Source organism: Nicotiana sylvestris, chromosome 7 (genome assembly GCF_000393655.2).
Source record: "Nicotiana sylvestris chromosome 7, ASM39365v2, whole genome shotgun sequence".
NCBI classification, from domain to species: domain Eukaryota; kingdom Viridiplantae; phylum Streptophyta; class Magnoliopsida; order Solanales; family Solanaceae; genus Nicotiana; species Nicotiana sylvestris.
In genome coordinates, this window is record NC_091063.1 from 7,281,297 (window position 1) to 7,353,385 (window position 72,089).

General features: G+C 36.4%; 4 protein-coding genes across 5 annotated transcripts; all 4 read right to left on the minus strand.

Moving 5' to 3' along the window:
* Positions 1–7,102: 7,102 nt before the first annotated feature.
* LOC138872711 (uncharacterized) lies at positions 7,103–10,298 on the minus strand. Its single transcript, XM_070151122.1, has 5 exons — positions 9,000–10,298; positions 8,869–8,942; positions 8,428–8,729; positions 7,977–8,118; positions 7,103–7,922 (listed from the first exon to the last, which is right to left on the minus strand). The coding sequence occupies exons 1-5, from the start codon at positions 10,296–10,298 to the stop codon at positions 7,103–7,105; spliced, it is 2,637 nt and encodes an 878-aa protein (XP_070007223.1).
* Positions 10,299–23,438: 13,140 nt separating this feature from the next.
* Positions 23,439–27,110, minus strand: LOC104213894 (uncharacterized). Its single transcript, XM_009763453.2, has 2 exons — positions 26,975–27,110; positions 23,439–24,509 (listed from the first exon to the last, which is right to left on the minus strand). The coding sequence occupies exon 2, from the start codon at positions 24,480–24,482 to the stop codon at positions 23,592–23,594; it is 891 nt and encodes a 296-aa protein (XP_009761755.2). The 5' UTR covers positions 24,483–24,509; positions 26,975–27,110; the 3' UTR covers positions 23,439–23,591.
* On the minus strand, positions 26,777–27,667 carry LOC138868130 (uncharacterized). Its single transcript, XM_070151123.1, has one exon. It carries the CDS (start codon positions 27,665–27,667, stop codon positions 26,777–26,779), a length of 891 nt encoding a protein of 296 aa, XP_070007224.1.
* A 3,425-nt stretch (positions 27,668–31,092) lies between these two features.
* Positions 31,093–33,821, minus strand: LOC104213893 (protein OXIDATIVE STRESS 3 LIKE 1-like). Of its 2 annotated transcripts, XR_707763.2 has the most exons (3): positions 33,390–33,816; positions 31,564–32,193; positions 31,093–31,302 (listed from the first exon to the last, which is right to left on the minus strand). XR_707763.2 is itself a non-coding variant. In XM_009763452.2 (2 exons), the coding sequence occupies exons 1-2, from the start codon at positions 33,692–33,694 to the stop codon at positions 31,728–31,730; spliced, it is 771 nt and encodes a 256-aa protein (XP_009761754.1). In that variant the 5' UTR covers positions 33,695–33,821; the 3' UTR covers positions 31,460–31,727. The 2 variants fall into 2 exon arrangements, 1 of the variants encoding a protein (XP_009761754.1); XM_009763452.2 differs by lacking the exon at positions 31,093–31,302 and having other exon boundaries at positions 31,460–32,193; positions 33,390–33,821.
* Between the last annotated feature and the right edge of the window lie 38,268 nt (positions 33,822–72,089).

Here is a 72,089-nt window from a genome sequence, read left to right on the forward strand (position 1 = left end):
ACACGCATCATCATACCTTACCCCAATACTATTGAAGTGCCATCAACTTAATCACATTGGCCTTTTTCTGAAACATGTAACCTCTACAAATCACTATGATTAGAAATAAAATTTCCTTAATCATCTGAAAATCATTCACCCTAATCATCTGAAGCTCATTTCTCTAATCACCCAAAGTTGCCTGTACTGCCTAAGAATGTTATGAATTTCCATTCAGGACTGAACCATGACCTTACACATGCAATTCTCAATCTTCACAACATATCGCATATACCATATCATCCTAAGGTAACATGAGGACTTCACCTCCCCTTCCAAATCAGGAATGTTTACGTACTCAATTAGTCAAGAACTTTCATTTATCCCCTCTAGAAGAAAAACCATTACACATCCCATGCTCTGCATGACACATATAGGTCTTGTTCAAATTCTTACAATACCGACACGACGGATAAGATCTGTATTAATTCATAACACTGCCGAATCAATAATTCATTGGGTCTATACTTCTGGCAAAAACTATCACCTCATTCTGAACCAGACAATAGTCTTAGCCCCTTAATTTACTTTATATACTCAGATTGCACTGATCTCGAATTCAATGATCGTGTCTCACCCATTACGAACTGCCCAGGCAATAAGCCACCTCAGATATAATCAAAAGCTGCATATGATGCCCTAATATGCCAATAGGATACTAATTCGAATGTGTCACAAAAGGAAAACGAATTCTGGAAGGAATTACCAATCCCAACTCTGGAAGCATCACACTATACCGTGTATGAACCTGTAGCTGATGGTAACACCAACACTGGAGCTGTGGTTAGAAGTGCTTTGAGCTTCTGAAAGCTCTCCTCACACTCGTCGGACCATACAAATGGGGCACCTTTCTGAGTCAACTTGGTCAAAGGCGATGCAATAGAAGAAAACCCCTGAACAAATCGGCGATAATAGCCTACTAGCCCAAGAAAACTTCGAATCTCTGTGACTGAGGACGGTCTAGACCAACTCTGCACTGCTTCTATCTTCCTTGGATCAACCTGTATACCCTCGTTGGACACTATGTGTCCCAAAAATGCCACAGAACTTAGCCAAAATTCACATTTGGAGAATTTTGCATAAAGCTTTTTCTCTCTCAATCTCTGCAACACTATACGCAAATACTGGGCATGCTCCTCCTGGCTACGCGAATACACCAGGATATCATCAATGAATACAATAACAAATGCATCTAGATAAGGCTGAAATACATTGTTCATCAAATGCATGAACGCTGCTGGGGCATTGGTCAGCCCAAAAGACATAACCAAAAATTCATAGTGACCATATCTAGTCCCGAAAGCAGTCTTGGGAATATCCGACTCCCTGATTTTCAACTGGTGATAGCCCGAACGGAGATCAATCTTAGAAAATACCCTCGCTCCCTGAAGCTGATCAAATAAGTCATCAATGCGAGGCAAAGGATACTTGTTCTTCACCGTTACCTTATTCAACTGCCTATAATCAATGCACATTCTCATTGTGCCATCTTTCTTCTTCACAAATAAAATAGGTGCACCCCACGGGGACACGCTAGGCTGAATGAACCCCTTATCTAAGAGTTTCTGAAGCTGTTCCTTCAATTCTTTCAGCTCTACTGGTGTCATACGATATGGCGGAATAGAAATGGGCTGAGTGCCCGGCACTAAGTCAATGCCAAAATCAATATCTCTGTCTGGCGGCATGCCCGGCAGGTCTGCAGGAAATACATCAGGAAAGTCCCTCAAAACTGGGACAGAATCAATACTAGGAGTCTCAGCTCAAACATCCCGCACAAAAGCCAGATATGATAGATAACCTTTCCCAACCATACGCTGGGCTTTCAAGAAAGAAATTACTCTGCTAGAGACATAATCAGTCATGCCACGCCACTCGATCCTCGGAACACCCGGAATAGCCAAAGTAACTGTCTTAGCATGACAGTCTAGAATAGCATGATATGGAGATAACCAATCCATGCCCAGAATAATATCAAAATCTACCATGCTCAACAGCATTAGATCAACTCGGGTCTCCAGACCCCCAATAATCACAGCACATGACCGATACACACGGTCCATAACAATAGTATCGCCCACCGGGGTAGACATATGAACATGTAAAGTAAGAGACTCCCGGGGTATACTCAAATGACGGGCAAAATATAAAGACATATAAGAATAGGTGGATTGCAGATCAAATAAGACAGAGGCATATGTGTGGCAGACTGAGATAATACCATAGTGAGATTAAACTCACTCCTTCATAAGCTTGTGGAAATACAATTCATCTGAAATTTTAACTCCTCTGCATTTTCTTGCATTCACTCACATAATAGTAAAGCCTACTCTCTAGGGGACCAAATTTTTACTAAGTTCCAAATTTTTCAAAAATTTTGGCAGAGTCTCCTTTGTAATTGGGCCTATCCACCTGCCAGAGAATCACCAAAATCATCCTAACAACACATCCACAACTTGACAAAGCATCACAACGTATATCAATTACATTAATATCAATATTACATGTATTATACTATCAAAATTGATACATGGACATGTGTTGTACCTATTTGAATCATAACACATAGAAAATACCTTTCAATCCTCCATTATTGGGCTATTCAACCGAGTAAGAACATATTCTTTCTTTAAATGTTTTCGACCTTCAAGGTGGTCTCCTCGACTCATAGATTTCGTCATAATACATTTACAGAAGTGATCTCAGCTCCCAGACTTATCTAACTAGTATGACAAATAGATTTCCCTCATAAGCCAATCACCCATTAGCTTTACCTTTAGTTACTATTTTTGGTATACCTTCCACTACCATACACATTACTCATGACGTGGATATCCAACCGACATTCCGGCTAATAAGGACAATAATGAACATATGAGTTCAAAGTACTTGCTCACAAAATCAGCACCTCGGTGCTCAAGCCATAGGCGAAGATTCAGCCTCAAGTCCTTCAGACTGGCCCAACATCAACTCATAGAGATCACGTCTCTCCCCTCAATCAGGGAATCACAAGCCATCAAGGCACATCTGATACTGAGCGCTCATGTGCGCATGCGAACGCGTGGAAGGAATTTCAAATGTTACTTTTCAAGCTGAATCAAGAACGCATGATAAGAATTCAAGAATGTGAAGTTTTCTTAAAGGTTCTGCAGCCTCTCGAGGATAAATACAGACGTCTCTGTACCGATCCGCGAGACTCTACTAAACCTGCTCATGACTCGGGAGACCAATATAACCTAGGCTTTGATACCAACTGAGCTAATTTCTTCACCGGACCTCCAAAATTAATTCCGATTGTGCTCCTAGGCCTTAAATCATCACCCGGAGCTAACCGAATCATCGGAATTCAATTTCGAGCCCTCTAACTCATAAGTCAACATCCGGTTGACTTTTCCAAACTAATTCTTCCTTAAAGAGACTAATTGTCCCATTTCATACCAAACTCGATCCGAATTGACTCAAATTCACCAAGTACACATATTAAAACATGAATAAGTATTTAACGGGGAATACAGGACGAAAATACAAGAAACAACGGTTCTGGTCGTTACATTTGATAGTGAAAATATTACTACAATATTCAATATAATGTGTTCAAATAATTAAGAAATATTTTTTATGATAAAAATAAAATTTTAAAAATACAAAATAAATTTCTAATATAGGTAATCTTACTAATAAATATAAAAATTAAATTTGTATATTAAAGCTATAAAAGAAAGAAAATTTAACTACATCTAATACAAAAATAATTATAAGAGAACTCAATACATTTGCAACATAATAATCAAATAAATTATGTATTAATTTTTAATACTAATTCAAAATAAAATATGATATTATTTTGGTTATAGGCAAAACATTAATATAAAAACTAATTAAAATTTATAGTAGGAAAGAGATGTATAAAAAAATAGAGGTAGTGTGAGGATACTTATACTTTAAATTAATTTAAAAATAATTAATTATATTTTAAAATATTACTGATAAATTTAAATGATTAAAAAATTCTGAATAAGAGGTTACAAGCATAAAAATATACCAAATTTCAAGAATAAGATATTTATATTTATTAAAGACTATTAAAATAATAATAAGCAAGAAATTAATTTAATTACTAAGCTAATAAAAAAATTTTATGATAGCATAATAATATCAAATAATAAATAATATAATAACTATAAGTAAAGAACAAAAATAAAAAAGAATTTGTGTAAAAATAATGTGATAAATAAGACATATTTGACTTTCAGATAAAAACAACGTGATAGTAAGAATTTTGTTAAAATAATATTATCTAATGTGCTCAAAGAAGACAGATCAAAACATGACATATTTAGTATTCTTTAATATTGACAGTGAAACGAAATGCAAGTACTTTAATTAAGGGGTTAGGTTACTACAAATATTTAAAAAAAAAATAAGTTGTCTACTACGAGACTGGAACAATAATTCATATCCTGCTTTATAATTAATATCTAATGCTATATAATTTTTATCTCAGAGGTTTATATTTTAAGGTTATTCGCACATGATTCAAACAACTTACATCACAATTTGACATTATTTGTGTCCGCGCATCGCGCGGGTACTAATACTAGTATTATATTAAAAGGAGAGTAGTATGCATTGTTGTTAAGCCAAGTGGCAAACTAAAATGAAGCCACTTGGAAATTTTAGGACAACATTAATAATTAGAAATTATATATAGAAACATATTTAATGGAAGTAGTTTAATGAATCTTATACATAATCTAAATAGATCTTAGACAAATCTAATTTATATATCTATAATTAAATTTATATGTATATTTGTATCTATATCTATATCTATATCTATAATTCTATATTTATATTTATATATTGATCTACTCATAGATTTTTTTCTATATTAGCTAGAAATATGGAGGTGAAAAAATAATTAAAAACTATAATAGAAAAAATAAAAATATATAAAGACGTAAATTGAGATAACCTATAGCTATTTATACTTTGGAGTAAGTTAAAATATAAAATAAAACTAAAATTTACTTAAGATATTAAGGATTTATTGAGTTTAAAAATTAAATAATTTCAAGCGGCAAAATAAGATCTTACATAAAGTATACAAATTATTTATAAGGTAAGAGAAATATTAAATAATCAACAAAAGATATTTTAATAACAAGAATAATAAATTCATATTAATATTGATAAATCGTGCAAACGAATATTTTATACGTAAATATTACTACAACATTTAGATATAATGTATTCGAACAATTAAGAAAATATTTTTTTTTGATAAACAGCTTTTCTATTTCATTCCATCAAAAGAATATACATTACATTCAGTAGATGTTGACCATCTACTCATCCTTTATTATAAACTCTAGTCTGAGGTTCCTTCTTAAGCTAGACTATACATGACAATCCAATACTCTAATGCTATTACACAAGAAATCAGTAAAAGACTCTAGCAATACTAAGGGTAGTTGTTTATCGTCTGCAGAGCTTCTTTCCAGTTTTGTATTGAGACCCCCTTCAGGTGTATGTGGATAGCTATTTCTTTGCAGATTTTGTTGATTATCAGTTTACCTCCTTGGAATCTCATCTCATTTCTTTCTCTCCATATAGCATTCACCAGCATGCCAAATACACAGGTAACTATTGCACATTGTCCATTTCTCCTTTTAGCATTCTTGCTTACCCATTCGACTTCACTCTGTCAGTCACAAATAGGCCTATCATATCCCAACCATCTTAGCAGCCTCAACCATAGTTCCTTTGTCAGCGAGCATTCAAAGAAAAGATGGTCAAAAGTCTCAACAGCTTGCTCGCAAAAAAATACACTGCTGTGGAGTTTGTATACCAACTTCAGTAGCCTCTCCACTGTTGCCAATCTATTATGTAATGCAAGCCACAGTATAAATTTGAATTTTGGATGCATGTGTGGCTACAAGATAATGCTCTTCCATTGGACCTTTTGATGTTGAGGGAATTGAATCCTATACAATTTTTTAATGTTGAACAATTCACCCCTCTGTAGCTAGTGCAATCTGCTTTCCAGATCCCCTTGAATTCCTTGAAGCTCATTTATCATCCTTCTTGCCTCAAAAATTTTCCTAACTACCCAGGCTGCATTCCTAGGTATAGGCGTATCTTCAATCGTATAGTTCTTTATGTAGTAAATGTGCATCCATTTTATCCATAGACTATTCTTCTTCTTTGCCACTGCTCATAGATGCTTTGCAATAGCAGCTTTATTCCAGTATAGCATGTTCATTACATTAAGCCCCCTGCACTCTGTGGCAAACATATTGTTTCCCAAGAAATCAAAGCTCTCCTTGACACAGTAGCTAAACCAGTCCACAAAATTGATCTGCAGATTGCCTCAATCATCTTCATCACTTTCTTTGGTAATAGAAATATTTGTGTCCAATACGATTGCACACCAAATAAAACTGATCTTATCAATTGAAGTCGCTCTACATATGATAATAATCTCGATGTCCAGCAATTTATCTTCTGAGTTACCTTCTCTACTAGTGGCCAGCACTGAGCAATGGATAGATTTTTGGAATCCAATGGTACCCCAAGGTAATTGAAAGGTAGGCTGCCTTCAGGGAACCGCAACTCTTGTAAAATTTCCTCTTTTTTCCAAATTGAAACTCCAGCTATATAGACAGAACTCTTGTCAGCATTTGCTTGAAGACCTGATACCATAGAGAATTTATGAAAAGCCCGTTTTAATAGCCTGACGGATTGTATATCAGCCTTGCAAAACATTAGCAAGTCATTCGCAAAACAGACATATACCACACCCAATTTCTTGCACCTAGGATGGAATTTGAAGTCTTTCATCTTTGTCAATTGCATGAACTCCCTTTGCAAATACTCCATGGCCAGGACAAAGAGATAGGGAGACATTGGGTCTCTTTGCCTTATGCCCCTCTTGCCTTTGAAAGGTGCTGTGAGTCCACCATTTATGTTTAGAGAATATGTAACTGATGAAATGCATTCCATTACCCATCTTGTGAATTTGTAAGGAAACCCCATATCAGTAAGCAATCTTTCTAAAAAAACATCATTCTACTGTGTCGTAAGCTTTCCTCAAATCCACTTTAAGAACACATCTTGGGGAGATACCCTTTCTATTATATCCTTTGAACGATTCATGTGTGAACAAAATGTTGTCTGTAATACTTCTACCTTCTATAAATGCTGACTGTGATCTCTCAATTAGACCTCCAATGACTGGTTTTAGTCTTGTTGTGAGGACCTTTGCGATGATCTTATACAGTATTGTACAGCATGCTATGGGCCTATAGTCTTTAACTTGACTAGGATTTTGCACTTTAGGAATCAGTGTTACAGCAGTACTGCTCACTCCTTTATGCAGCCTCCCAGTCACAAAAAAATCCTTCACAACCTCATATATGTCATCACCTACTACTTGCCAATGTCTTGTGAGAAATTCAATTGGAAACCCATCCACTCCTGGTGCCTTATCATGGGGCATATCTTTTATTGCCTGAAGTATTTCATCTCTTGTAACTACTTTGATTAGGTCCTCCTTCTGCTGCATATTAAGACAAGGTCCTTGACGTATGACCTCAGAGTTTGGACATTCACATGTAGTGTTATTCTCTCCTAGTAGCTTCCTGAAGAACTTGACAAACTCTTCCTCCACCAGTATAGGATCAGATACCTTGTCTCCCAAGTCAGTGTAGATAGAGTTTATAGTATTTGTGTTTGTCCTCAGCTTCAACTGTGCATGGAAATACTTAGAATTTGAGTCTCCACAAGCTATCCAATGTGCTCTAGATTTCTGATGTAGAATTTGTTCCTCTATGTTGCTCCATTTCTCTACTTCCATCAAAGCCATTTTTTCTTGATCAATCAACCTTTGATCCATATGTTTGTGCTTTAGTTCACTCTAAATGGCTTCAAGTTTCTACCTGGCCTTATTGAGCTGAAGCCTATAGGAAGTCATATAAGTGTTCAATTCCTTCAGTTCAGTTTTCAAATCTTTAAGCTTATTCCATACCCTGTGCATGTTGCCTCCATTTACCTCTTGATTCCATACCTTTTCCACTATGCCTGCAAAGTCAGCATGATCCATCACAGAGCTATACAATTTAAAAGGTTTAGGATACAGGTTCCTTTTTTGATCCACAGCCTTGCATTGTAGTAGAATAGGGGAGTGGTCTGACACCTCAGGATTTAGAAAATCTGCTTCAATATGACTGTACTTCTACATCCACTCAACATTCCCCAGTGCCCAGTTAATTCTACTGTATACCGTCTTTTCTAGTTGTTGTTTGTTGCATCAAGTATAGAACCATCCCAAACTCTTCAATTGTGTGAGTTGCAGGGTAATAATTGCATCCTGGAACCCCTTGATCTCACTTTGTGTAACTGGAGCCCCTATCCTATCATCAATGTGGAGGACATTATTGAAGTCTCCACTAAGTAGCCAACTCTCCTTAATAGTTGCTCCTAAATTCACAAGTTTAACCCATAGTTGCTGCCTTTTGTTTACCTTATTACTTGCATACACCACAGTTATCAAAGTCTTAAAAGTGGAACTTCTTTCTTGGACTTCACAATGTATAAACAGTTCATCAAGCAACAGTATCTGCACCTCCACATTTTGTTTCCACAATAGCCAAATCCTTCCATTTGGATGTTCCTTGTAGTTACAGCAAAATCTTCACTCACTGCATACTTTATTCATTATCAGGTTAGCCTTCATTTTCTTTACTCTTGTTTCTAAACAGCCTATAAACTCAACCTTATGTTTCCTTAGAAATATTTTTAACTTTTTTTGCTTATGGGCCTTGTTCAGACCCCTTATATTCCAGGTGCATAGGATCATTTTTGGGTAAACTGAATGCGCCAGTGTCCCCTGGATCATCTTCTATCTGCAGCAACGAGAACCTGTTTGTGGAATGCATCATAACTACTGCACTTTGCTATACACTTTTCCCCTTCATTTTTCCATTATCAGTAAGCTTATCATCTCCTTTGTCATTTGTTTGTTGCATGTCCCCTTCATTTCTAGTATGTTGAATCACATCATTCTTCTTCTTATCTTTTGGCATCCATTTCAAGGTCCCTCTGTGTTGTTGCTTCTTTTTCCCAGCATCCTTTTGTTGGACTTTTACTTCCACTGCCTTTTCCTGCACTTCCTTGAGCCAACATTCGTTTGAATTATGCCCAAATCTAATGCAGTCACAACAATACTTTGGCTTCCATTCATATTCAATTTGCTGAATTATTACTCCCCTCTTAGTTTGCATTTTAAAACTATCTGGTAGTGGTTGGGATATGTCAGTTTCCACCAAAACTCTTGCATAGGACACCTTTTCCATTTCAGTAGTGATCTTATCAGTATACAAAGGCTTCCCAACAACACTATCTAGTTTACTGAGTGCTTCTATCGACCAAAAACCCAGTGGTAGACCTGGAAATGTGATCCACAAGGGAATCACACTCACACTTCCTGGATCAAATTTAAAATCCATTCTCCATTGTTGCAGCACAAAAGGCTTGTTGTGATATGTATAAGGTCCTGCTTGGAGTACTAGGTCCCTATATTCAGTATTTTCAAACCTGAAAATATAGTATCCATCCTCATGATATAGAATTTGAGGCTTCTCAACAAAATTCCATACATTTGTGTCATAGTTGTCCATTGCTTTCTCATAAGGGTTGTCACCTAGCACAAACCCAATCAAAGCTGTGCTCCAGTAGGTCTCATGTTCCTTCGTATCCTCATCTTCAATTTGCACGACAAAAGTACCATCCCTCATAGCAGGCGGTACATAGCATAATGTTTTCCCCTTTTGAGAGCTTCGATTCTTCTGCATGGCTTCCTTTTTCCTCTCAACTTCCACTGGACATGTCATATCTTGCCGGATCTGCCCTGAGTTTACCTGTGCTGAAAATTGCAATCGCCGATAGACTTGAGCAGCTTCCGTGGTTTCCTTCAGCAGAGTTTGCGCTTCATTTTCTTCAATTTCTTCCCTAATTTGCTGAAATTTTTGTGGCAAAAAACTACCAAAAGTTACCGGAAGTAATCCCTGTTGAATACATGTGTCCGGCGTCACTGTCGTTCTGTCAATTTCCCCATCCTTTGCTGGTTTATGAAAAACTGTAGGTGCACTACCCATTCCTGTTAACCAGCGACTAGGTTGATTGTGAGTAGGTGTTTCCTCCTTTCCTTCATATTCCTTAGCTTCCGATAGCGATGGAAGCTTCTTCCTATGTCTAGCCATGGCTGAAGCGCAGGTTAGCTAAAACTTGCTTAACATGCGCCTGCAAAGCTCATTATGATCTTTCTTATCATCGTAATTGAAAATATTATTCTAATTAAGAAAATATTTTTCTATGATTTTATTTGAATTAAGTTCAGTTAGTTTAAATTTGAAAGCATAATATAAGTTTTTAAAAATATGGTCCAATTAAGAAAATAGAATGATAAAAATTATTTGAATTTGAGATGAGAAAGTTTTTAAATTTGTATCTATATTATATTAGAATGGGTGTGGTAATACTTTAAATATTATATATTATAATTATGTTTCTTTATATAATTTCTAATTATTAATATTGTCCTAAAATTGCTAAGTGGCTTCATTTTAGCTTTCCACTTGGCTTAACCACAATGCATACCACTCTCCTTTTAATATAATATAGATGAGTGTGGTAAAAATAGATATTAAATTCAAACAGGCTAAAACAAATTCACATGACAATGTAATAATATTAAGTATTGAATAATATAAAATCAATAATAAAGAATAAATAGAAAAAAAAACTAAGATTTTTTATCATAGGAAAATGTCTAAAACTTATTTATATTTGAGATGAGAAAGTTTTTTATATTATGATAAGAAAAGTCATAATATAAGTCCGCATAACTCAAGTCTAATAGTAAAATAAAAAACTAAAAATATTGAACAATAAAAATAAATTAGAGATAATTCAAGGACATTTATAAATCATAAGTTTAGAAAATAAAATAAAATAAATATACAATACTTAAAAATATTATTAAATTTTAAATAATTTAAATTTTTCGAGCAATATTTTTAAAACAAAATAAATATTTATTTCATAATTAAAAAAATTATATATTTATCTTATATTATTAAATAAAAGTATTTAATAATGATATTAAATAAATTTACAAGTTAATGAAAACCCACATAAAATGTAATAAGACTATACATTAGATTAAAAAATAGCAAAATTATGTTAAATTATTAGAAATTAAAAGAAAAGACTATTTGAATTTGAGATTAGAAAGTTCTTAAAACTATGATGTGAATGCTCAAATTATTGATAATACCACAAAATTGAAGTCTTGCTTATGAAAAATAAAAATTTTAAATTACAAAATAAATTTCTAATATAGGTAATTTTAAAAAAATTAAATTTGTATCTTAAAACTAAAAAAGAAAGAAAATTTATGTAAGGAAATAAAATAACAGTAAAAATATTATTACAACATTTAGATATAATATGTTCAAACAATTAAGAAAATATTTTTCTATGATTAATATCTAAATCGATTGTGTTAGTTTGAGTTTGAATGCATAGCATAATTTTTTTTAAAATGCGGTCCATTTTAGAAAATAGAATGATAAGAATTATTTGAATTTGAGATGAGATTAGTTTTTTATTTTTTAAAATATTACATAAGAAATAAAATGACAGTAAAAATATTACTACAATATTTAGAAATAATGTGTTCAAACAATTAAGAAATTTTTTTCTATGATTAAATAAAATTTTAAAATACAAAATAAATTTCTAATATTGGTAATCTTACTAATGAAAATTAAAAATTAAAATGTATCTTATAGCTAAAAAAGAAAGAAAACTTAACTGCATCTAATACAAAATTAATTATAAAAGAACTTAATACATTTGAAACATGATAATCAAATAACTTATGTATTAATATTTTAGACTAATTAAAAGTTACAATTTAAAACAAAATATGACATTTTTTTTAGTCAAAATAAAAAAGAATTATTCAACCAATTGTGTATATTTACAACTGCTAATCTTTTTGGACTCTAGGATTAGTTCTCTACGGTCAATATCTATCCACTCAACATCTTACCTATACATATCATCTACTAATCTGCTGAATCTATATAGGAAAACTGTTTAGACTCTCTAATAGTTTCTGCCATTTGTGATACATCTGCCCTCTGATATGTAGTTGGAGGACAATTTCTCTTATCCTGTAGTCACTTTCTTTCTTTTCCTACTAAAATCTTCGACTGTTCCATTCTTGCCAAACGTGGTATACAGTAGCAGCAAACAACCATCTCACCACTTCTTGCCTCGCTCGGCCTCCCTTTGTTCTTTTGGTCACCCAGCTAAGTTCTTCATCCCATGTAGATATTTGTATAGGTTCACCTATCCACCACAGTAGTTTAGCCCATGTAACACCCCAGACTATAGACAGAATCCCAAATCGGCAAAACACAAGAGGGGTGTTGGGTATGTAAGTTAACAAGCCTTAGACCCTAGTGACGCGTTTTAAACCCGTGAGGGCCTGGGCCCAGAGCGTACAATATCACTAGCGGGCTAGGCTGTTACAGATGGTATCAGAGCCACTCTTGTGTCAGCCTTGCCGATGGTGGGTCAGAGTTCAACTGAGTTTAGGCAAATCCCGATTAGGCGGGGTAAACCTCAGTGCTGAGTCTAGGCAAATCCCATGCGATAGGGAAAACCTCAGCGAGGACGCTGAGTCCATAAGAGGGGGTGTATGTAACACCCCAAACTATAGACAGAGTCCCACATCGGCAAAACACAAGAGGGATGCTGGGTATATAAGTTAACAAGTCTTAGACCCTAGTGACGTATTTTAAACCCGTGAAGGCCTAGGCCCAGAGCGGACAATATCACTAGCGGGCTGAGCTGTTACAGCCCATATCTATCTTGAATAAGTGCATCCAAATAACAAGTGTGAGAAAACTTCATCCTCTTTTGAGTTACATAAGATACATTCCTTTGGGACATGAACTCCCCATCTTTCCAGCCAATCAATGGTAGCCAGTCTTTGTCGAACTACAAGCCATAGTATGAACTGATGTCTTGGCAGTAGTTGTGTTCCCATAGTAACATGCTTCCAAGATACTTTCTGATATTGTGGGCATAGAGATAGGTATGCCTTCTTGATGCTGAAACCTCCATGTGTAATGCATTTCTTCAGCCCCCGTGTACAGTCCTTGCCCCTATACCAGTTTCTTGCGTCAAAGATTTTCCTCACAAGCCAGCATGTTTGTTTAGGTGTTGACATATTGTTTAAGTCTCTGTTCTTTATGTAGAACCCATGAATCCACAATACCCAAAGAGTCTCTTTTTTGTGATCACTGCCCAGAGAAGTTTACATATTGCTGCCTTGTTCCATTTGTGAAAATTGATAAGATTCAGCCCTCTAGCTGACTTGGGCATACACAACTGATCCCATGACACTAATGCCTTCCTCGATGCCTCACAACTTCCTGTCCAAAGAAAGGTTCTGCAAATACTTGCTAGTAGTTGAGTTACCTTCTTTGGTAATAGAAATACTTGAGCCCAATATGTTTGCACCTCAAACAGAACACTTTTAATCAGTTGCAATCTTCCACTATATTATAGCAGCTTAGTAGTCCAACATTTGATTTTTGATATCATTCTCTCAACTACTGGCATACACTGTTGTATGGTAAGTTTCTTGGAAGATAGAGGAACACCTAGATACTTGAAAGGCAGTTCTCCTAAAGTAAACTGCATTTCATTCAAAATTTGCTCCTTTAACTCCATTGAGACGCCAGTGATATACAGTCCAGATTACAAAATATGACATTATTTTGGCTCTAGGTAAAACATTAATATAAAAACTAATTAACATTTGTAGTAGGGAAGAGAATGTACATAAAAAAAATAAAGGTAGTGTGAGGATACTTATACTTTAAATTAATTTAAAAATAGATAAAATAAAATAATTAAATTATATTCAAAAATATTACTGATAAATTTAAAAGATTAAAATATTATGAATAAGAGGATAAAAGTATAAAAATATATCAAATTTCAAGAATAAAATTGTAATGACCCGAATTTTCGTTCTAAGAATTAGCATTCCATTCAGTGGCTTAAGACCTCAAGAAGGTTCGTAATATGCATCATGACCCTCATGTGTGGTCGAGTTTGGTTTTCGTAAGATTCAGAGTTAAATTTAAAGAAAAATAAAATCTTATTTTGAAGCTCAAATGGAAAGAGTTAACCGGAGAGTTGACTTTTGAGCAAACGACCCCAAAATGGAATTTTAATGATGTCAATAGCTTCGTATGGTGATTTCGAACTTAGACGTGTGTCCGAATTTGGATTTGGAAGTCCATAAGACAATTCGCCGCATTTTCGCGAAGTAAGAAAGTTGACATGTTCTAATTATATGATTTTATATGTAGAAGATGTCTATTACCATGATGGATATCAATTGGATATGATAGCGAGTATACGAGGCATACTATAAGATATATGGGATCTAAAGAAAGTCCTAAGTCTAAGCCAAGTTGGAAAATTTCATAACAGACTAAATTTGCAAATGAGTACGCACAAGACCTCATTTTGGACGATCATATCTACATATATAAAAGGATCTATGTGTTGGACAACCTATCAAATGAATTATATTCAAGTCTAGTTTTTAACTCTTCAAACCGTTCGTCATTTGGACACTCCTACAAGAAGTTATGATCAAATTACCGAAGGTTGGCAGAAACTTGCACTACCGCGGTGTCCCATGCGGCGCCCCATGTGGCACGCCTGTGGGGAAATCCAGAGAGCATTAGAAAATGTTTTATGAGCACATTTTTCACAGTCGCGGCGCCGATGTACAAAAAAAATAGGTTTTTCTGACCCGACCCCTATTTCATTTAACTCGTTTAGGGTTCATATTTTTGGGTATTTTCTAGTGTTTTAGAGAGAAGGGAGAGAATTTCTAGAGAGAGAAATAAGCATAAGTGTTTTGGTTCATCAAAATCTTGTCCAAACCTTGAAATCCCTCAAGTTCTTCATCAAAGAGGTAAGAATTTCATTTTCCCCAATTCTTCAATTTCGAAATCTAACTAGAAATGGGTAATTAGTAAGATGATCTTGGATGTTTGAGTATTAGTTATACATGCTTGTAACAATAAGGTTATGGGAAGATTGTTGAGTTCAAATAGGTGAAGATTGGGTTAAAAATGGTAGAAATTCGATAATTTTTGTATAGTTAAACTCGTATCGGAACGAGTATTCGGATTTCGTAAGTTTTTCCGGGATTCATGACGTGGGTCCCACTATTTAGTTTTAAAATAAATTTCGGATTTTATCCGGAATATTAGTAATTTCATATGTAATTAATTCATACGATTTATATTGAGTATGTTGAATTATTATGACTAGATTTGAATCTTCAGACGAATTCGCGAGGCAAAGGCTTGTTGGAATTTTGAATTGGTTGCAAAGCGAGATAAGTGTTTGGTCTAACCTTAGCTTGAGGGATTAGGAGTTGTGTCGTATTTGTTATGTGTTATTTATTGAGTACGACGTATAGGCATGGTAACGAGTATCTATGTGTTGGTGTCAAGCATGCCCGTAAGTCTTATACTTTGATTAATGTGACTCCGTTTCGTATTGTATATGTTCTATATGATAATTTCTATTGAGGAATATGACTTGTGGAAGTATTATTGAATTGTTGAACATTGTATAGCATTGGCTCAAGTTAAGAATTGAATTGTTGAACATTGTAGAGCATTGGCTCTAGTGAAGAATAGAATTGTTGAACATTATAGAGCATTGGCTCAAGTTGAGGATTGAATTGTTGAACATTGTAGATCATTGGCTCAAGTTGTGAATTAAGTTCTGAAGTAAACGTGAAAGAAGAAAGTAGAGAGAGAATCATGATATTATCTCCCTTGCCGGGATGTTATTGTTTTGATGTTGTTTCCTTTGCCGAGATTTGATTGTTGTACTATTGTTCCCTTGCCGGGATTTTATTGTAATTTCATTTACTTTCTTGCCCTTATTTCTTATGATTATTGTTTGGGTGAGGAAGAGTGTTAAATCACGAAGGGTGATGCCGTGTATGATTTTGTGAGTAAGAGTGTAAAGAATGAAGTGTGATGTCGTACCGCACGATGTACAATTCTGTGCCGATTATATTGATTTTATGGTGAGGATGAGAGTAAAAGCCCGAAGGGTGATGCTGTGCAGTTTATATTGATTTTTATGGTGAGGAAGAGAGTAAAAGCACAAAGGGTGATGTCGTGCACTTGTCCTTGATTTTTCCTGATTCTAATTGAGTTATGTTGTCCTTTACGTTTATTTACTGATTTTTTGTTGTTACTTGATTTTATTTCGATGTTATAGATTCCCTTACCCTATTTGCCTTGTGTTTGTTGCTTGGGTGAGGAAGAGTGTAAAGCACGAAGGGTGATGCCGTGTATTGTTTTGGTGAGAGAGTGTTAAAGCACGAAGGGTGATGTCGTGTATTGTTTTGGTGAGAAAGTGTTAAAGCACGAAGGGTGATGTCGTGCACTTTCTGTTTGCTGTGTTTACTTGTTATTAACAAATCAAGTGTATTAACTATTTAGATCCCTTTACTGTTGTGATTCTTTGTGTTGGAATCCATAGTGTTTACAATACCTCGCCTTAGTGGTTTTTTTATACGTTCAATACTTCAAATTTCAACAATTGTTACATTTTTAACTCAATTGATTTCTCAACTAAATTTTCCTTAAACTGTTAGAGGTTGTACTTTACTTAAAAAGGAATTTCTACTATGTTTTGATTTATTGATTTCTCGTATTAAAGGTATGATTCATTTGATAGTGTACTTTAATTGAAAAGGGTATTTTCTTTATCAAATGATTTCTAAAAATAACTTCATCTTTTCTTGTTGATTTCCTAAGTGGTTTGGAAGCTTTACTCTACTTTATGTTAAGTGAATGAGGCTTCTTGAACATTCTTAATGGTATTAGCTTATGGAACCTATGAACTGAGTAACATGAGAATATTGTTGTGCAATGTGAGACAGAAATATGTGGGCACAACGTGCTGGGGAAAATATTATGATTTTATTTAATGGCACGTGAGTTGTCCATACGATTGTGATATAAATATGGGCACGAGGTGCCGTGAAAATATGAAAGTGGGTTGAGACCTATATTATTTATGATTATGAAATGAGGCGTCACAAGGTGACCTTTACTCGAAAGAATTATATTCGAAAGATGCTTATTTGAAAGATATTTATTTGAAGGAAATATATTCGAAATATATTTATTGAAAAACATATTGTCTTAGAGATTATTACTTGAAGGATTTATAGGCGAAAGATTTATATTTGAAGGACTTGATTAATTGATTGCACTTGTGTTTATTATTTGTTGAGAAACATTTATGGTGTTCTTGTTGCCTGCTTTTTATATCACTGGTTGATCAGGGTTACCATCATTGTTATCTGCTTCCTATTATTTTTGTACGCTATATTGCACAGGTTTATTTCGTAGTCTGGTCCTAGCCTCGTCACTATTTCGCTGAGGTTAGGCTAGGCACTTACTAGCACATGGGGTCGGTTGTGCTGATACTACACTTCTGTACATTTCGTGTACAGATCCAGGTATTAGATCGATAGTAGATGTTCGTTGCGGTGGAGACTCAAGGTAAACATGTTGCAGCGTTCGCAGTCCTCGGAGTCACCTTCAATTGTACTTATTTCCATATGTTCCTTTTGTTCGGAACTATGATGTATTTATTTTGTATAACTACTCTTAGAAAAGCTTATGACTTGTACTACCGGTTTTGGGAATTGTAAATTGTTTAGAGAAATTTCATTTGAAGTTCATTAATATCAATGTTATTTCAGTTAATGTTAGGCTTACCTCGTTTAGAGACTAGGTGCCATTATGGCTCCTTCGGAGGGATTTTTGGGTCGTGACAAAAATATTTATTTTTATTAAATACTATTAAAAGGATAAAAAGCAAGACATTAATTTAATTATAAGCTAATAAAAAATTATATGATAGTATAATAATATTAAATATTAAATAATAAAAGAACTGTCATGACCCAGATGTCCCACCATCGGGAGTCGTGATGGCGCCTACTATTGGAGCTAGGCCAGCCAAGTATTAAAACATTTCTGATAACATTCGCAACAATATAAACAAAACGAGATAATTAAATAAAAGCGAAAGTCTTAACTTATATAGAAACTGAATAGAAATGCGGAAAGTTTAACATAATCCTCTACCCAAGATTGGTGTTACAATGCTCACGAACTTCTAAGATTTACTAAATACAATCGCCTGAAAGAAAATTTTAAACTGTTTGTTTCGGTACAAAAGATAACAAACTGAATAAGGAGATAGAGAAACTCCGGGCCTGCGGACGTCAGCAAGGCTACCTCGGTGTCTCTGGACTGAAGTCAGCTCCCGATCAAAAACCTACTGCTAAGGTCCAAAAGTTTCTCCTGGATCTGTGCAAAAAGATGCACAGTGTAGCATCAGCACAACCGACCGCATGTGCTGGTAAGTGCCTGGCCTAACCCCGGCGAAGTAGTGACGAGGCTAGACTGGACCTACCAAGAACAACCTGTGCAGATATATGCAATAAAAGGAAATATACATAATCTAAACAACTAAGAGGGGGGGAAGCATGCTATGGGGAGCTAACAGTTTCAAATAGAAATCCTCAATAACAGAAAGAAGTAACGAAGCCAGAATGTCAACAAGAATCAAAAATCAACAATTTGCACGGCATCGCCCTTCGTGCTTTTACTCTCGTTCTCACCAAAATAATACACAGCATCACCCTTCGTGCTTTACGCTCTTCCTCACCCAAACAACAATCACAAGGCAAACAGGGTAAGAAAATCTATAACCTCGAAGTAAATCAAATAAGAACAAGTAATGAAAGAAACAACATAGCTCGAATATCAACAAAGAATTAGAAAGCAACAAATGCACGGCATCACTCTTCGTGCTTTTACTCTCGTCCTCACCAAAGCAATCATATAAATAAAATATACACGGCATCACCATTCGTGCTTTTACTCTCTTTCCTCACCATATAATCAATAAAATCGGCACGGAATGGTACATCGTGCGGCACGGCATAACCCTTCGTGCTTTACACTCTTTCCTCACAATAGCTAACAATGCACGGCATCACCCTTCGTGCTTTACACTCTTTCCTCACCCAAGCAACAATCACAAACCAGGGGCAAGGGAGTAGACAAATAATGATAGAAATCCCGGCAAGGGAATACAAATAAACAGCTAACTCCCGGCAAGGGAGCACAATTAAGCAGTTAAAACCCGGTAAGGGAACAATATCAATAATCTCAGCATCCTGGCAAGAGAGATAGCCAACAAAGCAACAGGCATCCCGACAAGGGAGCAATTCAATAATTCTTTCTCTTTCTTTCACTTTTTACCTCTTATCTCACTTTACCACCTGAGCCAACGCTCCAAAGGGGTTCAATCATTTCATATACTTTCACGCTTTACGATATACTTGAGCCAATGCTCCAAGAATGTACAAATCATAATTCTTCCCCAAACTCTTCACATTATATGAAATTTATCAATTTAACAAGGAAGAGGTATCACAAAATCCGAATAAACACAAATAAGACTCACGGTCATGCTAGACTCCGGTGTATAGATACTCGTCACCATGCCTATACACCGTACTCAACAATTAGCAAATAGCAAACAACACTCTAATCCTATTCCCTCAAGCCAAAGTTAGAACAAACACTTACCTCGGTCCAAAGAATAGCGATCAACCCTCAAATGCCGCCTTTCCTTTATAATCCGACTCCGAAACAACGATATCTAGGCATAATTAATTCAATAATATCAATAAAGACTCGATAACAAAATCTCATAGCTTATATATGAAGTTCCTAGCATTCTTCCAAAAATACCAAAATTCGACCCCGGGCCCACACGGTCCAAACACGAGGCTCGGACCAAAACCCGATTACCCATAACCCCACGAGTTCAAATATATAATTTATTTTATGATCCGACCCCAAATTGAGGTTGAATCACTCAAAATTCCCAAAAACCTAACTCTACCCAAAACCCCTAATTTCTACTCTAAATTACATGATTTAAGCTTAGGAACTCAATAGTTAATGATGAAAAATGAAGAAAATAAGTGGGAATTTACTAACCCAAGTGGCCTTGAAGAATGGGGGCTTCAATGGACTCCTAAGTGCTTTGGGAAGAAGAAAGCTCGTGAGTTTTTGAATGAGTCCCGTAGCTACTGTTCCTGAAGTTTTAAAAATTTAACTGGGCGAAATTTGCTCTATGCGATCGCAGAAGAGGGAATGCGATCGCATAGAGTAAATGGGGCTGGGATATGCGATCGCAGACAAGGCAATGTGATCGCATAGAGTAAAATAGTGAAGGCTAGGCTAACACACTATGCGATCGCGGGAGGCACTATGCGATCGCATAGAACAAACTGAACCCCTGAAAATTTACACTATGCGATCGTGGATATAGCTATGCGATCGCATAGAACAAAGAACTGGGCAACAGCAGGCAGCAGATTCTGCAACATCTCTAAGGCTAAAACCACTCCGAAACACTTCTGAAACACTCCCGAGCCCTCGGGGCTCCTAACCAAACACACACACTAACTCAACAATATCCTAAAAACTTAACCATGCGATTAAATTGCCAAAATAATATCATAAACGAGGAATCAAACCTCAAAATCATCACTTTTTCATCAAACTTCATAAACTTTCAAACTTAGAATTTTTGGTCCGAAACACGTCAAATGACGTCCGATTTCAACCAAATTTCACAGGAAGCGCTTAAACCACATATGAGACCTGTACCGGGCACCAGAACCAAAATACGGGCCCGATACCAACGCTTTCTAATCCATTTTCATTTCTAATTTCCAAATAAATTTCAGAAAAATAATTTCTTTTAAAAATTTATTTCTCGGGCTCGGGACCTCGGATTTTGATTTCGGGCATGCGCCCGAGTCCCATATTTTTCTACGGACCCTTCGGGATCGTCAAATTACGGGTCCGGGTCCGTTTACCTAAAATGTTGACCAAAGTCAACTTTACTCATATTAATACCAAATTTTAGCATTTTTCACAGAATTTCACATATAAGCTTTCCGGCTGCGCGCCCAGACTGCGCACGTAAATCGAGGTAACTAAAAATGAGGTTTTCAAGGCCTCGGAAGCACGAAAAAAAAAAGAGAAAACAGGTGATGACCCTTTGGCTGGTCACAATAACTATAAGAAAAGAACAAAAAAAGAATTTATGTAAAAGTGATGTGATGAATAAGATATATTTGACTTTCAGATAAAAATAACGTGATAATAAGAATTTTGTTAAGATAATATGATCTAATGTGCTCGAACAAGATAGATCACAATATGGCATGTTTAGTATTCTTTAATATCGATAGCGGAACGAAATACAAGTACCAAAATCAAGGGGTTAGGTTGCTACAAATATATATTTAAAAGATTGGTTGTTCACTACGAGATTTGAACAATAATTTCATTTCATGTTTCATAATTAAATTCTCATGTTATATAATTTTTATCTAAGAGATTTATATTTTAAGATTATTTGTACATAATTCAAATAACCTACATCGCAATTTGAAATAATTTATTCGCGCATCGCACGGGTACTGATACTAGTATTCATTAAAAGAAAAAACTACATTTTATAGATTCTCCCAAAACTAATGTTCAGTGAAATGTATATTTTTATATATTAATTTATAATATACATATATTATACAAATTCAGTATATATATTTTTTATATTTAGTTAGTGGATATAATTATTTTTGGCCGACTGACAAAATGTAAGTTGCCCATATTTAAAATATACTCTTCAAAGGGTACTTATGCAATTTGAGACCGGGAGCGGGATTTCAACGCGTAGTTTAGAACAATTTACTAATTAAGGAGGTCTCCATAATGGTTCGATAGTGAAAATATATTCACATTCGATATTTATACAAATTATATTAATTAATTTGCATGATTAAGTGATGAATTGAGAAAGAATATAAATTTTTCCAATTTAACGATTAATGAGGGGAAAAAAAGAATATTACTTATATATTTATTGACTTGATATAAACTCACTTTTGGATTCAATAACTACGAGTAAAGTTATTGGAAAAGTACATTAAATGTTATTTGCAATTTATAATACCAGGACTCTATTTTTGGACTCTTACTATTAACTTCGGGCACGTCAGTCAACTTTATTTCGCACACGTCCAAACCAAAAGAAAAAGTTACACAATTGCCTTATATACGTCCAAAAACTATTTGAAGTATTTCAAATTGTTGTAATTTGGTTGTTATTTTCAGTTACTCTAATAATATATCTGATTCTTGTAATCTATTATACAACTACATATGAAAAGGCATGTTCTATGGTCAAACAAGAAGATTTCACCAGTTTTTGAATCCATCCTTGGTTTCTACATTTGATCATTTCTCAATCTTTTTACTGTATATATTCTATTTGAATTTTATGGTGATTAGGTACTTAATAAAACCTTTTTTTATACTTCAATATAAGTTAACTTTACTGAAATAAAACCCTTCCGTTATATATATAATCCTTTCCTGATATAATTCGAAGTTCCTATAATAAATTGATAGCTTTTGTAAAAGGAAAATAGCGTTATTTCAATATTCTTTGATTTCAAAGTTCTATTCGGCAGTACAATATCATATGAATGTTGAATGAACGAAAGCACTAAAAAGTTATACACAAGGATGTGGTCTAACGGTCAATTAAGTTAAAATGAACTATTTTTTTCATCTAAGCGTTCGGGGATTATGGATAGAGTTATCCGAGTACCCGACAGATTAGTTGAAGTACATTTAGACCGGTTTAAATACCATCTTTATAAAAAGAAAGAAAGAAAAGATAAAAACAAGAAAAGCCACCACACATTACTTGCTAAAAATCTTCTTTTTGTGAACTATATTTAAAAACTACTACTAGTAATTATGGTCTTTGAATTCATTAAGAAACAAATTTAATAAGTTTACATAGGTATTCAAGGAAATACTAATTGATCCATGTACTATTTAGGAATGAAATCCAGTAACACAAACTCATAAAGAAACAAATATAACTGGAAAATTTCAAGTTTCCACAGTAGTCATATTCACTTAAAGGGAAGTCAATAATGAAGTTTAACATGTTCAATAAACACACTCAAGAAGCTCAAGTGTCATCTGATTTTTGAGTCAATTCCAAAAAGGGATTCTGGTCAATCTCTTCATAACATGAATGAAAACAAGAATCCAAAATGCAGAGCAGAAAAATATAAATACACAGATTAAAAAGAGACTTGTTTTCATTGCTATAAGAAAACCATTTCACTGCATCATAATTTTAGGGTCCTTAAGTTGGACTGCAGGGACTACAAACTGAAAACAGGATTTCTTCTAACTCCATTCTCAGAAAGATAAACATACAGAAAAAAAGGACTAAATAGTTTCAGGCAGATTCTGAGGCAGCATGTATGGGAGGGAAGAGTTTCCATTTTTCGGGACAAATTTTCGCATCCACACATGCTTACCGTTGATAGTAAACTTAGCTTTAGGCACATCATTGAGAATAAAATCTATAATTGCAGGCGTAACAAACACGATTCGAGCATAAAGAGCTTGTTCATGGGACTTCACCTCCTGCATGTGAATGCACTCTATGCAGTCTCCAAAAATCCTAGTGAAGAATTCCCTGATTTCAACTTCAGCAACAGGGTATCCCTTGGAAAAAGTAACAAACATGGTCCGTTCTTCACGTGGTACGTCGCGTCCCTTCGTCCTCTTAGGAGACGCGTCGCTTCCAAGTCCCAATTGAGCAATTCTTTCTATCAAGAATGACTCAGCAAGAGGTGCCACCATCGACACTTCGCTTTCCGTCAAAGTTTGTTCAGAACTTCTCTTCAAGGCTTTCTCCATGATATCTGTCAATGCCTTGAGACAAACCTCAGTAACAATCTTCCTAATCCCGCTGGTGGCGCTGTCCCGATTTTCATGGAAAAATAGGAGGGAGAACTCTTTTGCCATGAGGCTTTGAGTTAGCGGAATCTCACTTGCATCAGTTGAGAGAAGGGATTGGCTGTCTTCAATGCATTTGAGGCAGGTTACAGCCTCGTCAGCAAGTTCATTAATCAAAAATTGAGGTAAGGACAAGATCTTTCTGATAATATCGTTGAAACGTGTTCGCTCCAACCAAATCCACAATGCCAATGTCTGCATTGACTCCAAAGGATCACGCTGAAGCTCAATAACAAGGAGAGAATAAAGTGCTCGGTCAATTGTATGGAAAAGTCTGAATTCCTCAACTGTGATTTGAAAAGGTTTTGCAGCCATGCCAACTCACGTTGGTAGTTATTAAACCTGCGCACGTAAAACCACCACAAATTTCCAAATTAGAAATAACCAAGGTGAAAAAAGCAGGGCAAATTTTATCAGGACAGATAAGCACACAATTGACAAAGGAAGGAGGGAGAGAAGTGGCAATTATTCCACCATAAGAAGACTATTGTGATCCTAGTAAAGATTCAGCATTTCTCTTGTAAAGCAACCAGCAAAAATCCTATGACCTTGCCATGTACAGAAGCAGGGGAGAAAGACAAGAAAACAAAACTAAAGGCAAAATCCTTCATCTGATTGACAAAGCCTAGCCTAGTCTTGGTACCTACAACTCAATAGGAAAGGAGATTCCTAGAACCTAATCGAGGAATGCATAAGCCCCACATTTTCAGCTATACAGGAGACTTAATCGAAGCCAAAATCAAGTGAAGGATAGGCAACAGAAAAGGATAAAAATGCATAAGTCAGGAAAACAAACCAAAAGGTAACGTCAGGGGCAAACAGTCTTCTCAAGAACTCAACTTGCCAGGTAAGTTTACAACCCAACACATTTATAGGTGAAAACACTGGTTTTGCAGGTTAACAAGGGCAATGATCTACTTAACTTGTTCTTATAAATGTTCTGCCAAAACAAAGGGCAGTAATTACAACTTTGGAAGCATTTTCAGAAAGTAATCTTATTTAGTAGGTTGCATTTAATGCTAGTGAGTGCCATTCCAGTAATGGCCAAGGCTGCATTCATAAATTTCTCTTTCAGTCAATTAAAATCAGGTTCTATTAACAACTTCACACATGTCCTACACAAGAAAGGTGAAAAAATCTAAAATCAAGATCAGCTAGGCCTGCTTATTCAATCACAAAATGTGAAAAGATGTAACGCTTTCTCTTCGACTGACGAAGAGAATCTTTTACATCGGGAGAAATCTGTCAAACGAATACACAGATTTGCGGCAACTTGATCTATTTCTAAATAGCTTCAACGACAATTGTACTCCACATTCTACAACATCTACCATAAGAATCAGATTCACAGAATTGGTCTGATAATACAAGTTAGACTCTGGCATAAATTGGGTAGTGCCCTTGTGGTCGAGTGCTCATAACCATAATTGAAAAGCAAGTATCACTAATTTTTGGTAAAATGACTAATCCTCTTTTATCACAAGCTTCCAAAATTACGCTTTATGATGACTCTCCTACATGTCGGAAAACTGCATTGAACAAAAACACGACATTGTTGCATCTTTATAGAAACCAGGACCTTTAATAAATAACAAGATATTTGCTGATAGGAAATGCTTTATTTATAGCGAACCTATTAATGTGCACAACCCGTTAAAGCCGTTAAGTTTCTAAGTGATTAGCACAAGGTACACCATTTGGTCAGTGGTTGTGATGCACAAAGTTTAGCTGGATTTCAGGGATGTCAAAGTTGGGCATTTAATGCTCTCGTGACAAATGGTAAAGGCTAGTTCAACGACTGTTTATTATTATGCCTCAGAAATCATTTGTATTCTTCTATCACAGAAGTTCTCTGCTTTACTTCTGTTTATTGCTCAGTTCATCAGATAGAAACTAGCACCTCCACTCTCAAGTTCACTGCCTTGATTAACAAAAACCTTGCTATATAACTCTAGTAAGATATTTCATGATCCAAATCCTAAGGCACTAGAAACCTACAATTGAGGTAGAGGGTAGATGCATGTCTGTGATGGAACGTGCACCAAAACTTCAAAACATGTCTTAGATTAAATTTTCCAAATATGGTCTTCTTTTCTTTTTGTGAACTAGATTAAAAAACCAGCATGTATGGTCTTTGAATTCATTAAGAAACAAATTTAACAAGTTGACATAGGTATTCAAAGAAATGCTAATTGATCCATGTACTATTTAGGAATGAAATCCAGTAACACGAACTCATACAGAAACAAATATAACTGGAAAATTTCAAGTTCCACAGTAGTCATATTCACTTAAAAGGGAAGTCAATAATGAAGTTGATATGTTCTCTAAACACACTCAAGAAGCTTAAGTGTCATCTGATTTTTGAGCCAATTCCAAAAAGGGATTCTGGTCAATCTCTTCATAACATGAATGAAAACAAGAATCCAAAATGCAGAGCAGAAAAATATAAATACACAGATTAAAAGAGACTTGTTTTCATTGCTATAAGAAAACCATTTCACTGCATCATAATTTAGGGTCCTTAAGTTGGACTGCAGGGACTACAAACTGAAAACAGGATTTCTTCTAACTCCATTCTCAGAAAGATAAACATACAGAAAAAAGGACTAAATAGTTTCAGGCAGATTCTGAGGCAGCATGTATGGGAGGGAAGAGTTTCTATTTTTCGGGACAAATTTTCGCATCCACACATGCTTATCGTTGATAGTAAACTTAGCTTTAGGCACATCATTGAGAATAAAATCTATAATTGCAGGCGTAACAAACACAATTCGAGCATAAAGAGCTTGTTCATGGGACTTCACCTCCTGCATGTGAATGCACTCTATGCAGTCTCCAAAAATCCTACTGAAGAATTCCCTGATTTCAACTTCAGCAACAGGGTATCCCTTGGAAAAAGTAACAAACATGGTCCGTTCTTCACATGGTACGCCGTGTCCCTTCGTCCTCTTAGGAGACGCGTCACTCCCAAGTCCCAATTGAGCAATTCTTTCTATCAAGAATGACTCAGCAAGAGGTGCCACCATCGCCATTTTGCTTTCCGTCAAAGTTTGTTCAGAACCTCTCTTCAAGGCTTTCTCCATGATATCTGTCAATGCCTTGAGACAAACCTCAGTAACAATCTTCCTAATCCCACTGGTGGCACTGTCCCGATTTTCATGGAAAAACAGGAGGGAGAACTCTTTTGCCATGAGACTTTGAGTTAGCGGAATCTCACCTGCGTCAGTTGAGAGCAGGAACCGGTTGTCCTCAATGCATTTGAGGCAGGTTATAGCCTCATCAGCAAGCTCAGTAATCGAAAATTGAGGTAAGGACAAGATCTTCCTGATAATATCGTTGAAACGTGTTCGCTCCAACCAAATCCACAATGCCAATGTCTGCATTGACTCCAAAGGATCACGCTGAAGCTCAACAACAAGGAGAGAATAAAGTGCTCGGTCAATCGTATGGTAAAGTCTGAATTCCTCAACTGTGATTTGAAAAGGTTTTGCAGCCATGCCAACTCACGTTGGTAGTGATTAAACCTGCGCACATAAAACCACCACAAATTTCCAAATTAGAAATTACCAAGATGAAAAAAGCAGGCCTAATTTTATCAGGACAGATAAGCATACAATTGACAAGGGAAGGAGGGGGAGAAGTGGCAATGTGAAATCAGCTAACGAGATTTCACCATGAAGAAGACTATCGTGATCCTAGTAAAGATTCAGCATTCCTCTTGTATGTAACCAGCAAATATCCTATGACCTTACCATGTACAGAAGCAGGAGAGAAAGAAAAGAAAATAAAACTAAAGGCAAAATCCTTCATCTGGATTGAAAAGGCCTAGTCTTGGTACCTACAACTCAATCAGAAAGGAGATTCCAAGAACTTATCGAGGAATGCATAATTCCCCACATTTTCAGCTATGCAGGAGATTTAATTGAAGCCAAAATCAAGTGAAAGTTAAATCTAAGAAAAGGATAAAAGTGCATAAAGTGGGGAAAAACAAACCAAAAGGTAACGTCAGGGGATGGACACTCTTCTCAAGAACTCAACTTGCCAGGTAACTTGACGAACAAACCCATTTATAGGTGAAAATACTGTTTTGCAGGTTAACCGGGTAATGCTCCAATGAAATTGTTCTTATCAATGTTCTACCAAAACAAAGGGTAGTAAATACAAGTTTGGGAGCATTTTCAGAAAGTAATCTTGTTTAGTAGGTTGCATTTAATGCTACTGAGTGCCATTCAAGTAATTGCCAAGGATGTATTCATAAATTTTCTCTCTGTCAATTAAAATCAGGTTCTATTAACAACTTCGCACGTCTTACACAAAAATGGTGAGAAAATCAAACTTCAAGACCAACAAGGCTTGCTTATTCAATCACAAAATGTGAAAATATGCAACGCTTTCTCTTCTACTTACGAAGAGAATCTTCAGCTAGTTACATCAAGAGAAACCTGTCTAATGAATACACAGATTTGCGGCAACTGGATCTATCACTAAATAGCTTCAACCATGATTATACTCCACATTCTACAACATGTACCCAAAGAACCAGATGTTTCACAGAATTGGTCTGATAATACAAGTTAGAATCTGGCATAAACGGGGTAGTGCTCTTGTGGTCGCGTGTTCATAACCATAATAGAAAAGTGACTATCACTAAATTTTTGATAAAATAACTAATCCTCTTTTATCACAAGCTTCCAAAATTACGCTTTATGATGACTCTCCTACCTGTCGGAAAACTGCATCGAACAAAAACACGACATTGTTGCGTCTTTATAGAAACAGAACCTTTAATAAATAACAAGATATTTGCTTCTAGGAAATGTTTCATTTATAGTGAGCATATTAATGGCACAACCCATTAAAGCCATTGGTTGTTAAGTTTCTAAGTGATTAGCACAAGGTACATCATTTGGTCAGGGGTTGTGATGCACAAAGTTTAGCTGGATTTCAAGGATGTCAAAGTTGGGCATTTAATGTTCTAGTGACAAATGGGGAAGGCAGTAGTTCAACGATTATTTATTATTATGCCTCAGAAATCATTTGTATTCTTCTATCACAGAAGTTCTCTGCTTTAGTTCTGTTTTATTGCTCAGTTCATCAGACAGAAATTAGCACCTCCACTCTCAAGTTCACTGCCTTGATTAACAAAAACCTTAATATAAAACTCTAGTAAGATATTTCATGATCCAAATCCTAAGGTACTACAAGTAGATGCATGTCAGCGATGGAACGTGCACCAAAACTTAAAAACATGTCTTAGATGTTCCAATTTTTCCAAAGAAATTCTGGGGAACTTTTTCCTCACACAAGTGTCTTGTTAGACACTCACTGGCATGCAATAAGGGGTCTAAGTTAATGTATCTTCTGTTCGCCAAATTTTTGGTATGTTCCCCATTGAACTAGTTTCTAAACTTTTAACATCAAGAATCACTATCAATTGTTTGTAATTCATATTGATCCGCCAACTTCTAAAACGAAAGTACAACCATTCGATTTTAGATTTAGATATGCTAGTTCTGATAATTACCAAGTCCATTGAAAATAGATTGAAGACTCAGAGAAATACAACCGAACTTTTCTGTTGTTCATCATCAGTCCTCAAGTCATCTTTTTGCTATTGTAGCGCATTTCAACACTTTAATGCTTGTTAAAGTTCATCAGTAATTCCTTTCTACCAGTTGTCTTGATTAATACTATTTTTATTCTGAAACATTACTAATTCACAGTGTCCAAATTTTAGAAGTCCCATGTCCTGTGCGTAAGCAACATAGATTTGCGAACTCACCATTTTCTTCCGTATTCTCCATAGCCAAACGAATGTTTGACATGTTTTGACACCCAAGACATGGCCAAAACATTTTGACAGGTTCCTTCAAATTAGAAAATATAAACACATCCAACACACATGCTCATGACACAATTTGGGCAACTCGGACACTCCAAGGGCAGGCAAGAATTGAATTGGTAACTACTTCTGGGTCAACTTTCTTGTTTTTATTGGTAGATCGTTGAGGTCATTAAAATGCTACCCTGCATATTTCATTTCCTATTTTCCTGGAGTCTAATATAAGAATATCTATGGTAAGTGGCCAAGTTTTCTGTTTTTCCTTCTTTTCTTTTTCAGTTTCTTAATAGCACAATTGAGGATTGCATAAAGTGAGAGCTTGATAGTTCTTCATGATAAAATGATTCTTTCCCAACCTGGACTTATTAGAATGTTGAAGTTATGACTATCACAAGTGATTATAGCATGCAGGTTCTTTCTTATCTTACTTCCATCATTTTTTTTTTGTCGGGGGGGGGGGGGGGGAAGCTGGGCTAGAAGAGATTTGACTGTTGGCATTAGGAAATGAAAAATATTCACTGTTGCATAATATTCCATTGAATGGCTTCCTCTAAGAACAGAAATGGAATTTCAAGCAATTATCAATGTTCAACAAAAAGCTTTACTACATAATAAAACTACAACATTGCATTATGTCGGCCAAATTTGACTTCTTAACAGTGCATTTTATGCACGTTGATTGTTAGAGGCGCAAAAGTTACTGTTAGGTGTTTATAAATGCAAACCTACGCTACAAGATTTTGAGATGCCTTCAGAGCATATTATACTTGTGGCATCATGACAGTGATGGCACACAAAGCATATTTAGTTCTCATGTTACGCACCATGATTATTCTTAGCCATGCTTATCCTAGCTCAATTGGTATACCAACCCATAAAGGCTATCCCAATTGGAATTTGGTTTTGTTCATTTAGAAATTTAATCTTATATGTCCCTCCCTCTTTCTTTAACTTTCGTTTGCACTAGCTCAAGTTAAAAGGAAGTTACTAAACCAAGAAACTGAAACCAATTTTTTCATGAATAACAATCAGTTGGCATGCTACCCTCTCCATAGGGGCCGGTTTAGGTTCATACCTTTGAACGTCTCAAGCTGGGAATCCATTGGTCTACTCGTCAACCACAACATGCTGCCGCAAACTTGTTAGTCAGACTATCAAACTACGATGATTGGGTAGTGTCAAAATAAATTCTAGAAAACATGCTCAAGCTTACACCTAGAGTAAGGATATGATGGTGTCAGCAAGCAAAACCAAGTAATCTTTTATTCCCACGGCCACCAGGTCTCCTCCCTGCAATGAGGGAGCAACATGGTTTAGCCACCACTCATGACCCACTCTAGAGCTGAATAAGAGAGGAAGAAGGGGAAAGGAGGTCCTGCTTCAGAAAATGCATATCCCAAAAGATTAAAGTGTAAACTGAGGAATACACCTAAAAGAAAATCTACAATTAAGCAGACAACAAACCGAACATATAAAATCCCTAAATTAGGCAAACAACACATTGAAATATACAACAGGATAAAGAGGTTAAAAGTGAGCAGGAGCAATTACATTCTTAAGATGCCAAGATTTGGTATGCCTTGATCAATAATTACAGAGGCAGGGTGCGAGACTGAAGCCTATAACTGCTAAAATAAGCCAACCTCCATTGAAACCTATATGAAGTTAGGCTCATAGGGTGACAACAAAATTAAGTTACTGTCAAGATATCTTCTCTATTCCTTTATGCCCGTGAGACTGGGAGTTGAAGCAGCAGTCCCTTGCAGATCCGATAAGGAGAAAGACCTCCATGCACTAAACTTCTGTTCAGGAGGTGATGATGATGACTCATTGCTATATCTTCTTGATTGCGGAGGCAAAGGAGGAAGAGAGAAATGAGGTGATGATGGATTTGAGTTCAAAGACTCGGAGCTGTTATTGCTCTCAGAGCAGCTTGAGGTTGCACCAAGAGCTAATGAGCTTCTAGAGTTTATCGGTCTCTTGTATAACCCACCACTATAATTTCTTGGGAAGTGATTCCGATTCTTGTCAAAGAAATTGTTGTGAGCAAGCAAGTTCTTGCGTTTCCTAGTGAATGCATTCTCTGGCTTGACCATATCTTTAAGCGAGGAACATGATGCTGCATCTGCTAGACTAGTAAATGATTTTGATTTTCCAGCGTAAAAATTTGATATGCCCCTCCTGGATCATGGCAGACAAGCACTGTTAGAACTTGGAAAATTAGGAAGAATACGACAACAGTTGCTCATAAACATCTATAAGCATCTAAAATCTTTCCGATTTGACTACGGCATCCTTCCTTTCATCCTCCAGACTATCCAATGTGCTAGAGACTTACAATAACAACCGTTGACCGTGTTCCCATTAAGTTTCTTCAGACTTCATTTACAATAAAATATTAACCCCAAAAAAAAGGCTCTGACGCTATCCAGGCTTCACATTCAGTCCACAGGAGATACTTTTTCAACTTCAGCTATATAGATAAAAATCAACACACACATTTTTTTTAGTAAACTAACATACTCAGTACTGAATATGCTAAAGTGATGTTACAAGCTTCAAGAAGCATCCCAGGCAGCTTTACTTTTGGTAAGGAGGATACTGGTCCCAACACCCTCTATAATAGCAATGCATTTTATCCATACTAAAGCATGCATGCACCCGCGATAATACCATTATCCAGATCAAAATAAGACTGCCAAACAATTTTGTTAACATTGCACTCATAAGCCTTAAATATCTATGAAACAAAAGAAATGATTTTTGACACCTCATAGTCTCTATCTATTTGAATCTTTCACACGCCAAGGAATATATGCGACCAAGTATTAGCTCTGACAATCAAAGGTAGTACATAATGCAAAAGATTACGGACAAAAGATGACACACCCCATCACATTCACAACAACCTCTCAAACAAGATTGCAAGCACCGGTCAGGTCTCATTCCACTAAGCTAGTTCCATCTCCCAAATTACTTTTCAGGTACAAGGTCTATACCATGCTACATGAAATATTGGGGAACAACCACTTAATCAATGAACTAAACTCTCAGATTTTACTTTTACTGCCCAAGTTAAACATATAAAAAAACTACTTACTAAGTCAATTTGCAACAAGCCAAGCCAAACATTTTTGGTCCATTTCTCTCGGGTACTCAAAAATATTACCAAGATGCCCCCTAAGACACAGTTAATTGTTACAAATGTCTAGTTAACATGTACACATATCACATTAACCAAGCAAACTCCTAGACTCGAGCCTTAAAACTCCAAACTAAACAACAAAGTCAGCATCTTAATGACAAGATAAGTGAATAAATTATATAAATTGACCTAAAATCCACAGAGAAATTAAATTAATAGTAAAACTACATACTTTATTGGCAAAACCTCCTCTAAAGCCTCCAAATTATCCAAAGCACCAGCAGGTTTGAAAGGACTCTGAACCTCCTCGCCGTCGCCGTCCGACGAAGCATCTCCCGCCGCCGGCGAGTCATCACTATTCCTACCAATCGAAGAAGAAGAAGACGAGGAAGAGGTCCGATCATCCTCATTTTCCTGCTTCGCCTGAACCCTAAGATCTGCCGACTTATAGATCGGAATAAACGCCATTCCGTGCACGAATCCTGACCGTTCGATCTGACGATCAGCTGTATTATTCCTCTCCAACGCAATCGACATAGCTTCACAACGAAGTTTGTATACAACAAAACTTGTATATATAACAACAGAGAAAGAAGAGAGAGAAATGAAGAAACAATAGTCTAGAGAGAGAGAGAAAGAGATTAGAAAAAGGAATATTCTGAGGAAGATGAAAGCCTTATCTTTATCCAGACAAGATATATTATCTTTTTAATTTTTTATTTGTGTCAAATTCATATTTTGCTATAGTACATACGGTTTCACTGTAACCGAATGCTCATTAATTTAAATTCGATCTAGACCGTTGATTTATCTATGTTGATGATTTGATTGAGATTAATGAAGATTGAAGATTTTAAGTGGTTGTAGTGTTAGTTGACTGAAGCTGCGATAGGAGAGTCATTAATCGGAATTTTCATTTTCTTTTAGAAATTGTGATATCTCTTTGAATTAAATAGTGATATCTCTTTAGGCTCTCAAAATTGACTATATTATCTTCTATGACAGCTTATACAGTGCTTGTTCGAAGGGATTTTAAAAAATAATAATTTTCCCATAACTAAGGTCGCATATATTATTGTCTTATAAGAAAAAATAACTTTACCAATATTTGATTAACAATATTAGATAATAATCGCATTAACTTATTCAATCAATGTACTATGTAATGATATTTCATATATTCCATTATTTATCGCGAAAACAACTTCATATATTACATTCGTTATAAGAAATTATTCATTCATTATTATTCATCGCATAAATTATTTTGGTATATCAATTAAATAGTATGCAAAATAAGCAACTATATCTGGTGACATCTTCTCTTCTTTATATTAATTTTGAGACGAAAATTTAACATTATACTCTGTCAAAGGATAATGTACAAAAAAAACTCTCACAATGAACATAAATAAATAAACATGTAGTTCATTTGATATATTTGGAATATTCTTGGTACAAAACTTAGTATTAGTCCTAGTTTTAGTCTATGTTGTATTAAAGAAAACTAAGTCAGTATTACTTATTTAGAATATAATATTATGAGTATTTGAAAATGCTTTGATAATCTTGATTAACTCGTGAGAATAGTCATAATTTTGTTCCTTTAACACTTGGGTGTTTATTATTGAAGAAGTTTAAACGTAATTAAACAATAAGGAATTTATATTCATATTCATATCCATATCTATATCCATATTAAAGCAAGAAAGTCTGCCTTCTCATTTAGTCAAGTGGCAAATTATTAAAAAGCCAAGTGGCAACCTATTAACAAGACATTTGGCAACTTATTTCAATTAAAATAAATGTTTTAATATACAGAATTTTCGGCCAAAAAACACTCAATCATCCCAATTTTATCGCCTCTTTTCTGGAAAATTCCACCTACCGTTAATTGTATATGTTTTCAACTAAATAAATTAAAAAACACTGAAAATCACAGAAACACTACATCTTAAACAAAAGAATCATGTTTCATGTTTACTAAAGTTTTATATCTCTATTTCTTCCTAAAAAAATTCTCAATTCTCATCTTTAACTCAATTGTCAACATCACTTGGTCATGGAAGATGAGAAGAAAATTAGCAACAAGAAGCAGTGTATGTTTACAAAATCAGAAACGCGCAAAGACCTCCTCAGATCGGAATGGTTATTATCTAAAATAGAGAGATTTCTGCTTGGAAAAGATTCTTAATTTCCCAGCAGCAATTACATTTTATCATCTCCAACCAAAATCTATATCTATATATATATATTAAAGCAAGAAAGTTTGTCTTCTCATTTAGCCAAGTGGCAAGTTATTAAAAAGCCAAATGGCAACCTATTAACAAGACATTTGACAACTTATTTCAATTAAAAAAAATATTTTCATATACAAAATTTTCGGCCAAAAAACACTCAATCATCCCAATTTTATCGCCTCTTTTCTAGAAAATTTCACTTCCTGTTAATTGTATATATTTTCAACTAAATAAATTAAAAAACACTGAAAATTACAGAAACACTACATCTTAAACAAAAGAATCATGTTTCATGTTTACTAAAGTTTTTTATCTCTATCTCTTCCTAAAAAATTTCTCAATTCTCATCTTAACTCAATTGTCAACATTACTTGATCATGAAAGATGAGAAGAAAATTAGCAACAAGAAACAGTGTATGTTTACAAAATCAGAAACACGCAAAGACCTCCTCAGATCGGAATGGTTATTATCTGAAATGGAGAGATTTCTGCTTGGAAAAGATTCATAATTCCCAGTTACAATTACATTTTTATCATCTCCTACCAAAATCCAATTCGAGGTATGTTTGTGCAGATGACTTTCCTGCTTAATTTTAGATATAAACCCTAAATTAGTTGCTTGGAATTAAATTTCTATTTGCCCCTACATTCTATGCGCTGAATCACATATTTCCCGGCTCTTTTTATGAGAATTTCTTTTTCATAAAGTTAATGCACCTAAACACACGTATTTTTCTTATCTATATCAAGTAAAATGATATACAAATATATATTATATACTTTACATATATATATATATAGCAACTGAATTTTTTTACTAAATTACTGCTTAGGGTTTGTCTTCAGTACATTATATATATATATATATATATTAGTTGCACCGAGATATATATATTATAGTTGCGCCGAGCATATACTTTTGTACAAACAATTCATTGATCAAACTTTCTCTAAGGCAAAATATGACGGCAAAAGTACCAGTGATATATCGAGTAACAAGATGAGTTGGAATTTGACGGTACGAGTAGTGAGATTGTGACACGTTCCAGGCCACGATAAACCAGACAATCTGTTCTCCCTTGAATTAATTATTCAAGACGAAAAGGTGCATTCCTTTTTAGATGCATTTATTTTTTTTCATATTTCGACTACAATCTCCATCTTCTGATTTGTACTATGGAATTCATGTCACGACCCAAAATCCACTAAGGGTCGTGATGGCACCGGACACTACTGTCAGGCAAGCCAACCAAATTACTTGATTAGGTTCTCATTTTAACAATTTTGAAAACTAAGATTTTCTTTCCATTTTATTAGTAACAGACAATCTTTACAATGTAAATAAAAGAATGTTTGGAAGTAAATACAAGATACCCAATAATCATCCCAGAACCCGGTATCACAAGTGCATGAGCATTTACTAAGAAGGAAATAAAATGCAACAACCGTCCGGAATACAATATTGGACAGAAAATAAATACAGATAACTGAAAGAGACTTTGCTGGCTGCGGGTCGCCTCGAGAAGTGCAGCTCACCCAAGTCTCCGTATCAACCATGCTGCTACGCCCACTAGGCCACTAGAGATACATATGCATGTGCAACAAAAATGCACATAAGTGTAGTATGAGTACGAAAACAACGTGTACTCAATGAGTATCCCGTCTAATCTCGAAGAAGTAGAGACGAGATGGTCGACTTCGACACTTACTAGTGGTCCAATAATGATATATTATTAATGCGAATAATCAAGGATTTATTAAGAATGACATTAATTTCAAGTAAGTCATGAACAGATGAAAGTTCCTTTTTATATTAAAAGTCTCCGGATTCATAATCCAATAGTTTTCAATTATCTCAAGTCGGGGAGAGCAAATATCAATCTCAAATAATCTCAAGGCAAGAAATACAAGCATGCGCAAATCATGTCGAGGTCGTACGGCTCGATAAATGTAAAATGTGCACTGCCGAGGGTCGAACGACACGAACCATAGATGCATCTATTACCCCACTCGTGCATCATACCTGCGACGCGGTCAACATAAATAAACAAATACTCTGCTCGCGAATCCTACATGCGTCGCAAGTACACATAGAAATACTTGCTCAAACAGCCAATTAAGAATTTATCGGGGAATATTTATCCAAATAAAAGCCAATTCTCTTTTAACAATTTAAGAAAATGAAGTTTAATCCTTTTAGAAATTCATTTACTAATTTGATGTGATTTAAGCAATTCAAGCTGTCAATAAGTTTACAGTTAATCCACGTATAGCATACTTTTTGGGTCCTGACTACCAGGACAATAGCATAATAGTAGCTACGCACGGACCCTCGCCGCCTCATGCGTACGTAGCCCCCACAAATAGGAGCACATAATCAATTAACTCACATATGGGGACAATTTTCTCGTACAAGGTTAGAAAAGAGACTCACCTCGCTCCGAAGATCCATAACTGACATTCTACGCTCTTTCGAAGACTCGAATCGATGCACAATGCTCCAAAACTAGCCAATAATTATGCAAATCCATTAATATATGTTCAATTACTCATTACAATCCAATTTATAATAATTTCTAACCTCGATCGAAAAGTTAACAAAATTTCCCTCGGGCCCACGTGCCCGGATTCCTAAATTTTTCGAAGATAAAGTTTTTCCATGATGTCACGAACTCAAATATAAAACTCAAATATATGATTTTCTCTTAATTCCATATCCAAAATCGTGGTTAAATTCCAAGAATATAAATTCTAGGTCTTTCTACCAAAAACCCCAAATTTCTACCAATTTACATGCTAAAATCTATACATAATCGATGTATTTAACTCAAGATGGATGGGATTAGCTTACCTTATCGTTGATGATGAAAATCCCACTTGAAGCTCTCCCAAAAATCGCCCAAGCCAAGAAAATATTAGAGAAAATGGCCAAATCCCAATTTTTTAAAACATCTCTCTGCCTCCAGCACTTTCCGCACATGCGGTCACCTTACCGCTTCTGCGGTTCCGCAGGTGCGAGCCAATCCACCGCTTCTACGGTTTTTCCCCAAGCTCCCCTTTACCGTTTCTGCGCTTCTAGTCCCGCAGATGCGGTTCCGCTTCTGCGGCCAAACAACCGCATATGCGGTCCCAACTCCTTTTGCCAAATCTGCATCTGCGACTATTTGGCCGCTTCTGCGGCTCCGCACCTGAGGCCAAAACCTCGCAGGTGCGGTTACACCAGATACCAGCTGCTTCAGCCCTTCTTCAAATTCCGAATTTGATCCGTTAACCATCCGGAATCCACCCGAGGCCCCCGGAACCCCAAGCAATCATACCAACCAGTCCCAAACACATTACGGACTCGCTCAAGGCCTCAAATTATATCAAACAATGCTAAAATCATGAATCGACCTCCAATCCAGCTTTATGAACTTTAGAACTTCAAACTTCTACTCTCGATGTTTAAACCTATCAAATCACGTCCGGTTTACCCCAAATTTTGCACACAAGTCATATTTGACATTACGGACCTACTCCAACCTCCAAAATCGGATTCCAACCCCGATATCAAAAAGTCCACTTCCGGTCAAACTTCTTAAAAACCTTCAATTTTCTATCTTTAGCCAAATAACTTCAAAATGACCTACGGACCTCCGAATTCACTTCCGATCATGCTCCCAACTCCAGAATCACCATACAGAGCTATTCCCAGACTCAGAATTCCAAATGGACATCGATAACACTGAAATGCGCTTCAATCCAAGCTCATGAAATTTCTTCCAAAATGTTAACTTCCACAATAGGTGTCAAAATGCTCCCGGGTTATCTAAACCCCGATCCGGGCATGCGCCCAAGTCCGAAATCATCATACGAACCTGCTGGAATCTTTAGATCCCGATTCCGAGGTCGTTTAATTGAAAATCCAATCTTAGTCAATTCTTTCAACTTAAAGTTTCCGAAATGAGAGTTCTCTTTCTGAATCAACTCTGAACTTCCCAAAATTCAATTTCGACCACGCGTATAAGTCATAATACCTGAAATGAAGCTGCTCATGACCTTAGACTGCTGAACGATACGCTAGAACTCAAAACAACCGGTCAGGTCATTACAATTCATCAGGTTCTGCGTGTATTTAATCTACTGCAATTTCAGTTTTTTATTATCTAGATTGAAAGATATTACTTATTCTAAAATGAAAAGGTGCATTCTTTTTTATTTGTTTATCTGTCAACAAAGTAAAGAAGTGTTCGCCAAGCCTTAAACTAAATACTTTTTTCTAAAGTAGAAAAGAATTTTTATATACTTGAAATCATTTGTATTTTTTTTTAAATAACTTTTTTCATGGGCAAGAACATTTTTGGATATATTAAGCTATAAAATATCTAAGATTAGTGTCATATGAACAATAATTAACATAAAATCTGCATTATGTGTTATTTGGAAAGGCATGCATTCAAATATTATATTTTACTCATTGGTGCTTGATTGTTTAATACAATATGTGACAACACTCTACAATCGAGAATTTTTCCGATTCAATATTATTTATGAGTTGTTTATTTCTGGGGCGATTGGATTCATGTGACTGTTGGTCGATCTCTTATACGTATGTTCAAATAAAAGATAGAGGAATTGGGTTTGTACTTTATGAAGAACTTTGTGGTTGGACCAAATAATATGAAACTTAAATACACGCGGCATAAATTGAAGTTGGCATTTACTCATAAGACGACTGTAGAGGAATCAAATGATCAGCTTTTTTGGTATGAGTATCTTCGACTTAAGACCTTATGAGTATTTAGTAAATCAACTTGATGTTGATGAAAGTGAACTCTTCAGTAATTATCCCTTTCACAGTTCTTTTAGTTGAATGTCTTATCAACTTTATAGTGACTTTTTAAAAAATAATATTATAGATGTCATAAGAGAGGTTGTAAGTTATGGTGAAGTAAAATCGCATAACCAAGGTGATAAGACCAGTACTTTTATGAATGTGGAGCTTGAAGATCATGAGTAAGATTGCGTCTATGACTTTACTTTGTTATATATTTTGACAAGATTACTTATCATGTGATTAAGTTGTTATATAATTTATGTAGGAGGAATAATATTTTGGCATGTTTTTAGGAGAATTCGTAGACCAAATCTTGCTACATTTGGAGGATCACCATATCAGCCAGTTATAGTGGTTATTTAGATGATAAAAGCACACAAATTTCAAGGTATTTCAATTGTCTTGCTGACATGATAGATTTATTTTATGTTAATTTTTTGGTTCTGAAACTAATGTTATATATAGGCAGGTATTCTGTGCGTAGTACTTGGCATGCTTCAAAGCTCTGGATTAATACGAATCTTCCTCAAGTTATTGATTTTAAGTCCAGGTTAGTTATTTGAAAAATTAAGTTTATGTGGATACTAAAAAAATTATTGTTTATAGTTAAAACAAATACAACCTTGCGTAAATGCAAATTGACAAGTGTGAATGAAGCTAACTCTTTCAGGATCAGTCAAATACCTTCTCAGCGTAGTTATTCTGTTTCTGATGTGTTGGCTGCTGGAATCGTAGAAGTTAAAACTATTAGAGAATTGATCGACTGCATGGAGGTGATTAATCTATTAAAATACTTTAATATTTAACTTATGTTATGTTGTGTATGTATAACAATGGTGGATCTAAAAATACTATTTTTTTCTCAAATATGCACATATATGTTTTTTTAGAATCCTTATTACATAAGTTTATGAGCAATGCACAAAATGAAACTTCGGAGTGTAATCCTAAATGCTTCTGTTGATGTGACATTCCCTTATGCACGTCTGTTTCATTATTTTTATATGTGAAATGATACCAAATCTGATAATCTCATATCAACTAATTAATAAGTTATATAAATGAAACTAATTGAATTTGGATGCTTACTATTGCTTATCTATTTGGTTTAGAAGATCATCATTTAATGGAATATAATGATAACATACCTTAATCTCGAATTCAAAAATTAATAAGCGACATTAATGGAACTAATTGAATATCTATGCTTATCGCTGCATATCTATTTAGTTTTGGACATCGTCGTTTAATGGAATATAATGAAATTTTCACAACTTATGCTCCTTGGCATTTAGATTGATATTCCAACAATTAAATTTGAATTGTTGCGACTGTAGTTAATCTGCAACTTGAAAAATAATGGTTATATTTGGGGTGCAAGAGATGCTCGAAGAAGGTTGATAAAATTAGAAGTAAATTTCACTGCAAGAAATGTGATCGCCTTGATAGTTCTGTCATTCATAGGTTTGATAAGCTTCTCTATTTACTTAAAAAATTAAATAAAACTTAAGTTTAAATTTCTTATTCTAAACGTATCTTTCAGGTACAAACTTCAAGTGCAAGCTAAGTAATGAATCGCACTGGCTTTATATCTTTGTTGCTTTGGGATCACAAAGCATAAAACTCATAGGGAAATCTGCTAATGAGTTAAATCAAAGTTCAGTTGAGGTATGTTTTTTCATTTTAATAGATAATATATTTTTTTAATTAAGTTAAATATGGTATATATGCAAAATTATAGTAAAAATCAACTCGCACCTCCAATACACCCTTATAGTTATAGGAAGTGGTCATTTGTTATATCACACAAAATGAAGAGCTCTATTATTTTTTTGATACCATTCCTTTTGCCATTTTTTGGCACCAACAATCGTTATTGACAAATGATATTGTTATTATTAAATTAACGTGAATAATGAAACAAAATAAGAAGTATATTATAAAATGACGTAATGCAGTCTGCCAGAATGAAAAGTTGGCTAATGATTTAAGGGATGGTTTAGTAAATGTACTTTTTATTTTATTTCTTTTTGTGTTTTAGAACTTCTAACACTAATCTGGTCTTAGACTTCTGGTGCTGTTGATGAGTGTTCTTATCCAGTGAAGTTATATGTCATTCTTGACAAAAAGTCATGTTTAAAGTGATTGTTAAGAGCTCCAACATTAAAGTGCATGCAAAAGTTTATAATGTTGTTAAGATCAGCGAGAACGATAACCTTATACAAAGTATTTAATATAGAGTATAACTTATTTTCATGTTTATAGTATGTCCAGAGCTGAAACATTGTTTTCCTTTCCATTTTTCAAATATAGAAGGATCTTTCTGTTTTTTTACTACTCTATTTGTGGTGGTGACGAGAAGCTCCCCAACTGCATGTATATTAGTGTTTCCAGAGTTAATTCTTTATGATGGGATGTTTGACTTTCGCAGTTAGTAGAAAATTTTACTATATGTCTGACCGCAGTCCAGTTGCATGTCTCATTTACCCAAACCGTGGAAATTCTGTATAATTTTCCATGTTCTTTGTTGTTGAAGAGGGAAAATCCTATGTTTATAGGACCGGACAATAAACTTCTGGTGATGTTGGTTTTATCCTACAATGACAGCCAGCACGAAGTTAAAGATAGTTTTCGACCTGCTGAATCTAGCTTTTTCCTGAGATAAAGCCTTAACTTTAACAGAAATTTGTTATTATATAGTGGTGTCAATGCACCACAAAGTGTGAAACGTGAGAGCCCTTGAGAAGAAATACCTGAAGATATTTTTGGTTTGTCAAAGCAAATCAATGACAGAAAAAAATAGGTGAAAGTTTTCCTGACCCTCTCTCCTTTTAGCCCATCGAGAGTCATAGGAGAAAGTTTATTGTTAATTTAAGGTAGATCTCATTACCTACACTAATTTTTTTTTCTTATTATATCCTTTTTGGATATACTCTTAGTCGCGATGCTTACTCAGAGATGTAGGAAATGTGATATCATGCATGAATGTAGTTGGAGGAGTCTTCCTTTAGAAGATTTAAGGTTGATTAACTCGAGCTTAGTGGTGATGGGATGTAAGGTTCTATGTATAACTGACATTTTCATTTTATGAGGGTGACTTTAGTATCTCATACATTTTGTTTCCCATCTACAATATGATTTTAATAATTTATTTGTCTTTTCTGATTATTTGTTAACTATTTTCTTTTTGTAGGTTTTCATGGATGATAATGAGATGTTTTCTCCTGCAAGGAATCCTGCCAAGAGAAGTAGAGAAGAGAATGGATCATATATAGTAGAAGTTGATTATAATCTTGCATAATTATCAAGTAATAAGGTCAAAAGAGTGATTAAACAGGAAAAAAATCTATGAAATAAGGTTATTTAGACAATCACATTAGTAAGTAGTTTGGTACGAAGGAGAAGTAGTTTAAGTTGTATTTTAATTTGGTTTGTGTCATTTAGAATCATGATTTATAATCTAAAGTTACTTGACTCTTTATGTTATCGACTTGATTGATATTAGAAGAGCTACTGGAAAGTTTTGAAATATCGCATTTGAACGTTTATGTTGTTATATCATTCACAGAATGATGAGAAAGAACCTTTTTATGTTATATGTGAGTTAAGTGAATGAATCAAGAGTTGAATAAGTGTCTTTGTGTAGTTAAGGTTTCCGTATCTACTTGTGTTTGTGAAACTTTAAACTTCTTATATCTGTTTTATGTATAAGATATTGATGTCACCTCTGTAAAATAAAAAAAGGGAATCAATACTCCAACCTTTATGCCACAGCATCCCAGTTTAGGAACTTGGGAAAAAGGTTTTTAAAGTATACGATTAGAAACTATGTGATTTTTGAGTTTGAGATGGCTACCTTTTAAATTCATCATCCTTGACCATATTTCTTATTTATGTAGTAAATTTACCATACTTAATAGCATTGAAGCGAGCAGATAATTAAGAACAATATTATCAGACTAATATTCAAAAGTACCATCCGCGCATCGTGCGGGTTTTAATACTAGTTTTATTTTAAAACCAGAATTTATGAGCATATTTCAGAGTCGCAAATAATCAGGGATAAATGCCTTTGATTATTTCAAAAATCTTATCGAATCTAAATTTAGAAGGGTTAGGTTAATGGGGACGATAGAGATAATTATTGTCTTTTACAAACTTTGTAGGCAAAGGCATTTCTAAACATACTTTTTTTGGGGGTCTTTCTTTTCCTCTTTGACATATAGGATGACTTTCCAAAATTTGTTCTCAGTACGCGTGGATGTCCACAGAGCTTAGTCTTGTATAGGTTCGGGACAGAGCTTAGCCCCGAAAAAGGTAAAATAGTGCTAGGTTTCAGATAGGGTAACGTTCAGTCATTAGACAACGAAAGACAGAGCTTAACCTTATGTAGATGGGGAGGCAATGCTTAGCCTCATGCGAGAAATGGGAGACAGTGCTTAGTCTCATGCAAGGAAAGACAGTGCTTAGTCTTATGCAGACAGGGCTTAGCCTCAAGCAAGCATTGAGACAGAGCTTAGTCTCATGCAAAGAGAATGCAATGTTTAGCCTTATGCAAGTAAGGAGGCAGGGCTTAGCCTCATGCAAGATTTGAGACAGGGCTTATAGCCTGTTTGGCCAAGCTTCTTTTTGGCCAAAAGTTCTTTTTGGCCAAAAGCACTTTGGCCAAAAATTGAGGTGTTTGGCCAAGCTTTTGGAAGGAAAAAAAGTGCTTTTGAGGAGAAGCAGAAGCAGTTTTGGAGAAGCAGAAAAAAGTAGCTTCTCTTCAAAAGCACTTTTTTGAGAAGCACTTTTGAGAAAAATACACTTAGAAGCAGTTTTTAAAAGCTTGGCCAAATACTAATTGTTGCTCAGAAGTGCTTTTCAAACTAATTAGCAAAACACAAACTGCTTCTCACCAAAAGTACTTTTGAGAAAAGCACTTTTGAAAAAAAGCACTTCTCAAAATAAGCTGATTTTTGCAGCTTGGCCAAACGGGCTATTAGTCTCATGCAAAGAGAAGGCAATGCTTAGCCTTATGCAAGTGAGGAGACAAGGCTTATCCTCATACAAGAAGAGGATACAATACTTAGTCTCATGCAATGGGAAGGCAGAGCTTAGCCTTATGCAATTGAGGAGGCAGGGCTTAGCCTCATGCAAGATTTGAGACAGAACTTAGTCTCATGCAAAGAGAAGGCGGTGCTTAGCCTTATGCATATAGGGAGGCAAGGCTTAGCCTTATGCAAGAAAAGGGAAACCGAACTTAGTCTCATGCAATGGAAGGCAGTACTTAGCCTTATGCAAATAGGTAGGCAGGGCTTAGTCTCATGGAAGATTTGAAATAGGGTTTAGTCTCATGCAAAGAAAATGCAATACTTAACCTTATGCAAGTGAGGTGGCAAGGCTTAGCCCCATGCAAGAAGAGGAGACAATGTTTAGTCTCATGCAATGGACAAATAGCAAATATGAGCAGAATATTTCTTAGCTGGAGATATATTTGCGCTTGGCTATCTAGTTGTTATGAAGGTAATGATTTTAGGGTGCACGTACTTGTGGTTATTCCTTGTTCTTGCATCCAAAGAAAAATCATGAGTTTTGCGGGGGAGGTTGGTCCGTGCCTTTGTCTGCTTGTTTTGCTTTGCTTTGCTCTGAAAATCCTATTTGAGTTTCCTTGGGTAACATCTGGCTGCCATAGAAATAAAGTTTTCGAAAAAATATGCACTTATTTGATGAAATATAGTTATTTAGAAAACATAGTGGTATATAATATCAAGTAAATTAGATGCACTAATGATTGCGACACTTTTAGAGACATTGCGGCTTCATTGCGTTAGAATTTTGAGGGCCCTCCTCAAAATTCTTCCCCAGTTTAGTATATGATCCTTCGGTCGTTCTGCATGTGACGAAGTTTGTTAGACCTGCTCCGAAATTTTGAGAATCTTTCTCAAAATTCTGCCTCAGTTACTTAACCGATTCTCTGAGTGTCTTACATATGATGACATCGGCTGGACTTGCTCCGGAATTTTAAGGCTCACGACATCGGCTACAACGTTACCTTTGCCCGACCTGTACTCCAGCACATAATCAAACTCGGCTAAGAAATCCTGCCACCTAGCTTGTTTTGGTGTGAGCTTCTTCTGCATCTGAAAGGAGTCCGAAACCTAAATGCCAACTTTTTGGACTCAAAACACGTTTCTACAGTGTAAAAAAGGTTACTTTTCTACCTAAAATGCGGTATTATACTGCGTTTTACTTTAATGAAATTTTAGTCGTTAAAGTAAAGCGCAGTATAATACCGTATTTTACATATAGCGCAGTATTATACTGCATTTTACTTATTAAAATAAAACGCCCATCTTCTTCCCCATGACTGAAACAGAAACAAACCCCCACCTTTTTTATGAAAAAAAATCAGCGGTCCCCCCTTTTTTCTCCAAAAAAATCCGAGTGGACCCCACTCGTTACACAAAAAGTTAAGATTGTAGGTCCCGCATACAACCTAAGCCTTCAATTGTTGTGGTTTCTTCGTTTGGGGCTCAAAATTTCAATTTTTCGAGTTTTCTAAAAACATAAATCGAGGTATTCCGATTTAGTTTATATCAAAACTCGTATAATAATGCATATTAGTTGTCTTGAATGTGTTTCCATGTTGTTTATGTTTTGTTTGCGATTAAATTAATATGTTATTATTATCTGGATTAAATTATTAGTATTTAAAAAAATAGTTAAAAGTTGAGAAATAATTTTTCTTGTTAATAAAAATGTTCATAAATTTCTTTTATTGTTTTATATGTAATTTCGTGAATGTTATGTTATTAAAATATGTTTTTTTTTTATTTAGTTAAGATTATTTATTTGGTTAAAGACTAGTGCCCTTTTAGCGGAGTAAAATATAGAGTCTTTTAGCATAGTAAAATATAGAGCCTTTTAGCGTTGTAAAATATTGAGCCTTTTAGCGTAGAATCTCTATAGTTTAGTAGCTACTAACTACAAACTCTATCCAATTACACTTTACAAAAATTAATTATTTAATTTATAAAACAAACACACAGAACTAACAAATTAATATATGCTGTCAAATTAAATATCGAGCGTGGAACTCATAGATATATACTTTGTCGAATTAAAAATTAATTATTTAATTTATAAAACTAACAAAATTCTAAAAATATTGAAATTGACACACATAAGAATTCAGGCAGACGTATGCATCTATACCCGCTTTTTGTTTCACGTTTTAACTTGTGCCCGTTTTGCAAAAAAAATAGCAAACGTACCCGCTTTTTCGCATAACTTCAGCATACGGGGCTGAAGTAGCAAAGGCAATCACTCAGAATTTTAGCATTCTAGTAGTCGGGCCTGAAGTTCAGCTCTAGAGCTGAAGTTTTTGTTTTGTAACTCGCGAACTTCAGCTCTAGAGCTGAAGTTTTTATTTTTTAACTCGCAAACTTCCGCTCTTGTCACGACCCAAACTGGAGGGCCATGACTAGCACCCGGCCATACTTTCCGAGCACCAACGTACATTTTATCTAACCTTCTTTATTATCTTTTAGGACCGACGAGATTAATATAATTGGTAGACATGGATCATGGATAACTAACAACAAAAGATGATGACATGAACATACATAACATGGGATGACCAGACAATCAAGAAACTATATATAAGGTACGAGCTACCACGCTACCATGAAAGACTCTACAACAAAAATCAACCGACAAAGCATACCAAACTATACATGAGTCAACCCCTGTCTATGAGCCTCTAAAGGAACATAAGTGTTGCAGCATTGCCGGAACAGGGCCCTGACATACCCATAATGTCTATAACAAAAATGCATACCAAGACCACGGCAAGTCCGAAGAAGGGATCTCGCCAATCACCGCTGAATTGGACCGCCTACTATGGTGGGGGAGCTGCGTCTGGCTGTCTATCAGGACCTGCAACATGACATGCAGCGTCCACAAATAAAATGACGTCAGTATGAATAAAGTACTGAGTATGTAAGGCAAGGAACCATAAGTACGAACAGTAATATAAGCAGGGATAAAGAATATACAACCTGTAACGTTTGGGTACCTTTGAGGGCTACTGACATGCAATGCATGATACATATGTATATATGCATAAACTTTTAAAACATACGTCTCTGTGGACATCATCATCATCATATCATACCCGGTTGTAATAGGCTCGTTAAAAACGTACCCGGCCATCATAAGGTTTGGTAGAATCATACCCGGCCACGTAGAGCTCGGTAAAACCCAACTGATCAGTGGTTGCACAATAGGTGTCGTACTCGTCCGACTATAGCGCAGCTTGGTAGAGTAAAATAAATACATATATATACTGCATGCTCGACTCATGGAATCACGTTCTAAACCTTTCGGAGTGACGTAAGGTCGGTATCCTCTGTACACGTTATTAGGACTAACTCTTCACTATGAACATTATAAGAATTAGGAAGTACCGACAACCTTGATAATATAAGAATAAGAGAAGCAACATCAACATTAATCGTTCCATAAGAAGGGAAACAATGTAAGTACTGCTAGCTTCTAAGAGTAGAGTATCTTTGGAAGCTCGTTCATTACATTATGTATAATCAGAGTTGTGCAAAAGAAGGAAAGGGATAGCCTCACATACCTTTTATATACTGCCCAACCTCAAGCTATGCAAATGTCAAGACTCCTTGGTCTACAATAGGAGAAATGACACTATCGTTAACGTTTAAGCGTCGTAACTATTATGTACCGACCACAACCTATTTTATGATGAAACAGACAACACATCCCCTATTTATATGACTTTCACAAGTGAAACAATCACCAAACAGCCCAAACAACATCAATGTTAATCATATTGAACCTCCCAAAATAATCCACCAACCAATAACATTACTACCAAGCCTTTCGATATATATTCCACAAGTTCTAGCTTCAATGACTTAGCCGCAACTTGGATAATCTTAAATACATATAGAGTAAGAGGTTCCTTACCTTTATACAGAAAGAACAACTCCAATTTGACCTTAATTTTCCATGAAATATCCCTCCAATGCTGCCACAACAACAAGAAAGCGAAACTAGCAATCAATTAGTGTTTTTTGGCACTAAAATCACTTTAGAAGGCTTAAAATCTCCTAGGGTTGATATTAAGAACTTGAGGTAGTATTTACAGAACATAAACCTTTTAAAACAACCTCCCGCACAAGCTGGAACAACACAAAAATGAGCAAAAACAAGAAGAAAAAGAAACTTACTAGCGCCACGGAATTCTCGATACTTGATTTGTGTTGTTTACCTTTTGTTTGGGTCTTGAATCTTGAGATAACCCTGAGAGGGTGTTCCTAGGGTTCTAAGGTCTGAATATCATGAAAAAATGGACTTAAAACAGGTTGGAGGCATCATATATATACCCAAATATCTTAAACCGCCTAAGTGGGCCCCATAGAGAGGTGCTTGGTGCAGTCTCACGAAAACGCGAATATCTCTCTACTCCAAGATCGTATCGATGAACGGTTTAATGCGTTGGAAACTAGACTCATAGATATTCAATTTGGTGGGTAGATTACCCCATAATTCTAAGTAAATTGGGAGAAAAGTGTAGTAACATTTGACCTAATATTTAAGTAAAATTATGAACCTAAGTTGTGACAACTTTTATCTCATAACTCGTTTGACTTCAAGACTTATAATATGGATATTATATGATTCAAATACCTTAAAACACTACCTCTTGAGTGTATTAAGCACCTCTAGGTTTATCCAAAAATACGGCTAACAACATCCTTGATTCATTTAACTTCTAATACTTGTTAACCACCCTTATACACCTTTGTATCATTTAAGACCAATAGGATTAACTTCTTATCATCTTAAAGATAATCTCTTCATGGATTTACGTTGACTACCTTATGGCATGAGCTAACATACGTGAATATGGATTGTAACACCCTCCCCTCCTTAGGAACATTCGTCCTCGAATGTAAGGGTCTATGGGGAGTCCAAATCATCGTGGATTCCAACGGAAATTTTCGATTAATTTTCCCCTATAAAATGGTCACTAGCAAAACTTGCAAGCAGTTAAGCCCAACATATGGACTCACAAGGCTACATAAAGTATTATGGATATTTACATTATCTACATATCACCATTTTGTATTAAGGAAGAGTATTCTCAAGTTATTGCTTATCTCATAGAGCCATTTCACCTTCCAATGTATCATGTGTTCCAACAACATCCTTGTTATCTTCATTCTGGAATAGGTATGGGTATTTAGACTTCATCTCCTCTTCTGCTTCCCATGTCATTTCTTTCATATTCTTGTTCCTCCACAATACTTTGACGGAAGCTACATCTTTTGTTCTCAGCTTGCGGACTTGTCGATCTAATATAGCCACTGACACTTCTTCATATGATAGGTCATTTGTAACTTGTACATCTTTGATAGGGACGACTCAAGAAGGGTCTCCAATACATTTCCTCAACATAGATACATGGAATACCTGGTGGACAAATTCCAATTCGGATGGCAATTCTAACTCATAAGCAACCTGTCCAATTCGTCGAAGCATTTTATACGGCCTGATATACCTTGGACTCTAGATCACGCGTCGGACATCGGAATAAGATTTTTGCCTGCTTTGTGCCATCCTCAATCGCTCATGTATCACTTTCACCTTCTCAATAGCTTGGTGAATTAAATCTGGCCCATATAATTTTGTTTCACCAACTTCGAACCATCCAACTAGTGATCTACATCTCCTCCCGTATAGTGCCTCGTATGGGCCCATTTTAATACTGGAATGGTAGCTATTATTGTAGGCGAATTCTATGAGTAGAATATGATCATCCCAATTCCCTTTAAAATCTAGAACACATGCTCGTAGCATATCTTCCAGTGTTTGAATGGTACGTTCAGTCTGTCCGTCAGTCTGCGGATGAAATGCAGTGCTGAGATTCACTTGTGTGCCTAAACCCTTTTGAAAAGACCTCCAAAAGTTAGTCGTAAATTGAGCTTCTCGATCTGATATAATAGATACCGGCACACCATGAAGCCTAACAATCTCCTTGATATACAACTTCGCATAATCTTCAGCCGTGTAAGTTGTCTTAACTAGTAGAAAATGGGCACATTTTGTAAGTCGATCAATTATCACCCAGATAGAGTCAAACTTATGATAAGAGTGAGGTAATCCAATAATGAAGCCCATATTAATCACCTCCCACTTCCAGGTCGGAATCTCTATATTCTGAAGCAATCCACTGGGTTTCTAATGTTCTATCTTTACTTGTTGACAATTGGGACACTGGGCTACAAATTCTACAATAGACTTCTTCATGTTATCCTACCAATACTGCTCTTTGACATCATGATACATCTTTGTCGAGCCGGGATGGATGAAATATCGGGATTGATGAATATCATTCATAATCTTTTCTCGCAACCCTACCACATTAGGCACACATAATCAGCCCTGGTATCTCAGTGCCCCATATCTTCTGATCTCAAAAGTCGTACTTTTACATTGCTGAATGCTCTCTCTTAATCGTACTAAGATAGGATCTTCATATTGCCGTGCTTTTACCTCGGCGACCAAAGATGATTTTGATGTATTCTGTACAGTAACACCTTCATCATCAGAGTCTAACAATCTGATTCTCATATTGGCTAGCTGATGAAGCTCTTTAGTCAACCCCCATCTACCTATCTCAATATGTACTAAGCTTCCCATTGACTTACGGCTGAGAGTGTCTGCCACAACATTGGCTTTATCGGGATGATATAATATCTCGACATCGTAGTCTTTCAGTAATTCAAGTCACCTACGCTGCCTCAAATTCAACTCTTTCTGCTTGAAGATGTATTGTAAACTCTTGTGATCTGTGTAGATGTCAACATGGACGTCGTATAAGTAGTGCCGCCATATCTTCAAAGCATATATTACTGCAGCCAATTCCAAATCATGGGTTGGATAATTCTTTTCATGCTTCTTAAATTGTCTTGATGCATAAGCAATCACCTTCCCACGCTGCATCAATACGCACCCCAAACCTATACCTGAGGCATCACAATATACTACATAACCTTCTGTTCCTTCAGGGAGAGTGAGCACTGGTGCGGATGTCAATGGATTCTTCAGCTCCTAAAAACTATGTTCACAAGTGTCAGACCACTAGAACTTGGTAACTTTCTGTGTTAACTTAGTCAATGATGCTGATATAGAGGAAAACCCTTCTACAAACTGCCTATAATATCCTGCTAGCCCCAGGAAGCTGCGGACTTCTGATGGTGTTGTAGGTCTCGGCTAATTCTTTACTGCATCGATCTTCTGAGTGTCGACACTAATACCCTCGTCAGATATCACATGGACAAGGAACGCTACTGAGTTCAACCAAAATTCACATTTGGAGAGCTTAGCATATAACTCACGATCTTGAAGCGTCTGTAATACTATCTGCAAGTGGCCCGCATGTTCCGCCTCCAAACGAGAATACACTAGAATGTCATCAATGAATACAATCACGAACACACCAAGATAGGGCCTAAATATAGTATTCATGAAATCCATAAAAGCTACTGGGGCATTTGTTAGCCCGAACGACATCACCAAGAACTCAAAGTGCCCATATCTTGTCCGGAAGGTCGTCTTTGGAATATCCTTCTCCTTAACCCTCACCTGATGATACCCTGAACGTAAATCAATCTTGGAGAAATACTTGGCACCTAGAGTTGGTCAAACAGGTCGTCAATTCTTGGAAGTGGATACTTGTTCTTTATGGTAAACTTATTAAATTGTCGATAGTCGATACACATCCATAAAGACCCGTATTTCTTCCGCACAAATAGGACTGGTGCACCCCAAGGTGAAGTGCTAGGCCTAATGAAGCCCTTATCCAGCAAGTCCTTCACTTACACCTTCAACTCTCGCAACTCTGCCGGGGCCATTCTGTATGGAGGGATAGAGATCGATTGAGTGTCAGGCAACACATCAATGCTAAACTCAATCTCCCTTTTAGGAGGAAGGCCTGGGAGTTCATCTGGGAAAACATATGTAAATTCGTTGACTACAGGGATTGATTGTAGAGTAGGCGGCTTCGCCTCCGCATCCCTAATGCGAATGAGATGATAAATGTAACCTTTTGAGATCATTTTCCTTGCCTTAAGATAGGAAATAAACCTACCTTTCGGTGTAGCAATGTTCCCCTTCCATTCAATGACGGGTTCACCAGGAAATTGAAACCTAACCATCTTCGTACGACAGTCAACATTTGCATAGCATGAGGCCAACCAGTCCATCCCCATTATCACATCAATATCAACCATTTTTAACTCAAATAAATTTGTCGAGGTTTGATGACTATAAATCATCATAGTCCAACCTTTATATACCATTCTAGCAATTATAGAATCTCCTATCGGAGTAGATACCACAAGGGGTTTACTTATCAATTCAGGTTCAATGCCAAACTTATTAGCCACAAAGGGTGTAACATATGATAATGTAGATCCCAGATCAATCAGCGCGTATACATCATAAGAAAACACAGACAATATACCTGTAACAACATCTAGAGATGACTCGAGATCCTGTCGACCTACTAGAGCATAGGTTCGATTTTGAGCACCACTCGAACTCAGCACTGCACCTCTACCTCTACCACAACCTGTCGACTGCTGAAAACTTTGTGCTGGAGGTCGAACTGATGAGGAAGAACCAGACACAGATCCAGTCGGCTGAGCCATACCATCACCTCCTTTATTAGGACAATCCCGCATCATATGGCCAGGCTGTCCGCAAGAATAACACGCATCAGAACCTCGACGACACAGTCCAAAGTGGGCCTTGCCGCACTGATCACAATGTGGTGTTGGGGGTCTCATCTAACTAGTATCCCTGTGATGTTACGAGCCTGATGCCCGCGAACTCTGACCCAAACTAGAATAGGTAAATCAATCATATCGAGGCCTCTGAAACTGTGGAGGAGCACTAGCTACAGGTGGCACCGAACTCCTCGAAGACTGGGGCCTAACGTTGCCTCTGAAGTCATTAGAATACCCTGCAAATCTAGCCCTCTTATGCTGGCTCTTATCCTGCTCCCTATCAGCCCTCTGCTGGCGCTTACAATCCTCTAGGGTCTGGGCATAAGCCTGAATACGGGAAATATCCATGCCCTCCACCAAGGAGGCTGTCGTACACTCATTTATCAGATGTGGTCCCAACCCGTTCATGAACAGATGCACCCTATCACTAATCTCGACCACCATATAAGGAGCATACCTTGCCAAAGAATCAAACTGCATACTATACTCCTGCACACTCATATTACCTTGTCGAAGGTTCAAGAACTTTCAGTTCTAGCTCATCGTGTCTCAACTTGCAAATAGTGACGAATAAAGGCCTCAAAAAATTCCTTCCACACAGCTGGAGGAGCGTTCATACCCTTGGATCTCTCCCAACTATTGTAAGCACGTGATTTTTGCCCTATATGAGAATTACTCCCAAAAATTCAAAATAAAATAATTTTCCTTTGTGTGCAATTTTGAGAATTTTTGTGGCATTGTTGGTTAATTATTTGTATTTGTCCGTGCATGTTTATTTGTTAAATTAATAAAAAATACAAAAATAAGTCGCATTTGCATTTAGGATTTAATTCTACAATTAGGAGTAATTAAGTTTGTTTTACAAAATGAAAAAATTATAAAAAGTAAAAAATAATGTACATTGCATTTTTAGCATTTAATGTCCAAATTGTGTGATTTTATCGTAGTTGAAATTTAATTGTGTGTTAATTGTTATTAAGAGTTAATTAACTTTTATAAATAAATTTAGTTCTATAGATTGATTTAGGATTTTTAGAATTTTAGTTTTATTTTAAGAAAAATAAAAGAAGAAGAAGAAGAAGCAATGGAAATAAAAAGAAAGTCGGATTGGGCCTTTTCTTCAATTTTAAACCATAAGCCCAAAACCAGATAACCCCTTAACCAAACCCCTACCAGGTCGACCCGACCCGGTCCGCCCCATAACCATCGAGTTACCCCCCCCCCCTTTCTTCCATTTTCATTTTTTTCATTTTTTGAAAAAAAAAAACTAACCTAAAAACCTAAAAAAAACACCCACCCACCCTCTCTTCCTCCTTCCCCCTCACCACGTCGCCTCAAATAGCCTCCTCATCGTCGTTCTTCGTCGTCGAGCTCCAGCTCAAAACCACCCTCCCATGGATGCCTTCTTTTTCTTCGTCGTCGGAACCACCAGCTCCCTCACGTCACGCAGCGCTGCTGCTATTGCTTCTTCTTCTTCTTCTTCGTCAGCAATCCCATCTCCGACAAGAGAAGCTACACTTACATGGACGTTGTTCGTTCTCACTTAGGAGGTGGGAAGTTGACACTGTGTGGACTTGCACAATATGCTAACCTCGTCGGAGTTACCATTTTATACACTATTACAGCATCTATCAGTATGGTGGCAGTAAATTGAGGTTGCCCTTCGAACCCGGATTTCAAACTAGTAGGTTTCCGTTCTCTTTTCTTTTTAGTTTTCGTTCAGCGAATTCATCTTCCGCCCCTTTTCTTCTTTCTCTGATTGTGTTCGTATTCCGATAGGTTGGTTTGAATTCGAACCCAGGTCTTTGTTTGTATTAGAGATAATTCGTGTTCATTTTTGTTTGAAGTTCGTTAGTTTTTCATCAAGTGATTTAATGTCGAGTGTTTATGTGCTGGTCTTTAGTTTTTGATTTAGTTTGAATCATTCATCTTTGTTATGATGTTGTTTGATTTAGTTTGAGTTCAACTGATGTTGAGTTTAGTGATTTAAATCTACTGGTTTGTCCCATTAAGTTCGGATATGAATCTGACTCTGTTGTTAATTCATGAACGATGTCGATTAGGAGTTTGTTTGGCGAGTTTGTTTATTCAGAGTTTGTTTGTTAATTTGATCATTGATTAGGTGAATTGGTTATAGCTGATATGATTTTGGTACAGATTGAAAGGGATGGGGGTATAATGGTAAATTGTAGTATTTTCAGGGGTATTTTCGGGATTTTGAGTCTTAAAAATGATTAATTTGAGTGCTCCGTCAACTAGGCACTAATAATATTAAAATAATACGTAGTGGGGGACAAGACATGATGGTGGGAATTAATTAGTGCATAATGGGGGACAAAACATTAAGTAGTGGGATTCAAAAGGAGGATGGGGAGAAGATGGTGGGATTAATTTAAGTGCTTCAAGTTTGGCTATAAATAAGAAGAGGTTGACACAAGTTTAAAGGGGGATTTTTTGAACATTGAGAGAGAATTGGGGATTTTTAGAGAGAGGAAGACATTCTGAAAATTGGGAGAGGGGTTGAACATTTTTTTTTCTGAAAATCCTAAGAGAGTGCTGGAGAGTTTAAAAAGAGAAAACAAAAACAAAGTAGTCTACGAGTTTAGTTTTGGGTTTAATACACGCGTGGTTGAGTCTATTTGTGGTGATGATTGTTTGTTGTTGTTTAGTCTTTTACAAACTTTTGGGGTTGTTCTATTGAGCTTGTTTGTTTTTTTTTCAAATTTTCCCGGGCCTCGAATCTGGTTTGAATTGCTGCTATTGGGTTACTGGTCATTGCTGGTTATTGCTGCTGCTGATTTATTCTTCTTCTTTTGCTTCTTATATTTCAAACATCCAGGTACATGTCCTGAATCTCAAACCATGTAGCTGTCCAGTTGGAATGAAATGAAAAAATGGAAATATAACTTCATTGGAAGTTTTAGTTCTTGCCAAATTTTATCATAATTGATTGTAGTAGTTTGGACTGTAATTAAAATTGTTTTACAATGATTTAGATTGGTTTGGGCTGTTGAACTCATGGACTGTTCGGGACATTTGATAGTTTGTTAAGACATGTGGTAATTTAATTTCATTTAGTGTAGTTAAGTTTTGAAAATCAGAAGTTATTCAAAACATAAAGCGATCTTGTGATTCACAGTCCTCACTCGTCCCAATAAATGGCAGTGTAATCCTGGAGTCACATTGTTTTGTATTTAGTAATGGTAATTGTGAGTTAGTTTAAAGCTGGAGGTGTAATTTGACTGTTGGATTTGCTTATCACTAATTAGCCTAGAATAGTTTGTTGATTAATTCTGTTAAAAGAAATAAGTTTGAAAATTAATTCTGGACTTGCATTTTTAGTTGATAATTGGATATTTGAATGATTGTGGATAATTAGTTAAGGTTAATTGCAACATGAGTTAGGAAGTATTATTAACTAGGAGCTGAAGCAAAATTGGGCTGAATGTTATTAGCATAGAATTAGTGTAGAATTTCAATTCAGCAGGGATTAGGCCAATTACTTGAGCCCAGATTTGCTAAAGGGTCCTTATTAATATGTTTTGTTTAAGTAACTCCAATTATTTAGGGCCTCTTTTTCTTTATTCTTAGGAACAAAATATAGAAAATTGTAGTTGCTTTAGGTTTGTCCTGTAATTAATAAAAATGAGACGAGCCTCGCAAAACTCACCGATTGCGGGGCCCTCACGATTGTATATATATTAATTACTTAGATTTCGAGACAGGCCGCATAACGAACTTTACGGCTTTTCTCAAAATAACAACGCGTTAGTATTTTTACGCACGTATTTAATAATGTTATCTTCCTAAACTCGAGTGCACATTTATGTGACCCAAATCTAAATCTCAACGAAGTTGGAACATATCGAAAATTGCGGGTACATTTATGTGGCACAATTCGAGATGCATTCTCACGACGTTGCAATTCTTTGAATAAATAATAACAAAAGCGGTAAACAGTTAAAATTTGCACATAGGTTCATAATTGTATAAAATCAGATAATGAAGCCGAATATGACAATTGAGCGACCGTGCTAGAACCACGGAACTCGGGAATGCCTAACACCTTCTCCCGGGTTAACAAAATTCCTTATCCGGATTTCTGGTGCGCAGACTGTTAAACAGAGTCATTCTTTTCCTCGATTCGGGATTCAACCAGTGACTTGGGACACCATAAATCTCCCAAGTGGCGACTCTAAAATAAATAAATAAATCTCGTTTCGATTGTCCTTTAATTGGAAAAACTCCCTTGTACCCCTGCGGGCGCAGGTAAAAAGGAGGTGTGACAGCTCTGGCGACTCTGCTGGGGATTCTTCCCAGAATCTCTGGTTTCGGGTTAGAAATTCGAGCTTAGAATAATTGTTGTATTTGGCTTTATCGTATGATTGAGCTTAAATGTGCAAAATGATGCTTTTTTACCGCTTTGATATTATTTGAACTGTACATATAAACTGTGTCGAAACCTTCTCTTCTCACCTCCGGGGATGTGCTTACTGGTTGAGACTCCCTATTCTGTTAGTGTCATACCCTGAAATAAAAGAGGCTAGGAAAGTTTCTAAGCCGGCTGGCCTTTTGGTTCCCGGAAAGGAGCTCCTTCCTCAACTCGAGTTGTCCGCTCGGGTACACTGTCTAGAACATATACTGAGGTTGAACCTAGAATAACTTGACTTTATGCCGGATCCCTAGTAGGAATGTTTATTTGCATCATGTTGCATTTGACTTAGGGGACTCAACACAGGGGTTGGATCCGTCTAGGACAAGCGACCTGAAATAAAAAAAGACCATCCTGCTGCATCCTGTTTGTTTTGCACATTTATTTGCTTCAGATCTGCATGCTGACCTGCTTCTGAAATCGAGAATTTTTGAAAAATTGTGAAAAATAAGAAAAAGAAAAATAGCAGTGCAGGGAGATAACTACTTATTTTTAGAAAAATAAAACCAATGTCCAAGTAGTGTCAAAACCCTGCCGAAATTTTGAAAAATGAAATTTTTTTTTTGTCTTTTTTAGTTTGATTTATTTGAAAAACAAAAGAAAGGAGTCTTGTTTACAAGTTTAGTTTATGTTGGCAGAACTACGTCTGGTCTGATTCATGCGGGGACATGATATGTAGGCAATCCACATAAGATTCGACCACCGTTAAAAAGAAAAAAAAAAAGAAAAAAAAAAGAAAAAAAAAGGGAGCACAATTACAAGAAGCCGGATATTTGCACATAACTGAAGCAAATGCATGATAGAAAGGGTTAATTGCCTAGTTGCATTGCATCCTTAATGTGTGTTTTCTTATCTGTTAAAAACCCTAACGCTAACAGGTTGCTTCCATTTTGTCCTCTTTCAATAATCAGAAAGGTGGTTGGTTGTGATTCTAAAGTAACGCTTCCCTGCAACACAAAGGCAAAAGACAATGGCAGAGAACAACAGAACTGAGTGGGTTGGTACCGATGCCCGAAAGTGGTTGGTTGAACAGGACTACAGGTTGATAGAAGAGGTGAAAATGTTGAGACAGCATGTGGCAGATATGTATCAGGCATGGATGACTGGGAAAGCACCACCCCCACCACCGCCTAGCTTCTTGAACTCTGTCCTTACCCAAGCACCTAACACAATAACGGATGATCCCCCATACTCTCCATATCTACCCACTTATAACAGCTTTTGCAGCCACCCGAGTAGCTCCATCACTCGTCATCCAACTGTATTCTCCCAACACTACTCTCCTCCCCAACGCTACTTCTCTCCACGGGACTCCCAAAAACATGCTTCACTTTCCCAGTACCCAGCTCCACAAAATGCCTATCCACCCTCACAAGCCTACCGAAAGCCCTCTGGATCATGTTTCTGGCCCAATCAAGCATTTAAGAATGAGAGGTTGCTGAAGAAAGAAAAGGCTTTCACTTCTGTTGGAGGATCATATACCAGTTTGTTCCAAAAGTTGAAGCAATTGGACATACTGAAGCCGATTCATATAAAAATGCCAAACCCTCTGTCAAAGAAGTTTGATTTTTCTCAAAGGTGCGCATATTGCTCAGATGCCCCGAGGCATGATACAGAGAAGTGTTGGAAGCTGAAGAAAGCAATTCAGAAGCTTATTGATGCAGGTGACATTGTCGTGCAAAATCCAGATGCAACAGACACTAGCCAAAGTCAACCGCCTATTCGTAATGAGATGCAGATGTTGAATATGACTTGTTTTGAAAAGGAATATAAGAAGTCTTCTGAGATCCTCGGAGGTTCACGTATTGCAGAGTTTTCAGTGCTATCAGAGGTTGCTCTTAAGGACGAGCCCGCAAAGGGAACCCAAGAGCAATTTGTTAAGAATAATGAGATGGAAGTTGGTGGAGGTCCCAGTAATGTTGATGCCGAATTCAGTGGCTAAGATGTCGAGCTTGGCAATTGGAAAGACGCTCTTTTCTTGGTTGGTCAGGGAGGAGTTTTGGTGGTTCATTTTGTTATCATTTCTGTTGTCTGGGTTATTTGCAGGGTTGCAATCCAGACATTGTCTTGTGTCAAACCCTCTTATCCTTCCATTTTGTCATAGTGGTTTGTTTAGTGTTGTCTAGGATTGTTTTAGGTTTGTTCCAAGGTTGTACCCCAGTTGTTTTGCTTGTTTCGTTATACGAACCATTTCACCGCTTGTCTAATGCAAATTCCTGTCTTTTGTTACCTCCGGTCATCTTCTTTGTTTAGTTCTTTTTATCCTTTTGTTTTGTCCTTGTTCAACGCCAATTCTAGTGACATGACTTGCACGCACAGTTTAGGCCTAATCTTAAGAGTTAATTATAAAGCCATTGGGGGATGATCGGGACACTTAATGGAAATAAGAACAGCTTGAGATCCTTTGAAGCCCGAACCACGTAAAACTGGGGCAAGTAAAACATAAAGAAAAACCATAAAATCAAGTTAGCCATATTGACAAGGGGGCCGTTCACGGTATCAAAGTGAGAGTATTGCCCAACGGTGCTTTAAAAATGACAAATGAAAAGGCAAATGTGTGGATATGGTTATCAAGTCCGGCACAATCAGAAGATGTGGAGAATATTTAATTGTGTTGTTTGTGCTTGGCATGTTTTGAAGATTGGAATGACGAAGGCATTTTATTCTGCTATCTAAACACTTTATCCTTCGTTAACCCTTTTGAGCCGTATTGGTTTTCTTTCGTACCCCTCGTTCGGAATTAGTAGCAAAGGCTAGAAAACACAAGCATGGAAGATAAAGAAAAAGAAAAAAAGAAAAAAGGAAAAGAAACAACAGAAACGATAAAAGAGAAAGGAGAAAGGAGAAAGGAGAAAGAGAAAGAAAAGAAAAGAAAAGAAAATAATAAATAAATGAAAACAAAAAAGGAATTGGGAACTACGTTTGACCTGATTCCTCAAAGAGGATACGTAGGCGCTTCACGGCTCGGTCATAGTGTAAAATAATAATAATAATAATAATAATAATAATAATAATAATAATAATAATAATAAATCCCCAAGCAAGAAACTGGGGCAGAGGTTGTGTTTGATATAAAGAAATCTGGTTCCGAAGGTTGTAAATTTTGAACCCAAATTGATTCGTTTGGGCCGCTAATACCCTTTCTTTCTAGCCCTATCCAAAACCCCACGTTATGGTCCAAAGAAAGACCTTTTGACCAGTCTTCGAAAGATACCAATTCATGCAAATGGAAGTCGGGAATAACACTCTGATCCCCGACAGAAAAGTAATAAAATGAGAGAGTCTTATTGGTGAAAACCTTCACGGGCACCTTGAGGCGGCTATAAGTTTAGAGAAAAAACAAAATGAAAGAGGCTTGATAGTGAAAACCCTTCGGGCACCACAAGTCGAATAAAGATTGAGAATCATACAGGAAATCACCAGACGAAAATTGTGAAAGGCGATTAAATGACGGAGGATAGGCCACCTATGTATGTCATGGCCAATAGAGTTGGTATCCACATCTGATAGGTTTTACTTTGTAGTTTTCTTGTTAGGAGTCATCTCTTTCTTTTGTCTTTTACTCCGTTCCTTTTACCTTTGTCATTTCTTCTTCTTGAGTCTCTTTGGTCAGAACAAGTGAGAAATGATTTCAAAATTTGCCATCATCTTTCCAATTATGCAAGACGAAATCTGACTAGTACATCAAAGTGGTATAAGTCAGGAAAGAACAAGCGCAATAATGAGATTGGTCCATATCAATTCAGGGACAGTGCAACAAAAAGAGGGCCAGGGGGATTGAACCGAGGGTATATTCGATGATGAGATTGACAAAAGGATGGACCAATGTCAAGAAGGATATCCCCAGCAGAAATCGAGGGTTATAAGGCCAAGGCCAGTGGAAAATCAAGAAAGAACAACGCGGAAAGCAATGGACATAATTGGGAAATTCAGATGGGACTGAAAGGTTGGGGCAATGCCAGTTCACGGATAGTACCGCAAAAGAAGATATTGGGTATGCACCGGAAAAAGGTATTTCAGTAACACAGACGATGGAGGGAGTGGTTAATCAATGAACATGCAAGATCTTCAAGTGAAATCGGCTGTCATGAAAATACGTGAGATCAAATAAGGATACTGGGAAAATGGTTAAGAGGTTTGTGAATAAGGAATCGTCAAGAAGGTCGGAAGGTATCAGCCTAGTTCAAGATGGTCAGACAACGCATAGATGGGAAAATGGTTGATAACATCCCCAGCATGAGTATCACAACCAACCACCACGTTTTAAACTGACCAAATTTTCTTTGATTTAAAGCAAGGACAGGGAATGTTACTGATAACGGAAAGATGCGTCACAAGAAAGATTGTCAAACTGGGGCAGAAAATTTTCGTTCATTTCGAAAATTTTCGGGAAGTCTAACACAAGTTTGGTGAAAAGCGGTATCCCCACCAGTTTTTCGGGAGAAGGCAAAACAAGTTTTAAAGCGAGCAATGTCTTTCAAGGTGAAATCAAAGTTATCATGGCAAGTGAAGGAGCAGCCGCCGCAAAGTCAAGGCCACAAACCAACCACTATGTTTAAACTCACAAGTTTTCTTTGTCTGAAATAAGGACGAAAGCTATGTTCATAGCAAAGCTTGGAAGGTTGAAATTTTCAGGTGTAATGCCCCAATTCTGCTTACGCAAAGGCTATTGAGAAGATCACACATCACCCCTAGGAGACGCACTTCCTAGTCAAGGTCTTTCGGGTTATATTTTTGCTTTAGGAGACGCACTTCCTAAATTGAGATTTTCTCTTAGGAGACGCACTTCCTAGTCTGGTTCATTTAAGTTCATTCATAGGAGATGCACTTCTTAGTTTGAATCATTGAAGTTTCACCCCTAGGAGATGCACTTCCTAGTCTGGGTCTTTCGAGTTATATTTTTGCTTTAGGAGACGCACTTCCTAAACTGAGATTTTCTCCTAGGAGACGCACTTCCTAGTCTGGTTCATTTAAGTTCATTCCTAGGAGATGCACTTCCTAGCTCGAGTCATCGATGTTTCACCCCTAGGAGACACACTTCCTAGTCTGGGTCTTTCGGGTTATATTTTTGCTTTTAGGAGACGCACTTCCTAAATTGAGATTTTCTCCTAGAAGACGCACTTCCTAGTCTGGTTCATTTAAGTTCATTCATAGGAGACGCACTTCCTAGTTTGAATCATTGAAGTTTCACCCCTAGGAGACGCACTTCATAAATTGAGATTTTCTCCTAGGAGACGCACTTCCTAGTCTGGTTCATTTAAGTTCATTCGTAGGAGACTCACTTTCTAGTTTGAATCATTGAAGTTTCACCCCTAGGAGACACACTTCCTAGTCTGGGTCTTTCGGGTTATATTTTTGCTTTAGGAGACGCACTTCCTAAATTGAGATTTTCTCCTAGGAGACGCACTTCCTAGTCTGGTTCATTTAAGTTCATTCGTAGGAGACGCACTTCCTAGTTTGAATCATTGAAGTTTCACCCCTAGGAGACGCACTTCCTAGTCTGGGTCTTTCGGGTTATATTTTTGCTTAAGGAGACGTACTTCCTAGCTCGAGTCATTGATGTTTCACCCCTAGGAGACGCACTTCCTAGTCTGGGTCTTTCGGGTTATATTTTTGCTTTAGGAGCGCACTTCCTAAATTGAGATTTTCTCCTAGGAGACGCACTTCCTAGTCTGGTTCATTTAAAGTTCATTCGTAGGAGACACACTTCCTAGTTTGAATCATTGAAGTTGTTGTTGAGAGCCCGCCCATATAACAGAGGAATACATTTCAGTCTTTACATTTCAAGTTTTGAAGTTGGGAGCCCGCCCATATAACAGAGGAATACATTTCAGTCTTTACATTTCAAGTTTTGAAGTTGGGAGCCCGCCCATATAACAGAGGAATACATTTCAGTCTTTACATTTCAAGTTTTGAAGTTGGGAGCCCGCCCATATAACAGAGGAATACATTTCAGTCTTTACATTTCAAGTTTTGAAGTTGGGAGCCCGCCCATATAACAGAGGAATACATTTCAGTCTTTACATTTCAAGTTTTGAAGTTGGGAGCCCGCCCATATAACAGAGGAATACATTTCAGTCTTTACATTTCAAGTTTTGAAGTTGGGAGCCCGCCCATATAACAGAGGAATACATTTCAGTCTTTACATTTCAAGTTTTGAAGTTGGGAGCCCGCCCATATAACAGAGGAATACATTTCAGTCTTTACATTTCAAGTTTTGAAGTTGGGAGCCCGCCCATATAACAGAGGAATACATTTCAGTCTTTACATTTCAAGTTTTGAAGTTGGGAGCCCGCCCATATAACAGAGGAATACATTTCAGTCTTTACATTTCAAGTTTTGAAGTTGGGAGCCCGCCCATATAACAGAGGAATACATTTCAGTCTTTACATTTCAAGTTTTGAAGTTGGGAGCCCGCCCATATAACAGAGGAATACATTTCAGTCTTTACATTTCAAGTTTTGAAGTTGGGAGCCCGCCCATATAACAGAGGAATACATTTCAGTCTTTACATTTCAAGTCTGGAAGTTGGGAGCCCGCCCATATAACAGAGGAATACATTGAAGTTTGAAGTCAGTAAAGCGGAGGGTTACAATAAAAAACCCCAACAGAAATCAGAAGGAAGACCACAAGTCGAGCCAGAAGTAAAGAGACAGCAGAAAGGAATACAACCGAAATCCCCAGCGGGAAACAGCAAAAATCCCAAGTAGAGGAAGGAAGTTCAAGATTCGATAGAAAAATAATGCGAAGCTCACGAGAAGGAAATAAGCAGTTCGAGATCGGCAGTCAAGGGAGAATACAAGACAAATCATAAGAAAGAAACATCAAAGGAAACACCAGTCACCGAGACATCAAAGCAACAAGAGACACAAGAGCACGGCTGAAAATCTAGATAAGATTTTGTAATTCATAGACTATAGTTTAGTCTAGCTTCTTGTTTTCTTTCAGCATGGTGTAATAAGGAGGTCGGGAAGCAGTAATAATAGCATGCAACAACAGTAACATTGCAGTCCCATGGTAGGCTCAGCTACCAAAATTTCCCGAACTACATTAACCTGATTCACTTCTAGCCAGGGATATATAGGAAACCTTTGAAGCAAAGGTTCAGTTAAATCTTTCAAAAAATTTGCTTCACACGGAGTACTCGAATGGGCAAAAATCGCTCGTATCTACTCACTTTATCTTTGCACGAAAACTCTTCGTGTTTTCAGACAAAGAGGGGCAGCTGTAAGCACGTGATTTTTGCCCTATGTGAGAATTACTCCCAAAAATTCAAAATAAAATAATTTTCCTTTGTGTGCAATTTTGAGAATTTTCGTGGCATTTTTGGTTAATTATTTGTATTTGTCCGTGCATGTTTATTTGTTAAATTAATAAAAAATACAAAAATATATCGCATTTGCATTTAGGATTTAATTCTACAATTAGGAGTAATTAAGTTTGTTTTACAAAATGAAAAAATTATAAAAAATAAAAAATAATGTACGTTGCATTTTTAGCATTTAATGTCCAAATTGTGTGATTTTATCGTAGTTGATATTTAATTGTGTGTTAATTGTTATTAAGAGTTAATTAGCACTTTTATAAATCAATTTAGTTCTATAGGTTGATTTAGGATTTTTAGAATTTTAGTTTTATTTTAAGAAAAATAAAAGAAGAAGAAGAAGAAGCAATGGAATTAAAAAGAAAGTCGGATTGACCCTTTTCTTCAATTTTAAACCACAAGCCCAAAACCAGATAACCCCTTAACCAAACCCCTACCGGGTCGACCCGACCCAGTCCGCCCCATAACCAAACGAGTTACCCCTCCCCCCCCCCCCCCCCCCCTTTCTTCCATTTTCATTTTTTTCATTTTTTGAAAAAAAACTAACCTAAAACCCCAACAGAAATCAGAAGGAAGACCACAAGTCGAGCCAGAAGTAAAGAGACAGCAGAAAGGAATACAACCGAAATTCCCAGCGGGAAACAACAAAAATCCCAAAAAGAGGAAGAAAGTTCAAGATTCGATGGAAAAATAATGCGAAGCTCACGAGAAGGAAATAAGCAGTTCGAGATCGGCAGTCAAGGGAGAATACAAGACAAATCATAAGAAAGAAACATCAAAGGAAACACCAGTCACCGAGACATCAAAGCAACAAGAGACACAAGAGCACGGCTGAAAATCTAGATAAGATTTTGTAATTCATAGACTATAGTTTAGTCTAGCTTCTTGTTTTCTTTCAGCATGGTGTAATAAGGAGGTCGGGAAGCAGTAATAATAGCATGCAACAACAGTAACATTGCAGTCCCATGGTAGGCTCAGCTACCAAAATTTCCCGAACTACATTAACCTGATTCACTTCTAGCCAGGGATATGTAGGAAACCTTTGAAGCAAAGGTTCGATTAAATCTTTCAAAAAATTTGCTTCACACGGAGTACTCGAATGGGCAAAAATCGCTCGTATCTACTCACTTTATCTTTGCACGAAAACTCTTCGTGTTTTCAGACAAAGAGGGGCAGCTGTAAGCACGTGATTTTTGCCCTATGTGAGAATTACTCCCAAAAATTCAAAATAAAATAATTTTCCTTTGTGTGCAATTTTGAGAATTTTCGTGGCATTTTTGGTTAATTATTTGTATTTGTCCGTGCATGTTTATTTGTTAAATTAATAAAAAATACAAAAATATATCGCATTTGCATTTAGGATTTAATTCTACAATTAGGAGTAATTAAGTTTGTTTTACAAAATGAAAAAATTATAAAAAATAATAAATAATGTACGTTGCATTTTTAGCATTTAATGTCCAAATTGTGTGATTTTATCGTAGTTGATATTTAATTGTGTGTTAATTGTTATTAAGAGTTAATTAGCAATTTTATAAATCAATTTAGTTCTATAGGTTGATTTAGGATTTTTAGAATTTTAGTTTTATTTTAAGAAAAATAAAAGAAGAAGAAGAAGAAGAAGCAATGGAAATAAAAAGAAAGTCGGATTGGGCTTTTTCTTCAATTTTAAACCACAAGCCCAAAACCAGATAACCCCTTAACCAAACCCCTACCGGGTCGACCCGACCCAGTACGCCCCATAACCAAATGAGTTACCCCCCCCCCCCGCCTTATTCCATTTTCATTTTTTTCATTTTGTTGAAAAAAAACTAACCTAAAAACCTAAAAAAAAACACCCGCCCCCCTCTCTTCCTCCTTCCCCCTCACCACGTCGCCTCAAACAGCCTCCTCATCGTCATTCTTCGTCGTCGAGATCCAGCTGAAAACCACCCTCCCATGGCTGCCTTCTTCTTCGTCGTCGTCGAAACTACCAGCTCCCTCACGTCAAGCAGCGCTGCTGCTGTTGCTTCTTCTTCTTCTTCTTCGTCAGCAACCCCATCTTCAGCAAGAGAAACTGCACTTACATGGACGTTGTTCGTTCTCACTAAGGAGGTGTGAAGTTGACACTGTGTGGACTTGCACAATATTCTAACCTCGTCGGAGTTACCATTGGATACACTATTATAGCATCTATCAGTATGGTGGCAGTAAATCGAGGTTGCCATTCAAACCCGAATTTCAAACTAGTAGGTTTCGTTCTCTTTTCTTTTTAGTTTTCGTTCAACGAATTCATCTTCCGCCCCTTTTCTTCTTTCTCTGATTGTGTTCGTATTCCGATAGGTTGGTTTGAATTCGAACCCAGGTCTTTGTTTGTATTAGAGATAATTCGTGTTCATTTTTGTTTGAAGTTCGTTAGTTTTTCATCAAGTGATTTAATGTCGAGTGTTTATGTGTTGGTCTTTAGTTTTTGATTTAGTTTGAATCATTCATATTTGTTATGATGTTGTTTGATTTAGTTTGAGCTCAACTGATGTTGAGTTTAGTGATTTAAATCTACTGGTTTGTCCCATTAAGTTCGGATATGAATCTGACTCTGTTGTTAATTCATGAATGTTGTCGATTAGGAGTTTGTTTGGCGAGTTTGTTTATTCAGAGTCTGTTTGTTAATTTGATCATTGATTAGGTGAATTGGTTATAGCTGATATGATTTTGGTACAGATTGAAAGGGATGGGGGTATAATGGTAAATTGTAGTATTTTCAGGGGCATTTTTGGGATTTTGAGTCTTAAAAAATGATTAATTTGAGTGCTCCGTCAACTAGGCACTAATAATATTAAAATAATACGTAGTGGGGGACAAGACATGATGGTGGAAATTAATTAGTGCATAATGGGGGACAAAACATTAAGTAGTGGGATTCAAAAGGAGGATGGGGAGAAGATGGTGAGATTAATTTAAGTGCTTCAAGTTTGGCTATAAATAAGAAGAGGTTGACACAAGTTTAAAGGGGGGATTTTCTAAACATTGAGAGAGAATTGGGGATTTTTAGAGAGAGGAAGACATTCTGGAAATCGGGAGAGGGGTTGAATATTTTTTTTTCTGAAAATCCTAAGAGAGTGCTGGAGAGTTTAAAAAGAGAAAACAAAAACAAAGTAGTCTACGAGTTTAGTTTTGGGTTTAATACACGCGTGGTTGAGTCTGTTTGTGGTGATGATTGTTTGTTGATGTTTAGTCTTTTACAAACTTTTGGGGTTGTTCTATTGAGCTTGTTTGTTTTTTTTCAAATTTTCTCGGGCCTCGAATCTGGTTTGAATTGCTGTTGTTGGGTTACTGGTCGTTGCTAGTTATTGCTGCTGCTGATTTCTTCTTCTTCTTTTGCTTCTTATATTTCAAACATCCAGGTACATGTGCTGAATCTCAAACCATGTAGCTGTCCAGTTGGAATGAAATGAAAAAATGGAAATATAACTTCATTGGAAGTTTTAGTTCTTGCCGAATTTTATCATAATAGATTGTAGTAGTTTGGACTGTAATTAAAATTGTTTTACAATGATTTAGATTGGTTTGGGCTGTTGAACTCATGGACTGTTCGGGACATTTGATAGTTTGTTAAGACATGTGGTAATTTAATTTCATTTAGTGTAGTTAAGTTTTAAAAATCAGAAGTTATTCAAAACATAAAGCGATCTTGTGATTCACAGTCCTCACTCGTCCTAATAAATGGCAGTGTAATCCTGGAGTCACATTATTTTGTATTTAGTAATGGTAATTTTGAGTTAGTTTAAAGCTGGAGGTGTAATTTGACTGTTGGATTTGCTTATCACTAATTAGCCTAGAATAGTTTGTTGATTAATTCTGTTAAAAGACATAAGTTTGAAAATTGATTCTGGACTTGCATTTTTACTTGATAATTGGATATTTGAATGATTGTGGATAATTAGTTAAGGTTAATTGCAACATGAGTTAGAAAGTATTATTAACTAGGAGCTGAAGCAAAATTGGGCTGAATGTTATTAGCATAGAATTAGTGTAGAATTTCAATTCAGCAGGGATTAGGCCAATTACTTGAGCCCAGATTTGCTAAAGGGTCCTTATTAATATGTTTTGTTTAAGTAACTCCAATTATTTAGGGCCTCTTTTTCTTTATTCTTAGGAACAAAATATAGAAAATCGTAGTTGCTTTAGGTTTGTCCTGTAATTAATAAAAATGAGACGAGCCTCACAAAACTCACCGATTGCGGGCCCTCACGATTGTATATATATTAATTACTTAGATTTCGAGACAGGCCGCATAACGAACTTTACGTCTTTTCTCAAAATAATAACGCGTTAGTATTTTTAGGCGCGTATTTAATAATGTTATCTTCCTAAACTCGGGTGCACATTTATGTGACCCAAATCCAAATCTCAACGAAGTTGGAACGTATCGAAAATTGCGGGTACATTTATGTGGCGCAATTCGAGATGCACTCTCACAACGTTGCAATTCTTTGAATAAATAATAACAAAAGCGGTAAACAGTTAAAATTTGCACATAGGTTCATAATTGTATAAAATCAGATAATGAAGCCGAATATGACAGTTGAGCGACCGTGCTAGAACCACGGAACTTGGGAATGCCTAACACCTTCTCCCGGGTTAACAGAATTCCTTATCCGGATTTCTGGTGCGCAAACTGTTAAACAGAGTCATTCTTTTCCTCGATTCGGGATTCAACCGGTGACTTGGGACACCATAAATCTCCCAAGTGGCGACTCTGAAATAAATAAATAAATCCTGTTTCGATTGTCCTTTAATTGGAAAAACTCTCTTGTACCCCTGCGGGCGCAGGTAAAAAGGAGGTGTGACAACTATCATACCAGAAAACCGCTAAATCTCGTAACCGATAAGAAGCCAACTCTACTGCCTCCATATCACTAGCATGCATAACCCGCAGTGTACGATGAACCTGGTCAATAAAAGTCTGCGAGTCCTCCTTGGGGTCTGATCCGGTAAACACTGGAGGGTCTAAATTAATAAAATCACGAACTCTCGTACTAACTGGTTTATCAGCAGCACCTGTATTCTGCCTCTACGCCTGAGCAGCTACCTAGCTAGTCAACAACTGTAAAGCACTCCGCATATCCTGGTCTGTAGTGCCAGACGGAGGAACTGGAGGTATTGGGTGCCTCCTAATATCCTCTGGAGGAGACAGTGTAGATGAGGTATGAGAGGGCATCTCACTCTGAGCCTCACTTTGTCCTGCTCTGGCTTGGGGCACCTGACTGGCACCCTCTCCTGCTGTTGTATCAAGTTTTCTACTAATCGTTTGCTTCTTAGTCGAAGGCATCACTGAAAGAAAACAAGGTGAATATTAGAGACGAACACTTATGACTCAGCTCTACGCACGATCTAAATTCATGAAGAAGGTAACAAACCTAGATGTCATGTAGCCTCCTGATTATAAATGTGGCGCGCTACACATCCATAATCAAGACTCTACTAGACACGGTTGGAATAAGAACTTGAGGGAGTATTTATAGAATATAAACCTTTTAAAACAACCTCCCACACGAGCTGGAACAACACAAAAATGAGCAAAAACAAGAAGAAAAAGAAACTTACTAGCGCCACGGGATTCCCGATACTTGATTTGTGTTGTTTACCCTTTGTTTGGGTCTTGAATCTTGAGATAACCTTGAGAGGATGTTCCTAGGGTTCTAAGGTCTGAATATCATGAAAAATAGACTTAAAAAGGGTTGGAGGCATCATATATATACCCAAATTTCTTAAACTGCCTAAGTGGGCCCCATAGAGAGGTGCTTCGCGCAGTCTCACGAAAACGCGAATATCTCTCTACTCCGAGATCATATCGATGAACGGTTTAATGAGTTGGAAACTAGACTCATAGATATTTAATTTTGTGGGTAGATTACCCCATAATTCTAAGTAAATTGGGAGAAAAGCTTAGTAACATTTGACCTAATATTTAAGTAAAATTATGAGCCTAAGTTGTGACAACTTTTGTCGACTTTTGTCTCATAACTCGTTTGACTTCAAGACTTATAATACGGATATTATATGATTCAAATACCTTAAAACACTACCTCTTGAGTGTATTAAGCACCTCTAGGTTTATCCGAAAATACGGCTGATAACATCCTTGATTCATTTAACTTCTAATACTTGTTAACCACCTTTATTCACCTTTGTATCATTTAAGACCAATAGAATTAACTTCTTATCATCTTAAAGATAATATCTTCATGGATTTGCGTTAACTACCTTATGGCATGAGCTAACATACGTGAATATGGGTTGTAACAGCTCTAGAGCCGAAGTTTTTGTTTT

Excerpts from the sequence above, each read along its gene's own strand:
- LOC104213893 (XM_009763452.2), bottom strand. The coding sequence starts at position 33,694 with ATGTCGATTGCGTTGGAGAGGAATAATACAGCTGATCGTCAGATCGAA. Across the intron at positions 32,194-33,389 it reads GAGGAGGTTTTGCCAATAAA|GAGGGGCATATCAAATTTTT; the intron begins GTATGTAGTTTT and ends GCCATGATCCAG.
- LOC138868130 (XM_070151123.1), bottom strand. The coding sequence starts at position 27,667 with ATGGCTGCAAAACCTTTTCAAATCACAGTTGAGGAATTCAGACTTTAC.
- LOC138872711 (XM_070151122.1), bottom strand. The coding sequence starts at position 10,298 with ATGGCTAGACATAGGAAGAAGCTTCCATCGCTATCGGAAGCTAAGGAA. Across the intron at positions 8,943-8,999 it reads GAAAAATGAAGGGGAAAAGT|ATAGAAGATGATCCAGGGGA; the intron begins GTATAGCAAAGT and ends TCGTTGCTGCAG. Across the intron at positions 8,119-8,427 it reads AGGGGCTCCAGTTACACAAA|GCATAGTGGAAAAGGTATGG; the intron begins GTGAGATCAAGG and ends CTGACTTTGCAG.
- LOC104213894 (XM_009763453.2), bottom strand. The coding sequence starts at position 24,482 with ATGGCTGCAAAACCTTTTCAAATCACAGTTGAGGAATTCAGACTTTTC.